This window comes from Athene cunicularia (assembly GCF_003259725.1).
Source record: "Athene cunicularia isolate RWA chromosome 3 unlocalized genomic scaffold, athCun1 chr3_part1, whole genome shotgun sequence".
Lineage (NCBI taxonomy): Eukaryota > Metazoa > Chordata > Aves > Strigiformes > Strigidae > Athene > Athene cunicularia.
In genome coordinates this window covers 66,398,997-66,465,922 of record NW_020799097.1, presented here as the reverse complement: position 1 = coordinate 66,465,922, position 66,926 = coordinate 66,398,997, and the positions used below count along the sequence as shown (strand labels likewise).

General features: G+C 45.6%; 1 protein-coding gene across 4 annotated transcripts; it reads left to right on the top strand.

The window, feature by feature from the left end:
* The first annotated feature begins 8,819 nt into the window (after positions 1 to 8,819).
* On the top strand, positions 8,820 to 55,036 carry TAGAP (T cell activation RhoGTPase activating protein). Of its 4 annotated transcripts, none has more exons than XM_026846212.1 (11): positions 8,820 to 8,903; positions 46,753 to 46,794; positions 47,228 to 47,312; positions 47,420 to 47,473; positions 48,066 to 48,132; positions 49,566 to 49,735; positions 50,527 to 50,688; positions 51,165 to 51,274; positions 52,003 to 52,198; positions 52,732 to 52,849; positions 53,029 to 55,036. In XM_026846212.1, exons 3-11 carry the CDS (start codon positions 47,286 to 47,288, stop codon positions 54,204 to 54,206), a joined length of 2,082 nt encoding a protein of 693 aa, XP_026702013.1. In that variant the 5' UTR covers positions 8,820 to 8,903; positions 46,753 to 46,794; positions 47,228 to 47,285; the 3' UTR covers positions 54,207 to 55,036. The 4 variants fall into 4 exon arrangements, with proteins under 4 accessions (XP_026702013.1, XP_026702012.1, XP_026702014.1 ...); XM_026846211.1 differs by having other exon boundaries at positions 49,563 to 49,735; XM_026846210.1 differs by lacking the exon at positions 8,820 to 8,903 and having other exon boundaries at positions 46,570 to 46,794; positions 49,563 to 49,735; positions 52,024 to 52,198.
* Positions 55,037 to 66,926: the final 11,890 nt, after the last annotated feature.

Sequence of the window (66,926 nt, the reverse complement as noted above, 5' to 3'; positions counted from 1 at the left end):
CGGGGCAGCACCTCACCTTGCCGGGTGACAGAGGTGATGCTGCTGCTGCTGGTGCTGCGGGTTGTGTGAGGATAGAGTCTGCTGAGGAGCTGCCTGGGACTTTGAACTCGGTCTTGAATTTGGGAAAAAGCAAAACCCGAGACTTCTCTTGCCTGAGTCTAGAAATGCGCTTCCGAGGGGACGGCTGGGCTCAGCGGGTTGGTGCCCCAGCCCCGGACGGCAGAGCGTTCCTTACCCTAAGGAAGAGGGCCACGGGGAGCGGGCGGTACCGGGGTCAGGTTATCAGAGGTCAGGCAAACGTGCAGTCCCCCACCTCCTGCCAGAGACAGGATCTGAAGAATCTGCTTGATGAAATCACTGCACGGTCAAACCGCTCAGACACCGCTTTAGGGCAGCAGAGTCCTGGAAAACAGAACGAACAAACCAAAACCCTCAGCCACGAGTAACTGGATATTGGTTAAAATAAAACCGGCAGGTTTCTTGGTTGTATCTGTGTGAGGGAAAGAGTTAAAGAGGTTTTTTTTTCTTGTCATTGTTTGTTACGGAGCGGTTTAACATCATTGCAAGAGAGGGGTTTCACATTAGTGCGTGCTGTGAACTCTGTTCCACGGCACCTGGTCGTCGGATGAGAGCCCAGGACCAAAGCCCGGTCCCCAGGGGGGGCTCAGCTGCAGCGATCGGTCCTGTCAGCAGGGAGAGGAGCTCCGGCCGCCAGCCCATCGATTGTGAGGCCAGAAGGGACCGTTACATCATTGAGTCTGACCTCAGACAGGAGCGAGGTGCTGGCTGGTAAACAAAAAGAAAATTGCCAGAGACTGCATCTCTGCACTGAAACACACCATTTCTTCATGATATTGTCAGCTTTGATGAATAGGCCTTTCCACAAAAAAATGAGTTAAGTGGCAGGGGCTCTCTGCATGAATCGCTTACATAGAGGTGCCTGGATCGTAAGTGGGAGCTTCAGAATTTCCATATATAAAGTCTGGAAGTGCATTTTACATGTCAACTGATCTGGTTTTCCATTGTTCCTCCTGCTCTCCAAAACTAGAACTACTAACAGAATTGGACAGTTTCCCAATAAGAAAAACCTTACTGAAAAAAAAAAAAAAAAGAGTTAAGAGGGGGAAAAAAGAAACAAATAACAGTTGTGTTTTGTTCAAAACTGCTTGTAGAAAAAAATGTAAAAAAATCAAAATTTCAGATAAGCTTATTTTTCTCTCTCTTGCCATTTCTTTCTTTTTAACCTCTCTTTATTTTTCTATTTCTGGTGAGAAAGATGGAAAGAAACATAAAGAAAGAAGTAGGTGGTTGTTTAGCAGAGAAAGTTGGCGTGGTGACTGCCCCAAGATCAATTTTTACTTTACTTAACTTTTTTCAAAAGTAATCCCTCAACAGACATTGAAAAAAATGCTGTTTTCTTTAGACATAACACAGCCCCTGCACTTGCACCCATAGCATGGGGCTGGATCTGTCTTGCTGCACTTTGATGTTCAGTCTAGTCTTCACTTCTAGTTTTATGGATCTGGCTCCCCACTAATTTACCTAAGCCTGGTACGTTTTCAAAGTACCAATGGTCTTAGAAAATGGAACAAGACATTACTGAATAAGGCTCCTCAACTTATAATACATCCTGCTTTTTGTGATATTAACAATGTAGGTACACCCCTTGTAATGGCACAGGAATGGAGCATCACAGGACTGCCAGGCTGTACTGGGATGTGATCCCAAGAGACAAGGAGGGTGAATCTCCTCCCCAGACTCATGCATCCATCGGGCTGGTGCACCATCTGCCGCAGACCAGTGGGTCCTCCTGGGACCTTGAGAAATGTGTATCTACTGCAGATAGTTATGGATGCCTGGCTTGCATGGTGTGGCAGGAAAAGGGATGACAGTATTTGGGGTTAATGAAGTCCAGTGCAAAGCTGCATCCCACAGTAATTTATTACCTTGGAAAACAGGGATGTGATGCCAGACAAGTAACTGGCCCTGCAGGAGGGCAGGACACCGGGAAGGCAGGACCAGAAATGTGGGAAGATGATGAGGAGGAAAAACCTCCTGGTGCCACCAGTGCTGGGAACAGCAGCAGTGCCCAGTGGATCTTGGGGGATTTGTCACAGCTGGCTTTTAAAGAGCCTGCAGCAGGGCCCCTGCGGGGGCTCTAAATCATACTGACTGCACAGTCAGTAAAGAAAATCACACCAGTCCCCGTAATCAGGCTGTTGGGTTTTAAACCTCTTTAGATAAAAATCTGTTTATTGATGTGTTGTTAGAAGTTCAGAAGTTCAGAGTAACTGCACTGACTCCAGAAATGTTAATAGTGCAAAATAGCTTTGGAAAATAGTTTTATTATAGACCAGCTTGAGACAAATTCCAGTCTGGTTTATTCCATATAAGCCTGGAGCCACTCCTTGGGATGGCTATCTTAAATCAAGAGTGCTGCTGTTTATTTCAGAGGAGCCACTCTGCCATCACTGATAGAACTGAGATCAGAAATCTTCCTCTTGCATATATTTGTAAGTTCCTTCTCAGACTTCGCGACTGAGACAAACCAACCCCTCACCCTAAGGGAGCACCTGCAGGGCCACTCTTGCAGGTACTGCTGGGGACGGTGGGGCAGCAGAGCACAGGACGGGTCCCAGGGGTGCCCTGGTCTGTGGGGGATAAAAGAACCAACTGATGCCACCCATCTGTGTGCCCCTGGGAGATACTGGCTGAGGGCTGCCCATCCAAAACATCAGCTAGTGGGACTGGCTGCAGAAATGTCCAGGATTAAGGAGCACTTGAGAGTCCTTTGTGGCACTGAAGCATAATTATCCATAATCAGTATAAATTATAATAATATGCGTAAACTGCTAGAGCCAGCCCTGGCACCTGTTTGGTCCATGCCAGGTAGCAGTGACCCTCTCAGCCCTTGCCCTCCTTGAGGCAGCAGCATCCTGGGCTGTTCCAGGTGGGGAGCAGAGCTTTGCCTCAGGGTGGGCAGTGCTGGCTACTGCAGGCACAGTCTGAGCCATGTCACCAGCCTCATCTGAGGCGGTTTAATTTGGCAGCGCAGCACTGTCTCGGTGAGTGTCCAATGCTCCTGCTCTGCACCGCCTGCTCCGAGCCCTTCTCACTTCCTTGCAGCTGTGGGAGCTCACCCCTTTCCCGCCTGGCTTATACCCTTTCCTCCTCCTTTCATTTCCCTTATCCTTTGTGAATGACAACAGTTAGTGACAAGATTTGGTCCCTTGCTCCCATCTCCTCAGTCACCCCCATTACTTCCCCATCTCACCTGTTCCCACCATGCCTGCCTGGGCAAGGCCTCCTGTGCCATGATGCTTGTACAGCGCTGGCTGCACCCACTCACCTCCCTGTGGGAGGCAACCGGACCCTTCCCCTTAGCAGATGGTCAGGAGGACATGGGTGATGATGCCCCAACTGTGGTGACCACTCAGGTGTTGAGGCCTGGCCATGCTGGGGGGAGAAGTGGTCCTGCTTCCAAGGTAAAGCAGGGCTACCCCCTTAGCTCTTGTCCCCTCCTTGCTGCTGGCCTCAGGTGAGAGACAAACTGGGGAAGAGGTCCAGGCAAAAGCTCATTTAAAGGACTCATCCCCCCCAGGAGCCCCTTTTCGTCCTCTTTTTAGTGGTCCAGTGTGCTGGGGTAGTCACAGCTGCCCCTTCCCCAGCCTGTGCACATGCATGACATGGCCAGGGAATGGAAAGTCCCCAGGAGTTTCGGTGTATCCCCTGTGAAAGCCTGGTTGAGGAAAGGCAGCTTTACCTGCCAGCACACCTCTTGGAAAACCCCCGGGCTCCCCTCTGCTTCTGCTTCTGGAGCCTCCTGGGGTTTTGTTTAAGCAACTGCTTAATGTGAACCATGTCAAATTTCTCTGTTCCTACCTCCTTTCAGGAGGAGGAGGAAGGATGTGTGTTTGCCATTTTCACAAGGACTCTTGCCTAGCATGGTGATGAGGCAAAGAGGCTTTTAGTTAATCTTTAAGGATTGTAGAAGTAGGTTTGCAGATATGGGGACATTTCTGAAAGTCCTGAAGAAACGGAAGTCCAAGGTTTTAGAAACACATTTAGTTTTCAGCTAGTGCTGGCCCTTGCCTGCTGAAGAATCTGGCCACCTAAAAGTCTCTCCAGATGGCAAAATCCTGTATATCTCTGAAGGAAGTAACGCTCTCAAAGGCTTTCTGAATGAGTAAAAACAAGCAATGCATTTGTGCCTATAAACTAGCAGCACGTGGTTAGCCCACCCGAGGAAGAATGACTAAACTCTGGATTTTCAGGTTTTTTGGAGTGCTTTGAGCTAATAAAGGACTTGTGACTTCTCTGCCAGTTTCAAAAACCAAATGAATTGGTTCCCAGGTTGTTCAGCACTCTCAGTATCCTATATCTTACCATAATGTGCAAAGCACTGGGATACTTTTTAGGCTTTCCCTCCTGTTTTCCTGGTCACAGTCGAATCTTCAGGCACTTCTCCTTGTGGATGCCTGAGTTGAAGACCTTGTGCAGTGCACATGTAGGTGATTTCATTAAGCAAACGGCTTCCAGTGAGTGCACCTGAAATTCTGCAATCTGCAGATGCCATCCTTGCTTTATCTGTGGTGCGTCTTGGAATGAGAGCTGGTTACAGGCTAGAGTAAGGAGAGATGGAGTTTAACTTGTGGCAGATACTGTGGTATCCTCCACGAAGCAAGAAAAGATTTCTGTGAAGTGGAGGAAAACCCCTGAAGAGAGAAAGTATGATGCAATTGATAGTCAGTACTGGCATAAATGGGTTCAAATTCTCCCTGCTCTTGGACACAGGGCAAAGTTAATTTGGCTTCTCTGCACTTGCTGCAGTCTTTCAGTAAAAATCACGTGTAGTTTTTCTCCAGCAAAGTAGCAGCAACATTTGGGAATACAGTTTTTCCTTATGACATAACATTATTCAGTTCAATAAATCAAATTAAAATGACCATCCTCTCCGTGTAAATTTAAGACCAAACACATAATCTGACAGGCATGTCTGTCCAGGTTCAGGTTTTGCACCACCAACCTGACATTGGCATTGCCCACCTGTTCTGGCTTTCTAAGGGATTTCCAAAGAGGGCAGGGAGGCTTTACTAGGGATCACACAGGAGGCAGGGGAGGGGATGACATCCCTAATAAAGATGCCCATTAGCCATGAAGAAGCAAGAGGGCTGGGACACAACTCAGCAGCCCTGGGGGGCTGGTGGGAGCTTCTCATGGAGCTCTTTTTTGCACTGACAAGTATTCAATCCACAAGGAAAAAATATACATGTGGGAACTTCTGTGCAAACTTGTCTAACAAGGCATTGGTTTCATTTTTTAAAATCATGAAAACTGAATGAGCTTTCCATGTGGAAATACCCAGTGCCAAGCCCCTGGACTCTGATAAAGTAATATATTGCTTTTATCTGAAACATGTTGCATGCACTGGGTTGATTCTCCATGTCCAGGTAACTCCCACTTCCTAGATTTAGTCCTTTGCTACTGAAATGTGGTAGGAAACCTCTCACCTCATCCAGACAGGATTTGTTTGCAATCCACTGAGAGGAGAAACCATCACCTAGGGACCTATGGAAGGGAACAATTTGGAAGGACTTCTTACTGTCTCAGCTGGCAGCCAGCGCACTCCTTTTGAAGATGACAAGCACCAGAGCTGGGTGAATCAAGGAACGTCTGTACCCCATCCCTGCTGCTGGGCCTGGGGCCATGCTTCCCACCTCTGCAATGAGGTAGCACACCACCGCTGACTCTGTCCCTCACCCAGAGCTGGGTCTGCTAAACCACATAACTCTGCTGCAAAGCACGGTGGCTTCTGCAGGACCGTCTGTGGCTCCCCACCCCACAGTGGTGACACTTGGGTTCATGCCTCAGCTTCCCAGGAGACCTTTCAGCATCAGAGCCCAGAGCCAGTTCTTGCTCTCCCTCATATTTGGAGTGAAAGGTGGAACATCAGGTCTGATATTTTCACTGGTGCCAAAATGTGTGCATGTGTACATATGTGTAACTTGAAAGATATTGCTCATTAGGTTCTTCGCTATATGCACTTGGTAGATGAAATTGTGGCAATTCCAGAATAACAGGAACAACAGTAACAGAAATCATTTGCTTTGCACTGGTTCAGGGAAAGGAACAAACTTGTTCTTCCCTGCAGTGCAATGCTCTGTCTTTGCCCTCCTGGTGTCACAGTGATGCAGGCACCTTGAGCATCATGCTGTCACCAGCCATAAGCCCTATCCCCACCCCAGGCAGCAGTCGGGAAAGTTGTGTTTTCCTGAGCATCCCCTGTCCACTCTGCAGAGAATGTGCCACCGGCTGGCCAGAGGTGGGTTCAGAAATAGTTCCTTGCGGTGCCACTTGCTGGCAGACGTTGCACCAGATTAAGAAAGTGGTGTCTGCTCTCCCATGTGTAGCTTGTTTGGGAGCCTGCACTGAACAGTCGTCCTGGGTTTAACAGGAAACGGAATGACAGACAAAACTGAGAGTTTTATAAGCTGATATGGTCAGAACTCATGACACAAGGGAGTAAGCTGGGAAGAAAACAGACCTCTGCTTGGGTCAGGATTCATCCTCACTTACCCTGCAGTGTGCAGCTCTTTTTATTGCTGTATCATCAGACCAGTGATTTATCCTGATACTTTGGAAACAGTGATGGACAAGCTGTGCCCTCCACACATACGATATTTTAAACTGGAGTTAGAGGACTTCCCCGAGCCAGAGTCCTAGTGGGCTCAAGCATAAAGACAACACCCCACAGTGTCTTAGGAGAATAACCTTTCCCCAAAACACATTTAACTCCACGTGCTCTGCAGTGAGAGCAACATGGACTTTGTCACACATATAGAAAACAAGCAACTTCAATGTTCATTTCTTTGACTTCTGATTGTGTATTTTAAGGTTTTTGTTAAAGGTAGGCAGCAAAAAGGTCCATGATAGTACAAGCGTGAGAACAACTATTGCATTCAGAAACCAGTTCCTCTGCAGGTATGAAGCAGTGTCACCTACTCCTGTCACACAAGCTCCCACAGGCAGAGAGGCCACGGGACTAAATATACCAGTGTCAAACTCGTATAAAACAGGGGTAAACCAGGAGTAAATATACAGTGTCACTCCTGACTTTCTCTGTTCCTAGCAGAAAGGGGTTTTCTAGCCTCTCACTGCAGTGCTGCTGCAGTTTCATGGCCGTGTGTGCCAGCAGCTTTCCCTGCAACGAGAGCGAGGTGACTTCTGCTAGTGCTTTACTTTTCTCACCTGATAACCAGGGGCATTGCTCATTTCATGTGAAACTGCAGTTTTTGGGGGGTTACATGGGCCCGGACACCATGGGGCAGTCTCGGCCAACTCGACGCCTCATCACCCTTCACAGGGCTTGGTCCTCGACACCCTCCGGGAGTGCGTGGTGCCCTCAGCTCCGCTCTGTGCTGCACAGGTGCCCACCTTTTGCGCTGGGCTGGTTTGCAGCAACTCAGTAAGATCTTGAGTTCTGCCCTCTAGGGAAATACTCACTTCCTCGTCTCAGCTACAACTTTGGCAGCAGTGCTTGGTGCACACATGTGCATGCAGACACACACACACTCATCTGCTCCTCCATGACTCCCCGGCAAAAGACTGAGGCCACTTCTCTACTTCTCCCAGGAGAGAAGATTTGCAGACACGGATAGTAGGGCTTGTTTGCCATTTGTATACTGCATGGAGTAGTATGCTGCTAACAACCTTCAGGAGTAAAAATAGACAGTTAGAGGTGAAAGCTGCTGCAATTCTGATCAATTTGGGACAAAGTTTCAATAAAAAGCAGATGGCATTTTTAATCATTCTTTTTCCACTCAGTAAATGGGGCCAAATGTTCAGAAAGTTGTCTGTAAATATATCGCTCTGCTTTTCAAGTATCTAAAAAAAATACTGCAAATATGACTTTAAAAAGACATGCGTCCCCCGAAGGGTGGTAACCTGCCCTTTATCGGCCTCATGTCAACGCTTGGCAGCAAGGAACCATTTCTTGCCTCTGATGCTCCTCTGCTGTGTCACTTGTTCCTGAAATAGCCTTGTTCCCTGGAGCTCATGCTCACATTCAGATGGTGTGGCCACACAGAGGCCACTCTCCTGAAGTACAGATTTAAGGGATTTGAGCTCTTTTAGAAACAGGCAGCTCCCCTGTGGATTTGCAGGAGGCAGCTTACCCACCTCTAATCGAAGCCAGCTTGGTTGCCTCTGCATGGCACCCGGCTTGCTTCTGGGAGCCCAGCTGGGCTCACTGAGAGCAGCCTCCTCTCACCACATGTTACAAAGTGTGGAGATCTATATCCAACCCAGCTGCTCCAGGGGCCTTTTATAGTCAGCGCAGAGAAGTGGGCAGTTCTGGCCACTTCTTCCAAAGCCATCTGCAGAAGCAGGGAAGGAAGGACAGTGCCCTACAAACACCCATGTCTCCCCACTGCCTGTAAAAGGATCTCAGGGGCAGACCCATGCAGGCACCAGTGCTGAGGATGCTCTAATTTGGGCAGACACTCACTGGCATGCCTCAGCCGGTGGACCCAGCGCTTTGCCTATGGCACTGTGGCTGTGCCCGTGTCCTGGCTAGTGCTGTCATGCCCAGCTGGCTCTTTGGGCCAGCAGCTGTTGTGCCAACTGCTGTGGGGCTTGGAGCCCTGGCACTCGAGGGGACATTTGCAGCATCCAGGAGTTAGGAGCACAAACAGACTTTATCCTCTTCCCATACCCACTTTGTAGCAGTGACTCCTCTAAATGCTCAAATCCTTCACCTTTGTGGGAATTTTGCTGGATGATGGAAACTGATAACAAACTTACTCTTATTTTCAGCCCCTCAAGACTGCTCCTTCCCGCCGGTGTTCAGCACCATCACTCCTATTCAGCAAAGGTTTGAGCAAGCCATGGTTGCCTTCAGCCAGGTAGGTACATCATGTGCCATATACACAGTGCCTGCACAGATGTTTAATGCCCAGGAGCAAGGTGATATATCTTGGCTTGCTCATGCATATATCTCAGCATCCTGCACTAGAGGACCCCAGGCAAGCTGCAGACAAGGGAGCACACAGAGAGCGACCCAGGCAGCTGAGCTGGCAGAGTAATGAGTGCAGAGTGGAGGCTGCTGTCATAGCGGGGATGGAGGGGAGACGTGGTGTGGAGTGCCCTCAGCTGCTATTCTCACCCTCCCACCAGGCCTGTGCAAGCCCAGCAGGAGCTCAACCTCTTCCTCCCATCTTTCTCACCACAGGGCAAGGGTTGCCAGCGCTGGCTCCTCATTCATATTAGTTTCTGCCTATGTAGTTGAGAAGTCTCCACTAAGTTTCCCCTGCAGAGCATTTAGATTCATTGCTTTCTGACTGTTTTTCTTTCTTTTGGGTAGCAAAGCCTTTAAAACAGGCAGAAGAGTTGGCTGTGGTGGTATTTACTTGCTTATTTTGCTACAGGTCATATCTTGCCTAGCCAAACAGATGGGAAATTTCTGCTGATGTTAGTGGCAGTGCCTCCTTCCTTCATTAAACTGATTTCCAGTATGTAGAGGAACACCATCATTTGAACTGCAGCTACTTCACTGCAACACCCTGACTTCCCTTCTATCCTCCAATAATAGACCCAGTTCAGTCAGTCAAAGGGCACTGATAATTGGGTATGCTGGTGTTTCAAGTAGGCTTATTATGTGTTAAAAAAATAAAAAGCTTATAGAGGAAGGCCATCAGTATTTTGGGTCTTCAGGTAGCAAAGTCTGAGTTCTTGAGCATTTCTCGCTTGTGGAATGTGGCAAGCTGTGCTGTATGAGCACTTGCAGTTAATTATTCTTCAGTTATATCCTTCTTCAGAGTGAGCACATTTTTTACATTTGTTTCTTGACATGAACATCAGGAGCTGTCAGACTGTGAGAAAGGCTGTGTTTAACACATTTTCCTTTCACTGGAAACATTCCTGATTGAAGTCTGCACAGTGGCTCTGTGTGACACCTCCTGGCTTGCCATACAGCTCCACCTCAGAGCCTAGAATCATCCCACAGCCCAGGGGGACAGGTGGAACTCACATACTGAACAAGTGCCCAGGACTTGCTGCTCTGTTTTCTTTGATGCCATAATTTACTAGGTGTTACAAGCAAAAATTACTATCACTACAACCACCACACCACCCCAAGCCCTACAAACTCCAGGACCTTTCAGGAAAAAGGGGCTGTTGATGTCTCTACAGTAAGGAGACAGCAGCTTCTCTGTGTTGACTGGTGATGGCTGGCTGGCTGGACGTACAGTCATTCCTCTCCTCCAGCCCCGAGTCCCTGCCTCCTCCAGCCTCTGGCTTTAGTTTTCAGTCCTCTGTCTGTGAGAACAGACCTGGCTGGGCAAGAAAGTGGTCCTGATGTCTCATCCTCCCCTCATGCACAATATGGGTCCTCCCTCTCATTTCTGCAGGAGACAGCATTTACCAAGAGCACAGTGCACTCCTGGTGTAATCCACGTTGTTGCTGGTGCCATCAGCTAATTTGGAGCTGATGCCAAGAGCTAATTTGTCTGTGACCTGGGTCTACAGAGGGAGGTGTTCTCTGGCAGTATCTCCCATTTCACTACCCCTCCAGACAAAGACAGTTTAAACTATCTCAGCAGGACAAGCAATTTCGGGTGCCAGCACTGGGCTGCCCCACAGTAGGGAAAGGGAGGAAGAGGGCAAGCAGCAGAACTGGGAGAAATAGCCCTTGGGACCCGTGTTTGTCTGTGCTTGAGGCAGTGAGCTGGGGCAGGGCAGAGCAGAAGCTGTGGTTCAGCAGTAACTGCTGCCTCCCTGTGCCCCAAGCCTTGCCTGTGCAGCCTGCCTGGCTGGCCGAGGACCATGGCTCTCCAGGCAGTGTGGGCAGGAGAGCTGTGATGGTTTTCACACTCTCGGCAGCTTGCTCCCCTGGGTGACTGACTGCTTTGTGTATCCCTTGAGCTGGTGCTAATCCTGCCGAACAGCCTGGGCAGAGCCCCAGCTGCTTCATCAGCACTACCTCACAGCACTAATGGCCACAAAGGCCTTGAATCAGCTCATCTCACAAAAGGAAGTATCACTGCCACTGAATACATCTGAGTCGATGAATGCACAAAACCTCTGAGGTGCAGAAGAGGCTCATGTGAAAGTCAGATTAAACCCAGCTTCCTTTGTGCCACAGTCTCTATCCAAGACCTCCCAGCCCCATGGCCAAGCCACTGGTGGCTTCACCATGACACGAAGCAATAGAAAAGGCCCACAAAGCCCTATGGAAAGAGTTTTTTATTTGTCTGTTATCAGCACAAGCTAATTAGCCTTTAAATGAAAAATGTCTTTTGTACTCCAAAAAAACCTTGCTATCTTGGGCAACACTACAGACTTGCTGTATGCAGACGTGGTCTGAAGCCTCTGAACCTACAGAAGCATAAATAGAGAAGTCTCTATTACACTTAATAGGAGGGAAATTGTCACAAATTGAAATTGTCACAAAGAACCCACCTTCAAAAATCTTTCACCTTTCAGGATTCAGAGCAGTCACAGATCCCCTGAATTTTTCTGTGCAGATAGTAAGCAAATACCACGGAGCACTTACTGGAGCATTACCCTTAGTAATGAGAGGGTGGATTTCAAGTGGAGGCAAATGACTTTGTGATCTGGTTGCCAAACCCATGAACCATTCAGTTCACCCATGAAACATTGAGTCCTGACTGTTCTCAGTCTAAGTGGTGATTTTCCCTTTCCCTTACAGACCATCACAAACTACCTGACTGGGCTAATGCAGGTGATTGTAGTAACCGAACCACAAGTCATTTCCAGAAAATAGATTAGTTTATTCATCTTGCAGATTCAGCTGCCTAGAAACTAGTTTCCCTCCAGCTCTCAGACCAATTCCTGGTTCCAACAGCAAGCAGGAGAGATGCTCTGATCAGCTGGTGCAGATCCAGACATCATCTGAAGAGTTAGCTTGTGAGATAAACAGGTTTCTGGACCTACTGACCAATTACTGGTAGCATTAGGAAAATGTAACATAAGCATACTCCCATGCTTACTTTCTGGTTATTAGCCAACATGCCAATCAGAAATCCTTTGGAAAACTATTAATGACAAACTTCAAGAAGTAAGTAGGGCAAACCTTTTGTTTTAAAGCATACATCCTCCATACCAAACTGAGATCCTGAAGGAGCTTACTCCTTGGGATGTTGTCTAGAGGACATTTCCAGACAGCTGATGTTTATTTTTGTACCAGGTGTCTTCTGTACCTCTGAGGCTGAGCTTGCGCATTGTTCGTTAGGTGCTAACTTCATTACCCACTCCTGACAGGGAAGACATTAAACAAGGTACATCCTCTCCAAACATTTATGGGGACAAGATTCCTACCCCAAAAGTTTTCCACTGGGTTTTCCACTGATGTAGTGTTGGAGAGGCCAGTGGATCCAGAGCAACTCTTGTCATGACTGCAGATGAAATTGCAGAAGATGAGAGGAACGCCATACTGAAGACAACACTCAACTGGGCTTTCAGAAGGGTGAGGCAAGTCTGATCTGAAGCTTTTATTGCGACACTGAGAAAATAATGTCTTCATTTCCAGCCTGATAGTGAAGCTAACATTGTGTTTCCTTGCAGAGGGAAAGATCTGTTTGGGGGATCTTCACAATGATAGAACAAGGAGTCAGGGAGCTTGGGCTCTGTGTGGTCTTTTCCATGTTGCCCTGGCTCCTTCCCCTGCCCAGGCAGCCTGGTCCAAGCAGGGAGGCACAGCATGTACTGAACTCCCCTACAGAGATGCTGGATCCCATCCCAACATTGAAGATCTGATTCTTGTCATCATGCAACCACATTTAGTCACCTTTTTCTTTTCTTTTTTTTTTTTTCAATGGTGTGACAGACTTGCCTTGCCAAGCTGAGAAAGCTCAGGGAAATAATCTGCAGAGATGCAGAGCGGGTGAGTCAGACAGAGCCTGGGGGCTGATGGCAGAGACCCTTGTGTGAAAAGCTGTGGTTAAAGGAGGTGGGAGGGTTTCTTGCTGGCCACAGGACTGAAGTGGGCAGGTGTAGATGAGTCAAGTGAAGGTTGTTGCAAAACAGAGAGAAATCAGTGGGGTTGCTGGTAATACTGTGGAGTTTTATGGGTCAGCTCGAAGCTGCCATTTCCTTTCTATACCCTCCTACTACTTCTTGACAGCCATGATGCTCCTGCCCTTCACTTTTTCTCTTCATTTACTTTTTCTTTCTTCTTCCATTTTTCATCATTTGTGTGCTTATATCAGCTAAATGCTTTAGCTCCTCTGTTTAACCAGCTGATGACAGTACTGTGCGTTTTCTTTCACAGGCTGACTATGTGAAAATAATGAGTAAAAAAATAATACTATCATAGTACCAATCATACAGAAGCATAGTGGGTAGAATGCTGCTTTTCAGGGGAAGAGTGGGTGTCCACCCCCTGCTCTGGTACAGACGACTTGTATCATCTTCAGCATGACATTTCACCTCTCTGCACCACAAGTGCCCATCTGTAACATGGGGTTAATAATGCTGCCTTTCCTCATAGGGATACTGTGAGGAAAGGAGTAGTTAACAACTCAACACAGTGATGAGGTTGATTCATTTGGAAGGTGGCATAAGACAATCAGGAACTGCAGAGACCTGGAGCAAACCCAAAAGATGAGGTTTTTCAGGGTAAGACTTGTCCCTCCATTAACTGTTAGCACAACAGGATTCTGATCCATGTGAGATCCCTCTTTTTTTATAATACAAGTAATAAGTGCAAGTGTTAATTGAGACCAGTTTACTGGAGTAAGAGTTTTGTGAAAACAGACCTATTTAAAAACACAGAAGTAACATATTCAGCTTCTCATGCAGGTTGGTTCAAAGCAGTTCATAGAAACTGTTCTGATGAGAAACTCAGAGGCTGGCTGACACTATTATAGAAGGTGTCTGCTTTCTTTGGAAATGTTACGCTTTTGTTGAAAAAAACAACACTAAAAATATCACCAAAACTAAAAAACTTGTCAATGGGAAAAATATGTCATCACTGTTGGTAGAGACCTTAAAACTTTCATTCTACCTGTTTTTAACTTTCATGAGAAGCTTGGCCTACATGACTCTCCTTTGTGCTTTTGATACAGTCTCACAGAAGTTGCAATCCAAATTTATTCAATGAACACCAAAACCATGGGTTTTTTGCACCAGGAAAGCTAAGCACATTTTGAAACAATATCGCTCTACCACTAACTGATGTCACCACACACATATGTGTGGCTCCAAGACCAGTCACTGGGGGCTATTATCAGATTAATTTGATGGGGTGAATCAGGAGCTGAGTCTCTCCCATACAGGGGTCAGCCTGCAGCAGGACGGCCTACAGAGCCCACACTGCTGGCATGACAGAAGACGTCCAGTTTACAGTGGACCAGCCTATTAAGTCATACACGCAGCTTTAAAATGACTGGAGGGACTGGAGTAACCTGATCTAGTGGAAGGTGTCCCTGCTGGTGGCAGGGGGTTGGAACGAGATGATCTTTAAGGTCCCTTCCAACCTAAACCATTCTGTGATTCTATGTTTCTATGATTCTATGACATCAGGTGTTACTGCCCTGTTCCTACTTGTCACCATTCCTTATCTGGAAGTTATAGCCAGCAGCAAAATCCAGTGGGTGGGATCTCACAGCTCTGATACCAAGTCTGCTACTTCTGTATTACAATGCCAAGTGACGGGGTTTGAAGTAAGCTGGAGATTTCCCACTGGAGAAAACCTGGGAGCCCTTGCTTGCTCCATTTTTCCTGCAGACCAGTAGGAGCAGGACGCTCATTGGGTGGCCAGTGACAAGCAGCATCCAGCTGCTGGGCAGCTGCTGCTGCCCTCTCAGATGCTGAACTGTGTACAGTTATTCCACATGGGGCAGAGTCTGTGCTTCCACCAACACACCTTGTTTAAAGCAGTAAAACTTTTATTATGTGTTCAAGCCTCAGTTGTAACCAGGTTACATCTAAACAGCTATAAATTTAATTTTATTTCTAAATGAAACTCTCAGCAAGTCTGAAAAGGTTTTCCTGACCTTTCTGCATGCACACGGCTATGCCCATCTATGTGTCACAAGAACTGTGCAGGGGCAAGTGCAGTGTTGCTACTGGACACATCTAGGACTTAGCTGAGTCCAGCAGTACTGCAGACATCTGCACAAACTTATCCAGAAATAGCTGGCCACTCTGCAGCACTTACAGGATGCTTTTAGAATACAGGATTCTGTGTTTTTTTAAAAAATGTTGTACCTAGAAAGGAGAGCTTGTAAAAGGCTTTAGAGGGGTGGGGGCTTCGGTGCTGTGGCCCTGTCAAAAGACTGGTTTGAGAAGAGATAGCCTCACACAGAGAGATGCGCTGACGAATATCAGGAGCATCACATTGCAGGTCTCCGCGAGGGCTAATTAACACCCGTGACAGCTTACATCCTGCCTGCCGGGGGGAAGGAAACATGCCGTAGGCGTCCCACGGCTGACATTCATGCCTGGCGTTTCCCCGTGCTGCCGCCACAGGGTGGGCAGCAGACCACAGCCGGCGGCACGCTGGCACGCCGACACTGGCACCCCGGGCCCGGAGAGCCGGCAGGCAGACACCCGCCTGGGACCGGGGGGGTCAGGGGGAGCCTCCTTGCTCTGATGGAGGTTACAGGCTGACTTGGGGGAAGATTCCCCATGGATGCCTCCCCCTAGTTAACCACCATCGCTCCTGCCTCAGCAGTTTTCTGTAGTGTTTGCTGTTGCGCTTGAAAATCGTGGAAAGGCACGTACAGCCCATTAACGCTCAGAAGGACCCGGGCTCCCTGCCAGGAGCACTGGCAACCCCGGCCACTGCTGATGATGCCTCCAGAGCCCCCAGCCAGGACCTCTCCGTGCTCAGCAGCTCAAGGCAGCCTGCGGAGGCCTTTTACCGACAGAGCATCAGCTCTGGGCTTACCAGGACACCAGCTCTCCTAGCAAATGGGGCACTTTCAGGGACTTTCTCCATCACTGGCACAGGATCATCCCTCTCAGAAAGTGTTCGGGTGTTCCCAGCACGGCTCTGCCTGGGCCAGCCAGCCTTTGCCAGCAGCTCCCCAGCACCATCTGAACCTGGCATGAGCTGGCCATCCCCAGCTGGCAGCCTGGAGAAGTTCTTCCTGCTTGACAGGGCGGTAGCCTTGAACAGCAAAGACGTGTACCATCCTCTGACAGGTTGTCACAGAGCCAGGCCCATGCAATGTGCCAGCATTGCCACAGCCTGTGTTTGATGTCTCCCGTGTCACCGTGTGAGGACCATCCTCTGCCCTGAGCCCAGGGCATGGGCAGGACCCAGCCATACCAGCGGTGCAGCCCCCATCTCTTTAGCTTCCCTTCTCACCCAGCAAACTCACTTTCCTGCCATTTCATAGATCAGACCTGGGTGCAAGATTCACTGGTGCTATGAGAGCATTTGAGAGGAGGCTATGTCCACAGTAGCAGCACAATCTACCTCCTCTAACTGGGGCTGCCCTGTGCAGCACCTCAGCCCTTGAGAGGTTTCACAGGATGCTCCTCGGGCGGTCCTGTCACGCGGCTGCTTTCGGGGCACACAGGACAACCCCAGCTTCCCCACGGATGCTGAAGACTTTCACCTTGGCCGCCTGCAGTGCTCTCCCTGTAGGGGTGGAAGGTTTCTTACCAAGCACAAAGGTAAAGGCATTTCCTCTCAGAAGACACACCACAGGACTTTTGCGTGTTTCCTCTGTGTGCAAAGCACTGGCAGCAGGCGCTTTCCATGACAGCCAAGTGCCCTGCCCTGGCCTGCCCTGCGCTGCCACATTGGCTGTCCCAGTGGCAGCTCCCATCACCTCAGCCAGCCCATGGAAAGCACTGGACATTGGGTAGAAGATGGCCTGTGGGAAGGAAACCAGGCAGAAGGAGTGGGAGCAAGCAAGAAAATATTTCTCCTCCTCAGCCTGACAGGAGATCCCCAGCCCTGCTCTCCTGATGGGTTGTTAATGTGACTGGGAGAGCCGTGGGATTGCTAACACTAGCACAGAAACTGCCTGTCCAGCCTAAGGAGGAGCATTTTAAAACTACAAATTGAACCTGGAAAAAGCATCAGCAAGAAGCAGAGAAAAAGTATCATCTCCATCCTGGTGCTCCCCAAGGAGTTTCCTATGAGGCCCCCCCAGTTCAGGCAGAGAAATGCAACTTAGCTACAGCTGTTAAGGATAACAAAAAATGTTTCTCTAAATTCGTTAACAGCAAAAGGAGGATTAGGGAAAATCTCTCTCCTTTACTGGATGCAGAGGGAAACATGGTAACTAAGGATGAGGAAAAGGCTGAGGTGCTCAACGCCTACTTTGCCTCAGTCTTTAGCAGTGGAAGTGGCTGTTCCCTGGACACCCAGCCTCAGGAGCTGGGAGATGAGGAGGGGAAGCAGAATGAGGTCAGCACAGTTGAAGAGGAGGTGGTGAGAGACCTGCTGCACCACTTGGATGCACACAAGTCTGTGGGACCGGATGGGTGCTGAAAGAGTTGGCAGATGTGCTTGCCAAGCTGCTCTCCATGATTTACCTGAGATCCTATTGGAGGGGGAGGGTGGGGAGGTCCCATTGGACTGGAGGGTGGCAAATGTGACACCCATCTACAAGAGAGGCAGAAAGGATGATCCAGGAAACTATAGACCTGTCAGTCTGACCTCGGTGCCAGGGAAGGTCATGGAGCAGGTCATCTTGAGTGCTGTTACAAGTCACATAATGGACAACCAGGGGATCAGGCCTAGTCAGCATGGGCTTATGAAAGGCAGGTCCTGCCTGACAAACCTAATCTCCTTCTATGACAGGGTGACCTGCTTATTGGATGAGGGAAAGGCTGTGGATGTTGTTTACCTTGACTTTAGCAAGGCCTTTGACACCCTTTCCCACAGCATTCTCCTGGCGAAACTGGCTGCTTGCAGCTTGGATGGGCACACGCTTCACTGGGTAAAAAACTGGCTGGGTGGCCGGGCCCAAAGAGTTGTGGTGAACAGAGTTAAATCTGTTTGGCAGCTGATCACAAGTGGTGTCCCCCAGGGCTCGGTGTTGGGGCCACTCCTGTTTAACATCTTTATTGATGGTCTAGACGAGGGGATCGAGTGCACCTTCAGTCAGTTTGCAGATGACACCCAGTTGGGTGGGAGTGTTGATCTGCTCGAGGGTAGGGAGGCTCTGCAGAGAGACCTGGACAGGCTGGAGCCATGGGCTGAGGCCAACTGGAGGAGTTTCAATACGGCCAAATGCCGGGGGCTGCCCTTGGGCCACAACAACCCCCAGCAGCGCTACAGGCTTGGGGAGGAGTGGCTGGAGAGCTGCCAGTCAGAGAGGGACCTGGGGGTGTTGATTGACAGCCGGCTGAACAGGAGCCAGCAGTGTGCCCAGGGGGCCAAGAAGGCCAATGGCATCCTGGCTTGTGTCAGCAATAGCGTGGCCAGCAGGGACAGGGAAGGGATCTGACCCCTGGACTCGGCACTGGTGAGGCCGCCCCTCGATTCCTGTGTTCAGTTTTGGGCCCCTCACTACAAAAAGGACATTGAATGACTCGAGCGTGTCCAGAGAAGGGCAACGGAGCTGGTGCAGGGTCTGGAGCACAGGTCGTACAGGGAGCGGCTGAGGGAACTGGGGGTGTTTAGTCTGGAGAAGAGGAGGCTGAGGGGAGACCTCATCGCCCTCTACAGCTCCCTGAAAGGAGGCTGCAGAGAGCTGGGGATGAGTCTCTTTAACCAAGTAATAAGTGATCGGACAAGAGGGAATGGCCTCAAGTTGCACCAGGGAAGGTTTAGACTGGATATTAGGAAGCATTTCTTTCCAGAAGGGGTTGTTAGGCGTTGGAATGGGCTGCCCAGGGAGGTGGTGGAGTCCCCATCCCTGGGGGTGTTTAAGAGTCGGGCTGACATAGCGATGAGGGATATGATGTAGTTGGGAACTGTCAGTGTTAGGTTAACGGTTGGAGTAGATGATCTTCAAGGTCTTTTCTAACCTAGATGTTTCTGTGATTCTGAACTTCCAGGTGGGGGAATCTGAGAAAAAATTGGATGGCTGATCAGTCTTGTGCACTAGTTGGGGGTGCCTGCACCCCAAGCCCTGGCTGTGCAGACCCATGTGCAGACAGCAGCCTTGTGCCAGCCCCCATGCTCTGGGGAGCAGCAGCCCCTTCAGAGGCCCAGACCCACACCCAACTGCCCACCTTCATTTCTCCATCTCCTCGGCTCCAAGGCCAATGGTTCAAATAATCAGTGTCTTTTTCTAAAGCATCTTGAGAACCTGAATCACTTTTGTACTTGGGATTTTGTGTCAGTAGCCCATAGGCTTTTTGGAGAGGATGTCCCTGCCTCTCTCCATATTCCTGTTCCCTGGGTTCATCTAGCACTGGCTGACACAGACCTGATTTAGATACCCATCTCTGAGTCTTTCATAACCCTCCTGGGGAACCTCTTTTCCCACCCTCCCCCCTTGCACTCAGTTGTGTCCAGGGCAGACCCTGCTGGTGCCTGGGCTGCAAGGCCCTCCCTAGCCCCGGGTGAGCCCCAGGGCCAACTGGAAAAGCAAATCGGTGCACCTGCTGGCAGTGGTCTTGAAGGTGAGCTCCACTGACCTCCCAGGGAGGAATACTGAGATTTATGGGTGAATGAAAAGCAGCTGAGAGCTGGGTCCTGTTGTTACCCCAGTGCAAGCGTACTTGGCATGTCATTTATCCTAGTGCAGATGGGCACCTTTGGGAGCAGGAAAGAAGGGCTGTGGGGCCATCCCAATGCTATGATAAGCCCTAGGGCTGAGCTGAGCCAAGTAATGATCATCCTCCTCTTGCTCAGGTGTGCCTGAAGCAGTGCGGGTTCCCTGACAGAGCCTTTGGTGCTCACTGAAGCTATGAGAGCTGGGCAAGTCTCAGCAGGGTGAGATGGCTCCACGTTTCTTTGGAGATCAGCTTCAAACTGTGCCATGGTGTCAGCCTGTATGAGCTATTTCAGCCACCAGCAAGAATGGAGCCAGAGTGTTTCCACCCACTCCCTGCTTGTGCTCTCACATTTGGCAGGCTTTTAAGCCCACTCCCACAGTTACCCAGTGCCTCCACTGCTAGGCAATCTCCTGTTAGCCAGTGCAGGAGTACTTAGCACCCAGGTTCAGCCAAGCATGGGTGCCTGCAGCCTTGCATGGCTGCGAGTGACCCAAAAGGGCTTTGTCCTTAAGAAAACCAAGGTTGAAATGGGTAAACATGAACAGACAGCTTTTACTGGATGACACCTACTACTCCTACTCATTCTCCCCTCCACACATCACCTCCCACAAACAGCACCTCTTACTTCAGTCTCCATAGAAGAGGTTAATAGTTAAATGTCACCCAAAGCAGCAAAATATTTGCAATTCTGCAGCAGCCCTGAGCTCCCTGGTACCACACAGCCAGCACAGCAAGAGAGGGCTCAGGAGGAAGTAGCTCATACTGTGTCTGTGGGTGTGCTCCTCTTGTTGCACAAGAGGAGTGTGTTACTGGAGTATCGCTTGTTTCTCATTCCACACGTGACCCTGTCACCTGCTCTGCAGAGGAAAATGCATGCAGCGAGTCATGAGCAAGATGGGGAACAACCAGATGAAGCTGCAGTTGGCTGACATAGGAGAATGTCCACGTGCCTTTAAGATGTTCTTCACACCATATTGCTCTGACTCTGCTCTCTTTATGGTCCCAGAGGATCTGAGTGTTACCTGTCATGAGAGTGAGGTGTAAATGAGATAGAAAACCATCTGCGCCTCTTAGCCCTCCATGAGAGAGGGCGGACTGGAAGGTGCAGGATCCCAGAGTCGGTCTCAGCCTGGTTCACTGGAGGATCTGCCGCCACAGATGGACCTGTAGTTTGCCAGAAACAAAAGTCCTTACTGCCCTTCATGGGCAAGTGCAAGTGTCTATAGGCCATCCCAGCCAATGGAGGACCCTGGTGTACTGCAGATAGGACTGCGTGTGTGGGGTTTTTATGGAAACACAGCCCGGCTGCTGGACCTGTTACATCCTCAGACATCAACCTCATCTCATCTCCTGTCCCAGGCAGCAGTCACGTCCCACTGTCCACTGCCGGGAAGCTAAGTGGCAGGCTCCTCGCCTCCGGTTACATCTTCTAAAACTCATTGAAAGAACTGGGTCTGGGGTGCAGTCACAGTGGTTCCCCTGCTCCACACGTATTGGTGGATTAATAAGAAGCGATTTGGGTGTGGAAATTAGCCCTATAAAGCTGCAGCCTGAGGCAATGCTGCTAGTTTTGCATATGAAATAAATGGCAGTTGCTGAGATTTCAAGTACTCAGTGAAAAGCAAGGGACTTGAGGAGCCCCCACTGGAGGATAAAGTACCTTCCTGGTACTTCTTCTGCAACACCTGTCCATCAGTGGATGGGCTATTTAATTTTAAATCAGTTATAGCCGTAAAAGCAAAATGCTATCTGCTTTAATGTCAAAATGGAGTCACATGGAGTTGCCAGCCTCTGGGCAGGAGGAGGGATTTTAGCCAAATTTTTTGCATCTATTTCTTACTGAACAATACAGTCCAGAAAAATAATATAAATACTATCAACTATTGTTTTTCTAAGCCTCTTGTACTCAGCCTGACCCCACAAAACTCATCCAGGAGGATGCCTTACCCCTGTCCTCACTGTGTGTTGACTGTATGCCTTTTACTTCTTAGAAATGCTTTTGATCAAAATGACTTGTCTCCTCTGTGAGTTGATCTCCACACTGTGTATCTGTATACAGGATTTTAAACCCTGTGTGCGTCAGCAGTCCATAACTCACTTTAATTCAGATAGATGATGGAGGCTGGGACTGGCAACTTGTTTTCAAGCTTCTTTCAGCTGTTTATTAGCAAGACAACCACTTATAAGGAAGCTTTTATACACTCAAACTTGATGTGACCTTTGGGTATATTAAAAACAATTAGAAGAAGCAAGGAGATTAATTTTACCTTAGAAAAGTGTTTGAAACATTGGAACTGAAGGACTGTCAAAACACTGCTATCTGTATTTTTTAAAAGATATGGAAAGCTAATGAAACTGCAGAAAACTGCTGCAGGGTTTGAGAAAGCTCTGCAGTGCGAATCCAAAGGATATCAGACCAGATAGATTACTACAAGGAAGATTAGATGACTCAGGGTGTGTGCATGGATTCATTCATGTAGGGGAAATGGCTGCCGCAAAGGTCTCTTGAAAGAAGAAACAGGCATTAGGAGAAGTGGTAGGTGTCCAAGCTGGGAAAAATAAAATGTGGAAAAACTAGTGTTAATAAGCCATTGTGAAAGTTTGAGCCACGGTGAAAAAAATATCAAGGTAAATGGCAGTCTCTCTGCTGAGATCGCCAAGTCAAAAGGAAGAGCCTTTTGTGGGGGTACATGTGTTGACTAAAAGGAGAAATATTTTAGTCAGACACACATTGCTGACTGGACTTGCTCCAAGACTGACCAGCTGAAATTCCAATGTGGAAATGTGGCCAGAATAGATGATTTTGTGGACTCTTTCCTGGCTTTGTGGATGTACCTCTGTGTCCATATTACCTGTTTTCCTAAGGAAAAAATACCTCTCTTCTGCTTGATGTTCCCTCATCCTGCACTCCTCACCTAAGCATAGTTTTCATTAGCTTCATCAAAGTGTTGTTCACATACTCCTGCAAGGCCAAGGCCAGATCTCACTCTTGGCCCTTCTCCTGGCTCAGACCATGACTCTGATGTACTGCTTCTGCTGCTTCATAGTAAAAATAAGGGCCCAATTGCAAGATGGGAAAAGAATAAGCATCTAAAAGGGAGCAAACACATCCAGGGGCATCTAAAGAGACAAGTCCTTGCTTTCTTGGTAGAGCAGCAATATATAACTACAGCCAGCCACACTTTGCTCCTATCTGGAGTTGTAAGGTTGGCCCTGCAGTGGCCCTATATTGCAGCCTCCCAGAAACCCAGTGATAAGCATCCATCTCCTCTTGTTTAACAGCAGTAACTAATTCTACACAAGAAAAATGTGTATACTGATTATGTCTCACAAATATCAAGTGGATTTTCTTATTTCTTATACTTCTCTTTTTTTCATATAATAGCTCTAAAAATAATCCCTGAAACCCCCCTACCTTAAGTGTTTTTTGAAAAATAACCAAAAAACCCAAGAAACTCTCCAGTCAGTTATAAACAGACGACGGGAAAATCCTGCACTTGACTAATTGTAGTACTTCGACTAGGCTGCAACTGGGGATTTTTCAAAGTTTAACTTCTGCATGAGTGAGCTAACAGCCAAACCGAAAGTGAAAATTGGGCTCAGCTTGGAGCCCTGCTGAGCCAACCACAGATGAGGCGGGTAAAGCTGCTTTTACAGATCTACACCAAACAAAACAAACAAGTCTTTATGTGCTGGCTTGAAGAAGAAATTTGAAAAGAGCTCAATTTCTTAAGAACAGCTGCTCAAAATCTTATTTTTGGCAGGCTGCTGGGGACTTTCTTGCTGAAAGTGGAAGAAATGCAAGAAGTTGACTCACATTTCAAATAGTTGGTTTTCAGCTGAGGAAACCTTAGCTTTTTCAGTGAAAGCATTTTATATTCAGTTAAACTTTTCATGATGCAAAAGTCATTTCCAAAACAGTTTCTGTCTTCCCTTCATTTTCCAAAGAGGCAAATCTAACCTATTTTTCCTCATCAAATTTACCACTTTGACCCTGATGGGGTCTCACCATGGATCTGGCAAGGGGGAGCAGCACAGTCAAGCAGCCACAGCTGCCCCATCAGCACCCTACTCACTAATCTGAACCCTGCAAACGGGCACTTCAGTGGACCCATCCTCAACCCAGGGAAATCCACTCTCCTCCTAACCCCAGAGAGCCTACTCACAGCAGAGCTCTCCATGCTTAGGTTATAAAAATATTTCCCATGAAAATTCCCAGGAAAACAGCAACAGGTTCTTCATTTGAAAAGGATTACCAGATCCCTTCAAACTGGTAACCTTCTCCTCATGGCCCTCAGGTACCTGCTGTGTCCAGGCTATAACCTGCTTAGGCAGAAACCTGGTCCCTGTTTCACCTGTGGTGCCCCGATTTGGTTGTGCCCCAGGCACTGCGCTATAACAAGCATGGTTAATAATAATCATGCTAATGGCTAGATCAACAACATCAGAGTCAATCAAGCATGCCCACCCTCAGACCCCAAACCCAACCTCTCTATATATAACATACTGACACAGTAACCTTTCCTTATCAAAACAGTCGACTGACTGTTTAGCTAGCATTTAAGCATTCATTACTGGCTTTCAAATCAGGTATCTGGTGTTTCCTGATTTATTTATGAAAGGCGCAGGCTTTCACTTCAGCTTCAGCTGTTCTGTGGCAATAGAAGGAAAGGTTTTTTGGACCCTAGCAGGTGGAGAATGGATTATGAAGTATTATATTATGCTCCCTGCTATCTGGTGTTTGTTTTCTGGTTGGGTTTTGTGGTTGTTTGGGTTTTTTTTTCCTGCAACTGTTCTGCATACATGCATCTAAACTTTATATGGCTCATACATGTAGTAAAAAGGATCGCATCCTCCTCCTGCATCCCATCCATGTAATTGTGCTGCGTATTTGGAAATGCACCACAGATCAGACTAACTTTCATTTTTCCTGGAAGCACTGAAGGAAGGGACTCTGTGCTCCAGGGCCCAAAGGATTTGCTTTTGTTCTTAGAAAGACCCTCTCCTCAGGTAAAATTATCAGCCTAAGCTGTAAATCCTTGGGGGTAGAAAAAATACCAGCTTTTCTGAAAGAGTCTCTGCCATAGTCTTAAACCACAAACATCACTGGACAGCCTTTCTCTTCACACAGGCAAAACATTCAGCCCACGCACAGGTCATCCAGCCCACTGCACTTCATTGATGTTTTGCTTTCCTCCTACATTGAGACAAGTTGATGCTTCTTCACAAAGCCCACACTTCTTAAATTACTCAGGGGAGAACTTAATTTATCAGTCTGAAGGTCTGGGAAATAACAGACACTGTACCTTCTGATTCAGCCTCAATTGCAATATTTGCCTTAGTAATGGACAAAGTGCATCTTGTGTTTCCCATCAATGCTATTCATTTCTGCTGAGAAGTGACTTATCAGAGAGAGCTGACTGAAAAAGAACAGAAAGATCTAAATGCATTCCTATCTAATTTCTTCTCACAGTCAGTTCAGATGTCTTTCATTTCCATTGTTTGGAGTAATTAAAAAAGTTTTAGTTATTGTATTACATACACTTCCCATCAGAAATTCCCCTAGATGATACCTATAGGCAGAATTCTTAAAAGCAATCTGCAATGTCACTTTTGTGTTACGATGATACGGGTTTGGCCTTTTTTTTTTTTTCTGCTGAGAAAGAAGCACAAGGAAAAGCAATTGTCTTACCTGGTTCTTCAGGGTGTTTTATTGCTTTGTTTTTTTTGGTTTGCTTGTTTTGGGTTTTGTTTGTTTGTTTGTTTGTGTTTTTTTCCTGGTAGCGCTACTGGCAATTGTAAATCTTGACTTTTTCTTGGCCTCTTCTTGGGTGACAGAGGGATGTGAATGGGAACTCAGCTGACACTTAAAGGAGAAAAAAGGCTGCACCTTTAATGAAAACGTTTTCATCTACCTTTTTTAGCAGACAGCATTAAAAAAATATAATTTTAAGGAGCCTTCAAGGAAAAAAAAAAAGTAATTAAACACAGAATTTTGAGTATAAACCCATTCAAGCATTTTTTGTCTTGCTTATGTAGCATGAAAGGACTAAAGCAATAGCAGAATGCATTAATTCACTTTGTTAGTCATTATTTAACATGACTGTATGCTGCTTTACAGAAAACAACCAAGATAAGTGTCTCTCTAGATATGACAGAGAACTGAGCGATGCAAAAAGCACAGGCTCTGGCAAGGAGGAAGGCTCTTCTCGCTTCAAGGACAGCAAGCTCAGAGTCCTGCTGGCAAGACTTAATGTAAAAGGGCAGCATATGTGTCACAGCTTGCATGGATTAGACAAACATTTGTTAACTGACTCTATTTGGGAGGGTAGAAAATGCCCCAGAAGAACACTCTGGGTCCTTACCAGCAATCTTGCCTTTGAACACTCTGCTCTTCTGCCCATGGGGACAGAAGCTGATGCACTGGTAAACTGAAATGGTTACCAGTATATTATTGTTCCTGCTTTTTTTTAGGCAAACAGTTTCTAATGAAATAAGAACATAAATCAGCTTTCTCCTATACTCTTTTGTTAAGAATAAATAAGATTGATAAACTAAGGGCTTGGAAGAAAAAGCTTCTTATAAAGGCATGAGAATTGCAACTATTTCTGAAGCAAGTAACATCATTTGCCATTAGATATAGAAACCTGGATTAGGTGGCTCATGAGCCTGATCTGACCTGCTAATACCTACATAACTATGTTTTATGTACACTGTTTTTTTCCCAGTGAGATGGTTCAAGCTGAAAATCCAGCTGTGTTCAAGACTTCCATGCGTTGCTGAGTATTTTGATACAGAGGTTAGCTGTGGTCACCTATAAGGGGCTTCCCACCACCACATGTCTTCACAGATCTTGGTTTCAATTGCAACTACAAGCAGAAGTTCCAGAATAGCACAAGAAAGGTTGTTCCCCAAATCGTTTCTGCAATTGGGAAGTAGAAGAAAGCTGGTAAGAGCTCCAGAGCTAATACAAATGCTAGCCTCATTCACAAGGTATGCCATTTTTGTTGAGTGCTCTGCCACCCAGATTTTTGGGCTTCCCTATCCTTGAGTATATTTAAAATATAATGTAAGGGCACAAGGCTTGGCTGTTCAGAGAACCACAAACCCTCAGCCCACACCACAGAAATTTGTAGGCTGTTCGAACATGTTGCTTGGAGATTTGGTCCGCAGACACCTCAACACAATCAGTATGGGGAAAGGGCAGAGTAATTCCCTTAAATGGGCACTATATATGGCTCAGAACTGTTTTGGACATGAATTATAAATGCAGTCTGAAAATCTGCATGGATGTCTGGTTTTGTTGTTTTTTGGGGTTTTTTTCCAGATAAAAATGACAGAATCATGTAGGGACACAAATGCTGCCTATCTGCATAAATGGATGTCTGTATATGTAACTATGCACTTAGTGGGTTGGATCCTGTTGTCTTTTCTTTACACAATGCATTTTTATAAGAAGGCAAAGATAATAATGCTCAGATAGCTCTGAGCCTCTGGCCAGCCTCCCCAAAATTCTCATTTTCTTGTTCAACTTGGAATAACTAGATGAAATAAAAATAGCTTGTTTAGTGAAATACGGCCACCCACTCCAAGAGGAGAACACTGCTTTATCACCATCAGCAAAGAGCAGTGGACAGGAGGTTTTCTGTTACAGTGGTTGTGTATCCACTGTCACCTGATAGCCCTGGAAGACCTTCCCAAGGCTGGGAACACTGTCTGCACTGATTTCAGCTCCATCCCAGCACAGAGCGCACAGGCTGAGGGCAGGTGGTATCTGGAGGACCAGTTAGAGCTCCCTGACCTTCCTCCTGGCCCTGGGGTTTGGGGTCTGGCTACAACAGCTTTCAGGTTAGAAAATACTTGCAAAAGACACTTAGTCCTGTTAAGTTTCATACTCTGGAAAGAAGATTTATTTGGCCGACGTCCTCCACTCTGCCTCCAAGGGTGTCTCTCTCATGAGACCCCATGCTAAGATGCCTCATACGGCAGAGACAAGAAGCATGGAGAGGTCTGTGAGCTGGCTGGCAGTGGTCCCGGGGACCATCCAGGATTTGAGGAAACCTGGAGAAGAATGAGGCCACCACAGGCATGTCTTTTTCTCACCTTTCAAAAACACATCTTCTCCATCTTTCTTTTGTCCTGAAGGTGGAGAGGATGCTGCTGTGATAACCTTGCAACCAACTAAGGTTCTCATTCAAGGGGACACTGGCATACCTCAGGAACATGGCAAGACAGAGAAAGTGCCCCAGTGGTTCAGACTGATAAACACAAATGGTGTTCAGCATATTTAAAATGCAACCTGCATGAGTGTTGGTGGTATATGACAGTAAAGAAGAATGATTTGCATTTGGGCTGATGGATACAGATTTTATCATGTGTGTTATGGTTTCTGAAGGTCTGCAGAGGCTTGAAGTTGTCTGTGAAAGGTTAAAATCCTCAAGTGAAAACTGTAAAAAAAATAGCTTGGAGTCAGTCACTCAAAGGTGGTGTTGACAAATAGCAGTTTCTCAGGGATACAAGAGGAGAGATTCTGCCTCAGTTTGGGCTGGCTGAATGCTAGCCAGTGAAGAATGAATGTGACAACTGTAGGCTTTTCTCTGTGTTACGAGATAATCTGAAATCCCATGTCTGGCTTTTTCAAATATACTGTGGTTTGTAGCCACTAAGTAGTCAGTCAGCTGCTGTGAGGACGACACAAGCGATGGTCGTCTCAGCACTGGGGGAAGACCCCACTTGGGGCCAATGATGACCAACATGTCCCAGCAAATGGTGAATTCTGGTCATGGGAGTGAGCAATTCAGCAAATTTCTTAAACAGCAAAAGGCATGTAGTTGCTTTCAAAGAATAACACAAGCCAAGCTAAGTCACTTGACTGGCAACAAAATAAAGAGATCATTTAAAAGAAACCGAGCATATGTGAGTTGTAGAAAACTTTCATGCTTGCACAACAAGCCACTAGGCACTGAGGAAAGACACCAGCCAGCTGCCACAGATCATATGATGCTGTCGGTCACATTAACCAACTTTGCAGACAAAATCTCTCTGATGTGCCTTTTAGACAGTTACTCAGCAGATTAGCTGCCATGGCTCTTGCGGAAGGTTATCTATCTTCCCCATTTTGTAGCATTATGTACTCTTAAACCCTTGTATTCAAGAGTCTTTAGCAGGGTTTAAAGAGAGAGATGGGCAGAGGACCTCAATCTCTGTGAGGTGAGAGTGGGCAAAATTTTACTTTTCCATACTCCAGCATAGATTGTTGCAAGTCTAAAAATGATTATACCTGGTCAGATTAAAGAGACTGGCTTTTCCCTGATTGCTTGCTTAGTTCAACACAAGGAAGGCAACTCCACTTCTATCAGCATGCCACATGCAAACAAAAAGTGTAACACCTCAGAACCTGCCAGTTTCTCTCAGAGAAGGAGGAGGGTGTGAAGAAATGTCACCAGCAGTTGCTTTCTGAATGCACAGTGGGCTGGAAGGTCCTCTCACTGGCATCACTATTATGCAGCCTTTGCAGGAGCCCCTTGCTAAAATGTGCCAACACAACTGCAGATCTGCCCCTGCTCTCATTCCTTTTTTTGCCTTTCTGCCTTTTGCTTCATCAAACAGGAGGCATAAACTCAACTGCTGTCTGGGCCTGGGAGCATTTTACACTCACTGTGCCCTGGGCAAAGCAGGGGTAACCCCCAGCTTAGAGAATCCCCAATGGCATGACAGGAACCTAAAGCAGCTATTACAACACTGTCAGGAAACATCAGACAAACCCAGGCTTCTTTTGCTGTAAGGGAGGTGTGAAATTAGTACAAGCCCATGCTGCTGAAGGGAACCTAGATGAGTAAATGACATGCACCTCAGGGCATAAAAGAGCAGAGTGAGAGCTACTGCTGGGAAGAACAGTTTAAGAGTAACATGCCACTGTTATGTGAGCAGTATAGGTGGAAGAAAAATGGTGATGTTATTTCCTAAGAGCTGCACAAGGAGAATTTCTTTCTTTTTCAGGAACTGAAAGAAGCACTTTTCTATAAAGAAGAGCAAGAAGTTTTTATTCCATCTCAGTTTATTTCTTCATCTGGAAAACAGGCTCCCTCCAGTTTTCCTCTTAAACTGAAGGAAATGTTCAACCATTCATGTATGCTGCTCTGTACATACTATGTGTTTACCACACGTGTATGGTGTTGTGGGAAATACTGAACATCTGAACCTGTGGTTTAAGCACCTTTATAGCCATTGGGGAGAAAAAGGCAGTTCCAGCTGCAGAAACCCTCTGAGCTGTCTTAGGTTCCTACTGTAGGACAGGATTCCTCCCCAGGTAGACATGCTTTGCTCTCTCTCTGGACTATAGGGAGAATCTAGATGACTAACTTGGATGTAGATGTGTCAGTTTAGTCAGAGAAAATAGCAGTGGGTGTTATGTCCACTACCTTTTGCAACAACAGGGATGTCTCACCAGTTCCTCATGATGGCCCCTTGGACTGGCTGTGTCCATTCACAGTCTCAACTTTTGACTGCATCCTTTTTGGGTGAAAGCTGTTATTTTGTGCTGTGTTTGAACACCACCTTGAGCAATAACTGTTCAGTCTGTGCTCTTCAGTGAACCCTTAGTGTTGCCACACACAAAACTGACTATAACCATCATCCCACAAAAATGGAAGTATGTTTGTCTCATGCTTCTGTGATTTCAGTGTTGGGATACCAAAGCTAGTGTAACCAGCAGGATGGAGGGGAAAAAATAGAGACACATGTCACAGGTCAGTAACTATAGCAGTGCCAGTCAGCATGTCTTCACAGCAGTGACTTGCTGATTTCTGCCATCCAAGACTCTGGACTTCTATTCACAAGGCTCTGCCTTGGGGAAATGACTCTACCAGAGATGGTTCCCATAGGTACCCTAAGAAAGCAACTGGGTCTCAGTGAGCTGCGGGTTGCGTGCAGAGAGAAGACAGCATTTGAGTGTGAAGAAGAGCAGGAAGTATTAATCCTCAGATGCAGTAGTTCTCTTACTCTTGTCTGGTCCACCAGCTTCTGTGTTGCCACTTTCTGATAAATTTTGTTGATATTTCACACAGCTGTGCTGAATTGTGTGGCATAGCATTCATCTGCCATTCTATCGGGGCTATCTCAGGCTTGCGTCAGAATGTGGGAAGTTAAAGTAGAGGCACCACTTTGTATTTAGACTGTGACCTCATTATTTTGAATTGACCTTCACCCACTTTGTAAACTGGCCATGCAATAAGCATGCAGGACCACAACAGCAAAGGCCAGGTTTGCAGGAGGGAGTGCACTGAGAGGTATGCATGTGTAGCCAGCTGGAACAAGAAGGACAGATGTGCAGGGGTGCATCTTTTGTGTACTCCTACCAAGAGGAAAGTGGTCACTCTTGGTCACAGGAGACCACAGTTTTACTTTCACCTAAAAGTTGTCTAAACTCAGTTAAACATCAGCAAGCACCCTTTCTCTTAGCAATCCTGAATTGCAGGCTGGGACAGCTCTGGAAGATATGGATAGCCTGTATAAAATCTAGAGAACCACTGAGTTCTCTTTATTTCATGACAGGGCTCACATGTAAGCGGCAGCTATAAAAGATCTAGTATTGAAAAGGACTACTGTAAAGATGTCTTCTCATTGCGTGCACCTTTGTGTCAGATGAGCCTTTAGTCATTTTATGTTTCTCTGCTCTTATTCTGCCAAAGGAGGATGGGAACACTGCCTGTCTTCCACTTCATCTCCTTTGTCCACTGCAACCTGTGTGTTTCTGGGGGCAATGGCAGCCTCTTGTTAGAAATACCTAAGAGCAGTGGAGAGCTCCTTTTCTGAGCAGGTGTTTTTGGTACCACTGGGACATGGCCCCATCCCTGGCCTCCAACCTCCCTTCCTGTATGGTCAGGTAGATGACCCCCCCACAGTCTCTGCTCCACATTTGCTTCAGAATAAGCAAAGGGGATGAGGCATCTTGCTCCTCTGAAACATCATGAGATCAGGGGGAAGAGGCACCTCAGGAGTATGCTGACTTGGAAAAGCCCTTGTGACCTCCCTTGGATGTTGCCATGACCACTCTGAGGGACAATTCTGACACTGTAGCCCCAGCAGGCATCATATTGGTATGAAGAGACTGCAGACGAAGAGCAGCTTTACATTCAGTAGAAGTAAGAATGGGAAGACAGAAGGGGAAAGGCTGGTCATGTGGATATCCTATGCAGGAACAGAGCTCATTCATCCTGGGATGGGACTGGGCTGGTGCAGGCACATGCAGCATCAGCGGTGCTCCAGGAGAAACCTACAGTCTGTGCTCAGAGCTGAAGGGGAGGTGGGATTTAGGCTTGGTAGTCCTTGGTGACTGACTTCCAAATCCAAGCCCTTCTTCCTGATCTTTTCAGATATGGCATGATGAGCTGGGTGAGAAACACTTTACCCATCCCATGAGAAGTTTCTGAATCTCACAAATTTTCAGAAGAAAATTCTGTCCAGATCACACAAAACTTCAGTTTCCCAAGGTATTTCCCCCCAAAATGGAAGGGAAGATTAAAGAGCTGCACTGAAATAAATAGCAGTGGGAAAATCAGGCTAGACAGATGCTTAATGTCAGTTACAGACCTACCACAATTGGGCCACTTTCCTGTCTTTTGTTGCAAACTAGTAAAACGAAAGTTAAATTCAGTGGGTGAATTTTAATTGCAACATCATTCTCTGTGATGTCAGTTTATGGACATGTTGAGCCTCTAAGAAAAACAACTCCATAAACAGCAGAAGTAACTGCCCTTCTGTGCCTCTTGCAAAATACATTCCAGGAAATCATGAGGGAAATAATATATCTAGTGAGGCATCCATTTCCAGGAAAAAACCCTCAGGCTGGATGGGCCAAAGACAAGAGAAACCGAACAGTGTGGAGGAAACATAATCACAGAAAATGTGGTAGCTGCATATATCAATGCAGAAATAAAAATGTGCTAGAAAATATCACATGGGTTGCGATAAGGTGTATTCAAAAATTTTGAAATAAGAAAGTGAAGAATATAATTTACATTTATCTTAAGCCCACTCCTTATGCATTCATTTCAAATCCAGAATGAGACAGGGATCATATGAAAAAGAAATCTATGTAGTCATATGACCAGAGACATTATGAGCACACAGAGTCAAGGTGGCTCTGGTTTGCCCATGCAGTCATAAAGTGGACACTTCCCAGTCAATTCCCAGTTTGATTTCATCAATCAAGATCACTTACTTTCTTCAGTGCAATTTCCCAGATCTTTAACAGAGAGAAAACAGAGACTTCTTTATTGCTTTGTTTTGCAGGCATATGCATCCTTTCACTTCAGATTTTGTTGTTTGTAAACCCGAGTTTGAAAGTTGGGGCTCCGAAGCCCCTGGCAAGGAGAACTAGCTATGTTTATAAATCTGAATGGAAGAAAAGTGACAACCCAGCTTAAGCCAAGACAAGGCTGTAACTGGACAGCATTCCCACCAAAGTCATGGATTCTTATTCCTCTTCTGTTTGGGATAAAAGTGTTCACAGACAGGAGGGGAAAAAAAAAAAGAAACACTGAGAATTAATAAAGACAGCGTATGGATACGGTTCAGAAGATCCTTTTGCTCCCTGTCCCCATTCAGAGCAAGCACGATGCATAGCTTTTTCTCACTGATTTCAGGTGTCTCTACAGAAACTCTGAAGACCCCTTCCAGCCTGTCTTCTCTCTGGGCAGTCTCTACTGGCTTTGGAGCTGTCTCCCAAAGGAAGAGCAAACAGAACAGACGTAAACAGCTGAGCAGCTGGAGGACAGGTTCCTACTGCTTGTCACTTTTCCTGTCTGCCTTTCACAGGGGTCTCTGACCTCCACGTTACCACTGTCCTCAACCATGGGCACTGCACTAGTTGGGTAACATGGGGGTGATCAGAGCTACTTGCTCCTCACTGAGCACTCTCTTTCATCTACCCAACTTCTGCATATCATGATATGTAATTTCCACTAGTATCTGCATTTCTTACTCCACCCCCCCCCAACATCAAGCCATGGTCTGAAAAGAGAAAATGAGCGAGAAAAGGAGAATAATACCATATCTGCATAAGCATTAAATAATTCTTTCTCTCTGTTAATAATTACTTGGTATGTTTGTCTCCTTGAAGATGTCAGCCAAATGTCCTTACCACAAGCCCTGCCACTATGAACCAGCTGAGGGACTTGAACCTTTTGTCATTGTAAGGGTTGAGTTAAAAAACAAGTCACAGTGGCTTGCATCAAGTGAGGGCTGCTCTCTCAAAGATAAGATGCATCTTTGCATCTGAGGAGTCAGCCAGCTCCTAACTCAGCATCTCTGTCAACAGCTGCCTCCCCATCTTACGGGCCCAGGAGCCAAATGTGCTACAGTACAGGTGGAAACTGTTCAACTGACTAAACCTTCTCCCTCCTCCCTTGCTCTGTGCAGCTGTCAGATGTTCTCAGTACGGTGGCTGCTGTTGTTCCTGGATTGGTACTGATGGGAACGTTGCCTTAAGTGTTCCTGCATTTAGCTGTTATTTGGACAGGCCAACAAAGTGGTCCCAAGGCAATCCAAGCTTGGGAAGGTCTTTGACAATGGTACATTCTACCTCCCCAAAAGCCAAGTGGACTTTAAGAAAATAATGCAAAAGTATTTGTATCACTGTAACTTTCCATATGCTGAACAGCAAAGACACTGAGGTTTGGGGGTCCCTCAGATGAAAAAGTTTAAGATTCATATACAGCAAAACACGGGATAATAATCAATCAATCATAATTCCCCCTTAAGACATCTTTAGCCCCCTTCTACAGAGCGCTACAGTCAGCTGGTACATTGAAGATTTGTTACTAGCTGCTATTAAGTTGAAGTGTAACCATTCCTGGAGGTGTTGAGAGAAGTGTGAGCGTACATGCACTCTCCCGTGGGACAGCTGGTTAGTAGGAATCAGGTTAGCCAGCGTTAATGGGGTGAGACCCAGTGATGACTATAGTATGGTCTGTAGTACAAAACAGCTATGATGTGCAAGTGCTGTTATTCATAATCAGCCAATACAATAGGATGGTTTCGTGTTTTTTCTCTACACTTTTTTTACTGTTGCGTATTTTATGGGCAGATCCAAACCCCTCCTGAATTCCCACAAGACCTTAGTAGGATTCGTATTTTACACTTTGCCTTATAACACTCCTTATTAAATAAAATGGCACCTTCCTCATTTTCCTGTGGTCATGAATACCCCTTTTAATGCATCAGGTTTGTGGAAAGGAATGGCTTCTGCCTGTGCACAAAATTATTAGCATGTCAAAGTCCTGTTAATGGTTTATACAGCAGGGCACCATGGTGGAGATGTGCCAAAGGATCTCAGTGATCCGGTGCTCACTTAGATTAAAGGAAACTACACTAAAGGAAACATCTTGCTGTGGCCCCATAAGTCTGGTCCAAGGCAGAATTAATTCAGAACAAAGTTCCACTAGGAACACAATGAAATCTCTTCATTCATAAGATTTTGGCTGGTAGTAGACCTTTGAATCATACTAATTTTTTAGAGATGAGTCATTGACTAAAACTTGATTCAAGCACCATTTGGAGCAACTCATCTCCAAATCCCAGCCTTGCAGAATTCCTGTGCAATATTTCTGTGACAACTCAAATCCAAACCTAGATACTGATACCCATCCCTTTTCTCTCTGAGTCCCCAGACCTGGCATTCCAGGCAAGCACCCTGATATTAAATCCATCCTCTGTAATTATCAGATGCAGTCTAAGTCATGTTTTTACCATCTGTTTTCTGTAGAAATTATATTTGGGGAATGAGTCATGTAGACTCTGTGCCTCCTTTCACCGGTACTGAAAATAAAAGGGATCACAATGAAAAGCACTACCTAAGTGCAGGTCAGTTTTATCTCATCCATGCTCAGTGCACAGGGGCCATGAAGAAGAGGAAACTGAAAGGAGTTACATTTCCAACTGCCAGAGCCTACCTGCTCTCTGCCTGACACTGAGCTCATCTGAAATTTGCCAAGGCAGTTATGTTCCCAACTCCTACTCAAAATCAGGGTGGGTAGATGATTAAAAAGGCAATAGGTCCCTGAGTATCTTTGAGGATCTGGTCCTTGACTCCACTTCCTCACCAGAGCCCACAGTGGTAACTCCCCAGCACAACATTGCCCACAGCCGCCAAGGCCAGCTCCAGCCTCTTCCTGCCGAGACGGCCCAGAAGTCACGGCAAAGGAGATAAAATCCCACAAGTGGGCAAATCCTGTTTCCATCTCCTATTCTCTTCTAAGGAACAGAGACTAGGATGGTACCTTCACCGTGTAAAGTAGAGCCTTCATACATCTGTATCATTCTGAAAGAGTTTGTGGTTTCTAATAGAAATTCCCCATTTTGAGGACAGAAATTTTTACTAAAAGTGATAGAATATTTCATGACAGCAGGCTTTTATAGGTGTTCTTTCATAAAGGCACAATCCAAGGCACACCAAAACCATGGGATTTTCCCCCATTGTTGTTGTCACTTATCTCTGTTTAATTTTGAACGCCACTTAAATCAGAGTGGTGGCATTTTTATATGTGGGATGCATGGAGAACCACGCTGCAGGTATTGGGCCCTTTTAAGTTTTCCTTGCATGGATACAGAAACAGCTGCACAAACCACTGTGAGGGAAGGCATTTTTGGCGGGAAAATTCATTCTGCAAAACTAGTGGCATCTTATGCATTGAAAAAAAGAGAACTAACAAAAACTGCATTTTGAAGAACTAAAAGTAGGATCTGCTAAATGATAATAAAGAAGGAAAAAAAGAGAAGGAAGAGAAAAAACCAACCATGGTGTCTGACCATAATTTCCTTTTAGAAGATTACCTCTGTGAGAGAAATTAAACAACTACTTTAAAATTGATGAACGTTTGGGTTTTTTTCAATCAGTACGACATAATTCAGTATTTAGAAACTAAACTGGAAAATGCAGGCATCTTTTTTTCCTTAGTTTCATTAAATTACTTTGTCTACATAGACTACTGGCCAAACCCCAGCCAAAATTTTCAAAGGTAAGCTAAGCAAAAATTACTGCTTGACCAAAGAGTATATTGCTCCCATTTGCTACTGGAATCTTCCTCCATTGTTCAAAATAGTAATCTCTGGTGTATAAATTTGGCCTTTGTCTCTTGACCAGGTACCCCAGTGTACTGAAAGTGGAAGAGGGGAATTTCAGGCTCTGAAGTGATATTTCAGGCTCTGAAGTGAAGTTCAAATACCATTGATTTTGATTTGCTTATGATGAGAGTAGAGAAAAAGGACAGACCTATTAATTACAAGGATAAAGCAGTGATTTCTGCCTTGGTACCAAAGGTATTCAGTTTACACTCCAGCTCAGCCTGTTCAACTAAGCACTTGTCTATGCTATTTGCTGAAAAGTGATGAACTGAATCAAGTGCTTTGATACACTGAAAATCTCAGTATTCACACAGATGTTGTCACACTGGTGGAAAGGGATGTTTTCTGGCTTGTTGTTAGGATATAGAGCAAGAAGTCTACCTCCATACACACATCCCTCCAGTCACCACCCCACTGTTTTTTAGAAGATTAAACATGAGGTTTATGAAAATTCACAAACTACCTCTTACCTTCAGCACTTCTTGTATGTTGAATATACAAGAAGTTCTTGTATATTTTGACAGCGCTCCAGATATGTATTTGATGACAAAGGCATACCTTGGCATAGACCTTGTTATTAGGTAGAATGGGCTGCCATCTAATCACCTTCCACCCTCCGTTTCCTCCTCTTTGTAGCTCAAAATCTGAATGCAGTCACTGAAGCTTTATCTGAAAATCTGAATATGCTGTTCTGAGAGCAGTGGAACCAAATGTGTGACATTTCCTACAGGCTTGTGTCCTTTGTGCCCTGATCCACCTCTCTGCAAAGACCTTGATCTCCACCATGACTATATGCCATTTCCAATCGGCACACCACAGGTAGCCCAGAGCTACAGGCACAGTGACTGGGTGGCCACGATGTACATAATGGTTAGCCACCCAAGACTCTTTAATGACTTTTTCTCAAGCAAAAATACCCACCAGCCACTATTTTCCAAAACGCTTGTAGGAAGTTCACCGGCTTGGAGGAAATTTGCTCACTTGCCTGTTGTGATTGGAATTAATGTATAGACTAAAAGATACTGGGGGTAACAGGACTAAAAGGCACCTGGGAAAAAAGTGCACATAAGCACACATAAGCACTGCTTGTGAGACCAGGAGCCCAAGATTAAAAGCGTAGAAAGGACTAAATCCAGTTAAATCTGGTAAAAGTTCTGCATGGCTAAAGATAAAAAATTTGACATAAGAAAGTAAAAATTAGAGGACAAAGAATATTGTGTGTGAGAAGTTAGACACAAATGTCTTAGCTGTGGGCTGGGGGTTTATGAGGAACTTCCACTAAGGCCCCTGAACCTCATGAAGGATTAGACCCTTTTTGCTAAGAGGTCTTGCAAACTTCCTTGCTAAGGACACTAAGAGACTTCTTAGGAGCTTGAAGGTACAGTTGCAAGGACTGCCGTGCCATGTGGCCCTTCCCAAGCTTACTTTGAAGTAAGAAGCTCCTCAAAGAGCTTGTAGACATTGTGTGATACCATATCCCACTATCATCTGCCTGACATTTAAAACACAGCCTCTGTTGTGACCGTGCTGGAGTCCCCATGTGAGATCCCTTCCCAGGGATCAGGAAAAGGAGGGGAATTCATGCTCAGAAACATTTTTATTACAGAATCTAGATAAAATTGTTAGTTCAGTTACCATATTGAATGGTTATTTCATTGTGACATTGTCATATTTCCTCCTGACAACAAGCTACATGCTTAAAATGAGTATTTGATCTGTCCAGAAGGTGACTCTCACATTTCAATGTGGTAAGCAGAACTGCAAAGACCTTGAGGGACACAAATAATGTGCAGAAAGCAACGTATTTTCCTCACAGATGATGCATTTAAAATGCCTCCATTTGTCAAAGACAGTCCACTAAGGGTAAAATTAAGGTCTTCTCTTTGCTATATGGAACACAGGACACAGAAAAAGCAACAACTGCCAAACTCTTTACAGGGTTCTCCTGTATGTACCTCTTTTCACTAAAAGATATCAAAGCACCTTATGCAGTGCAGTCACCTTTTATTTTTGGCACGTTATTAATGAGAAACTGAGGCAGAAAGAAGGCAAGCAAAACAAAGCACCTCCTGGACTTCACCCACCAAACCCTGATGCAAAGATGCAACCACAGTTTTTAGTTAGTCTGAAAAATTCCCTAATAGGGGGATGAGTGCTGTAGGTTTGATGAGTAAGCTTGTTCCATTGTTAAAGTAATGGCTTTTCCCATGCTTGTGGTGTTCATTAGGATTTTTCCTTTAAGGTCAGAGCAGAAGTATTATCTGCATTGTTTATTCATGTCAGTCTCACAGTTATGACAGGTTTACGTTGCAGCATGCTCTTGTCCAAAGGCAACTGCAGGAATGCTTAGTTCTGGAAGCAAACAGAAATGTCGTAGGGAGGAGGGACAACCACTGGGACATAACACAGACCTTCAAATGCCTCTTCTAGCACATCTGGCTCTCCTAAAATAGCAGACAGGATTCAACTGCAGTGATATGTTGTATTTCAGTGCTTGAGGTTAGCAAACGTTTTCACTGACTATAGCACTGGAAGTAACTAACAGAGCTATAGGGGTTATGTTTGAAAGATACACGCTGGGGATTTGTGTATAACACTAAGAACTGGCACTTTGCCTTGTTACCTACTAAATGGAAGTAAGATCCCTTTGCAAATGTACCAACATCTTCGTTTTGGCATAATTTACAGGATAATGACTGTTCAATTTATTCTCTGAATACTAAGTTCAATCAAGTTACCCAAGGACAGGATTGGTTCGCAGTGTTACACAAGCAATACTAAGACTCTCTGTAGCAATGTGGTCTTTGGTTTACACAAATGTTATAGCCGTTGCTGGACTGTACATCTTTTGGCCTAGCATTTTTATATCTTATGGTGCCTACAGGCAAGAGGATTCAATCTCTCTTTGAAAAGACCCTTCTTGAGGTACTTCTGGGGTACTTATCTCAATAAGTAACTGTGTAATTGATTAATGTATCTAGTAAAATTTAGAGCATTTCTTCTCAACTTGCCCTTAGATTGAAGACAGGCATTTATTTTCAGACCCAAGGAATGGTTTTGCACCTATATCAGTTGGCCTGGTTAAAGATATACCCTCCCCTTGCAAACTTTCTTGCTAGTACTAAATAAGGCAGTTTATGACTGTAAGACCACACACAGCAACTGTTTTCAGAGAGAAAAATCCCAAAGAAACATACTCATCTAATAAATGGGAGAAAAGGTAAAGCTCAAACAAAGCACAAACAAACCTTTAAAAGGAAGTGGAAAGGGAGAACAAAATCTTCTGTTCAAGCTTCGGCCACCACCGAACAGGGAAATGGACATGGTGACACACAGGTACCTTCTCTACATATTCCTTACTGTCATCTCTGTGCAGTGACCAGAGACCTGAAAGCAAAGGCAGGGTTCAGAGCAGGCACACTTGAGTGGAATAAGCAACTGCAGCCATAACAGCACCTGGTTTGCATGGCAGCAGCCATAATTCATGGCCAACTTTGCAGGAACACAGGCCTGAAGAGAACAGCCTGGCCTTCAAGCTGAGCCATCTCCAGCAGTGAGCTGATATAGCTGAACTCAATCTCAAAAGCATTATTTTCTTCCCCTCACCCCACTCTCACTAGCAGGCAATCCCAGGTCCTGCTTGCTCTGGAGGCTGGCAATTCCTCTCTTATTCCCGGCCTGGAAGAGTCACCTTGCTTTTGCACATGTGGAGGTGAGGACGTGGCTGCCCTGGTTCCAGATGGGGCAGCCCTTGGTGCACCCCAGCTGTGCGGGCTTGCCCTGCCCCACAGCAGCTGCAGGGCAGTGCACCTCCACTCCCCGTGTGTGTCCCCCGCAGCAGGAGCAACATCCCCGTTTGCCCGGAGGCCTCGTGGTGCCCTGCGGCAGGAGGCAGAGCCCCTGCCATAAGAAGCGTTTGCTTTTTCAAATCCTCATAAGGTAGTGGTGCTTTAAAATGAGATAGCGATACAAAACCAGAGTGTTTATATAAAACACTAACACGGCAGCTGTTGCTAATAGCAACAATATGGCAATCACCAGCTAATATGGAGATGTTTGTTTCGAACTTATCATCTTGATTTTGATGGGTGGCCAAAACTTCACAGAAGAACATTTTATTTTGCTGTGTGTGGATGTGCATGCCCAAGGACAGGGCATGACAGCAAATAATTCTCCCAAAGTATGGGGTCAAATGTACTCAGGGGAGTTTAACTGTAGCCAGCAGTTGCACTTGGAAAGATTTGCTTTGCCTGACACTGCTTTTGCCTGGAGGATGGAGCCCAGGTGTTCGGTCATAAATGTTCCTATTCATTGTTAATTTAGTGGTGATGAGGATCTGGTTACTGGTAGTTGTCCTTATTAGGAAGGCAGTACAACACAGGAATGACAAATTCACACGGGCATCACTATGATGAAGAGTTTAGGGATATTTCCATCATATCACTGGGGCTTGGAGGAGGTCAACTGAAGGTGAACAACGGGGAAATTTCAGCTACTTCTGGTTGTTCCTCCTGGGTGTCTGCAGTGACAGCCATGTTCACAGCCATGGGTGCTTGCTATGCCTGGAGCAGCTCAGGCTCTACCAGGGGAGATGTAAGGTCTTACTACTCTTGAGCCTGGCTTTCTTTTCTAGTTTTTATATCAATGGGACACATACACAATGAAACCCGAAACAACACTCAGGCCAAGTTTACTTGGTTTTATCCCAGATTGCTCCTAGGTCATTGGTAGTTTGCAGATCAAGTTTTGTATGAAAGTGAGATGACTTATGCCTGAAAATCACATGCAAGTTAGAATTCAATGTGAAATCCAGGTTATCTCTGGTTTCCACTGATAACTCATTTTGAGATCTGAGATCATTTTGATGCTGAAATTCAAAGCAAAACACAAGCTGCAGAAGAAGCAGAAATATAAGTCTACCTCAACCAAAATCTAAAACATTTGTATTAATCCTGAAAAGCAAAATCAAGATTCACACCTCTCTGGATTCAGTACTAAATATAATCTGTCCCTAAGAGCAAATGAATTTGGCAGAAAAGCACCATTTCAGTTTCTGATTTGCAAATGGACAACATAAAGAAGCAAAATAAGTGAGAAACCTACTGGAGTAACAAAAAAGAGTGAGTAGCATCTCACTTTTCAATACTTCTTGAGCACCTTCAACCAGAAATCTTGAAAAGAGTAGAATTCAGACTCAATTATCTGCATTCTCTATTATCTTGGGTTTTATTGTAAGCAAGCAAAGATTTAGATGTTCCATCCACTCAGTCAGAAATGATGGGCAACTTCAATTCCCCAATGCCTTTGTGCTGGCCACCTTGGAGCCCAAGGAACGAGTGATGCCCAAGCGCTGCCGAGATGCAACACCAAGCTAAATTCAGACACAGCTGAACACCAGCACAGACACTTTGGAAAAATGGCCTATATGTGCCTGCCCTCCACAGCTAAAAAAACACTCATTGGAACTAGTAACTTGATGACAAGTAAAAAACTTTAGAGTTGCCAACTTAGTCTTGGAGGGAGCATCCATGAAAGAAGAAACAAACTGTCCTGCAAAGCAAATGCAACTAAAAGGGTGTCATTGGAAGGGCACAGAATACTCCCTGGGCTGTATTTATGGTATTATTTTTGATTTGCAACTTTTTCCTATGCAGTACTAACCCAGTGTGTAGAAAGGTGGTGCAATTTAACCCACACTGCAATAAGCTGAACAGAGCTGGGAAAAACTGACACTTTTCAAAGGCAGGGTCAGCAGGTCTCACCTGACTAAAACTGCAGGAGTTCAGTACCAGTTGGGTTGATGGATCTCCTTCTGAACTGTTACAGGTAGGAGGTAGGGACTGGTCTGAACAAAGCTCAGGCTGCCCTCTTTTCTGCAATGAAACCCTGAACTGTTCCTGTGCAACCCACAACACACTCTGGAGAGTGGTAGGAAATTATAGCTGCCTTTCTGAAGGATGTGTAGAAATGTGACCTGTTGTTCCCAGCAACACACACGCCACCCTGTTCTTTGAGTCCATGAACAGACTGCACAGAGCTTTCCTTTTCAAAAAAAAAAACCCAACCCACAATCTAACAACTCTCTGACTTTGGCAGAACTGCTTTCCTTATTTTGGTAAACATTCCTTTTGTCCTCCAGGGAGACTGCAGTTGTGCCAGTAAAGACAAAACTGGAATATAACCCCGCTTGAACACAGAGAGGCACTCATGAAGACTCTTTCTGCTCTATATGGGCTTGAAAGAGTCACTGCTCCAGGCATGTCCTGCTGTACCCTTCTCACAGCTTCGCTCCTGCCGCATCCTTGCTGGTATGACAACAGGGTGAAGGCGGGTTTCAGGATTCATTCACACACTCCCTCATTTCTAAGAGCCATCATGTCAAACAGTTGTGAAAGTGGTAGAAATAAACAAAAGTGAGCTGTGGCTGGGATTTTCCCATTTGTGGTTTGATATGGAGAGAAGAAAAGAAACGCTTTCCAGCCACAACAAATTTGCTCTTTTGTTTACTATCAGCTCCCAATTCCTTTCTTCTCAACTGATGCTGCCCCTTCCTTGCTATGGTCTGAAGTCCTTTGCTGAGCCCCAGTGTTAAGAGGAGAAAGAAGAAAATAGGAGAAAGCACCTAGCTTGACTGTAGCTCACAGAAAGGGGAAAATCACCATTTGGTTTGTGTTGGCAGCAAGGGCTATATAAACCTTTTCTCCAAAAACTGGCTGGGCAAAGTGCTTGAGAGTGGACCACAAAAGCAGTCATGGCCTGGGAAGGGAAAGGGACTGCCTAGGCCCAGGGGGAAGCAGAGGCACCGATCTGATGTTCTGGCTTCTATAAGGAAAATTCTTCACATCTCGATGAGCAAACCCAGTCCTGAGAGTTCTGGATCTACCCAGGGTCAGCTGCTCTGTGAGACCTTCCCGGTCCTGCTTTCCCTCCAGTGATTGTAAAGCACTTCAACAGAACTGAGGGGCACAACCTGATGTACAGGAGGGGAAGAACTCATAACAGGCTAGTCCTACAAACCCCTTGTAAATCCACCCCATCTCCCACACCCTGATCTTTGTAAATGTCCCTATGTTTTTGAAGGAGTGTATTCACTTAGTCAGGGATGGCCTGGGAGAAACACATCACCTGCAAGCCACTCCACTGCCCAAGCCTTCTGCCATCTATTCTGCTCATCCTAGGCCAACCACTGTGGTACAACAAACACATTGCTCTGTAAGATCTGTATGAAACTGAGGGGCAGACCATAGCAAAGGCTCTGAGTCTGCAGAGCAGGTTTGGGTGGTGCAGAGGAAATCGGTCGCTTTGGGGAAAGAAGCTGTTCACGTAAGGTACCTTCATTTGTAAACTTCCCATACGACAGGCCCTTTCTGCTAATATTCAGTGTAGAGATTTGCTTTGGGGGGCTACATCTATGTTACCCTTAACGCACTGGTGAAGGAAGCTGTGAAGCTGCTCTGACTGGTAGGTGAGGGCAGCTCATGCTGTACTGGTCCTCCTGTCTTCACCCACCTGGCACAGGAGCTCTTCTGACCTTGGGACCCTGCCTGCAGCTCTGCAGCGCTCAACATGAGCCAGCACACGCTCATTTACTGCTTTTCAAAAATACAGCCAAGCTTTATTCTGTGTGGCCATACAATTACTCCGCCAAGCCATAGCTTTTTAGGAGGCCTGCTACTCAGATGGGGCATGTTTGTTTGTAATTAAATAAGCTGCATTAAAGTAATTTTGACATAAGTGTTTGTGATACACACCATAAAAGAGCTGTAAAAAAAGAGAACCGTATCAGGAGGGTAAAAAAAAAATCAAATTGTTTTCCCTATGTGCAGGAAGGCCTATACACATACCTATCATGTACAATGGCCATTATATCCCCACAGCTGTTAATAGATGGGAACTAATTAGACAGAGATACAGCAGTATGTGCCAGTGGACAGTCTGGCGATGTGCTATCAATATACCACCCGTTACTGTATCTTTTCCTCCTGGGAAATTCAAAGCATTATGCCATGTGTACAGCTGTGCCCTATTTGTAACCTAAGCTTCTGGCCTGGCTAATCACCACCCATTAAACTCTCATTTTCTTCAACGAGTTGTGCATTTTCCAGATCAAACCCCATGTCGTAATCATGTAACAGACTGAGCTCAGAAATACATCTGTGTACAGTGCTGGAGGTGAGGGACAGGCAGAACTGAACTGCATAGGTCCCTTAAGCCTCTGAGATACTTAAGAGACAGATATGTTTAGATACACTTTTAACAGATGTACTGAAAAATAGATGCCCCTTGTTCCCAGGAATCCTGCTGGGACTATCAGCTACCAGGGAGCCTCAGAAGGAATTCTCAGGAGAACGTGGTGCAGGATGACAGTATTTCTGCAAGAACGTGCATCATTCCATGGAATTTAGTAGGGAAATGACAGATGTCAAGGGACTGCCAATTAACAAAAAATCATTTACGGCAGTGAGTAGAAGATCAGTGGTAAGTACACAGGGCTGGCAGGGTAGTTGACTGAGGTTCCTGTCAGTTTCAGTCCTGAACAAGTCTACAGACTGGTGTCTCTACAGAACCATGGAAATGATGGCCCTCAGGAGGATTTGAATGGTTATCTACAGCATCACCCCCCCACAAAAGCAGGGCAGCTCTCCTTTTGCCCTTCTGGACACATCTCTGTCTAACCAAAAGTGAATTTTGCACTTTGGATTCCTGCCAGTCAAGATGAGACCGCCTGTCTATTCCACACGACAATCCAGGGTCATACTACATGGGCCAGATCTGATGCAGTTAAGCAAAGAATGGCATTCAGGGTGAATTCAGCAGCAGATGTAGCTATAACATGCATCTGCAAAGAGCTGTGCTATGACACAGCCTCGTCCCCTGCACATGTGAAACAATCATCCTTTCGGGGAGGCATCAGAGAGACCAGTTTTACAGGTATGCCTTCCACCTAAATCCACTGCTGAAATATTCCTAACCCTTTGACTCTCAGCCTTTGCTCCTCTTTTTCACTAGATCAAAAGACTGGTAGCCAGAATACTGGGTTGTAGTTTGCCTCTGTCACTGAATCAGTTGAACTAATGTCATGAATTTAACATCAAACATTGATGAATTTTCATAATGGCCTGGTAGAGTGAGTACCGTTGTCCCTCTGCTTCTGATGTGCCCAGGTTGTGGGGGAGGCAGCAACAGACCCTGAAGGGGTACAGGGAGAGAAGAGGTAGATTTTTCTGGGATTTTTTTTATCTCCTCAGTTGAATTAAACTTTATTACTTGGACAAATAATTCTTACTAAGACGTATTTAAGAAGGATGTTTTATTATATAGTCATACATTATTAAATTATTACATAACACCACTCCTATAGGAGTCCGGTGCTTAGATTCTCAACAACTAGTTGGCACTGGCAAAGTGTGTGTCTACATCTGCTTGCAGAGAGTAAACTGTTGTCATTAGTTTTTAAAAAATACAAAAACATTTTTCTGAATCTTGGCTATTCCACTCCCCCATCTTTTTAACTATTCTTAGTGTAACTTGATCTGGTGGTACATCTTTAAACTGCAAAATCTAAGGTCTCCGAGCAGTCAAAGGACAGACTGTACCCACTGCCCTTTAACGGTAAGGAGAAGCTGCCCACACTGCAGTCCCCTCTGCACATCCCACCTCATGCTGGTGATGTTAGATGGAACCTTTACCTGGCAAGTGTCTCATCTTTTCCATCCATAACAGCTACATGGGCTTGTGCTTTTTTTTTTTTTTTTCTTTAAGGGAAAAAAAAGTAGCTCCTCTAAAAGGAAAGAGGAAGCCAGAAATTTCGTAGCATCTCAGTCCTGCCCCATGATGCTTCTTCCTGTCTGTGAATTTCCACCTGCCCCTTCTGCATATATAAGGCAGCACACGTGGGGTAGAACTGTTTAGTCGCCTGCCTCCGTCCAAAGGATTAGTAGCAGTGGGCAGTGATGCTGTTTCTCCTTTCCTCTGCAGTTCGCGGGAGGTGAAGGACCTCTGGCTGGACTCACTCCTTGGGTAAGTACTGCCCGGGATAAAATCTGTGGCGTTGTGGTTGAAGTCGGCGGAGTGCTCCAGAAGCAGCTGTACCAGAGATGCACAAAAATACAGATGGGGGAGAGGTGCGCCCACTACTAATTGTAGCTCGTGGGCAGAGCTGACTGACTTGCTTAGCCTGTTGCAGATTAACAACCATACGTCGCTGTCACCACTTGCTCATTTTTCGCATGGATTAAAAACAGAAAGCTGCTTTTTTTCTGTTTTAATCAAGAGGTAGATAGGGCAGCAGGACTGAGTGCCTTCCAGAGAAGGGCTTTACGATTGACTTGTGTGGGATATCTTGCTCTTTCAGATTTGTATTTAAATGTCAGACTGGCTTGCAGGGGAGGGAGGCAAGAAGGGTGCAGTTTTACAAAGCTCTTTCTTTGTCTGTTCCCTGTTCAATAAACAGGCAAACAAAAGGACCAAAGGAAACCAGAGTGTCCAGAGCTCTCCCGATCCAACTCCTAATGAAAGTGTTAAGCAGCTGTAATACCGTGAGTGTCTTTATTGTTTCAGCTCTGTCAACAGAGTGATTTTGAAAAGCTCTGATTTCTAAACCATAGCATTCAATTATTTACAGTGTCTTTGTTTTCTTGTCTAGTCAAAGACACTAAATGCTGGGAACATGGAGAGTCTGATTGAATGCCAGTCAGAGGTAAGCAGCTGCTACATTTCCCCCCATCCTTCTTGGGTACTGATGTGAGATATTTTAGCAAAGTGGGGGTGGACCCTGTAGGAGCTGCCAGCTGCCTACCATTACGCACGAATGGGCAGATCCCTTTGAAGGCAACTCTGTGCAGCACCGTGCAGAAGGAGCTGGGCATCGCTGTGAGCAACCAGCACATTTCCCAAGCTCCTGGGCAGCTTTGCTCAGGAATCTGGTAGGCTCCGAAGCCGTCAAGGCTCCTCGGAGGAGTTTGGGAGGAAATCTCCAGTGCTGGAGGAAGGCCCAGAAGAGCAGGCTGTGTCCAACTGTGGCTTCTCTGGGTCAAAAGAGCAGCCTGAAAGGGGTTGTGACCTGCCAGGCAGGTTTGGGGTGATGGCTGCAGGCTTTACCACAAACCCCTCTATTGGGCAGTGAGGCAGTGTCACTCCTGGACCAAGGCACCTCTTCAGCAGGTGTTAGACTTGTTCTGGTTATTCCCCAGAGCCTCCCACAGATTTCTGAGCAGCTGCAGCGACTCGCTGGTGGCCCTTGCTGCTGGTGGCAGCTCTGTAAGCCTTCTTCTCTGTAATGCTTCTTGCAGGCTGATGCCAAGAAACGCTCACCACTGGACCCAGCAGATACTGAAGATGGACTTTGCCACTCAACTGGTGAGTTTTAAAAGCAAACTGTGGAACTGACTTATATAACGCTTGCAAGTTGGCACTTCTGCAAAACCACCCGAAACTGCCCACTTCACCTCCCTGAGAACAATCCATAGTCCTCAGCCCCACCCAGGAGACCACTTGCTAATGACTTCTTTCTCTTATGCTCAGTGGCAGAGGTGACAATGCCCGAGGTTTTGTATCCCTGTTTCCTTGTCCTCAGAGCCACGTTTCATTGTGTTCCCTGGCAGTGATGGGAAGTAAATGTGCTTCTTTCTCACTCGAGCATCGCCACTGAGGTGTGGCACTGCAAGCGAGTACCAAGTACCACTACCAGCGGTTTCATGCCAGAGCAAATAAACCCTCTTGGCAGCAGCAACAGCACTTGTTTTCACTTACTATGCAAAACCTCAGCACCTGTAAACAGCCCATGGAAGACCATTAGCAAGTCAGGGTCAGATTTGGAGCAGACCATCATATCAGACCATTTTTCAGGAGTAACAGAAGCTAACATTTTATATGACACTATAATGTTAGGTTATTTTCTCATAGTTTTTAATCCTTCCCTACAAAGGACTTGTGCTAAGCCACAAATACATATCCTGAGAACTTTTCATCTGTGTAAGACAACTTCATTGTGGAGTAGAAAGCAAGTCCTTTATAGGAAATATGCAGAAAACAACTCCTTTAGAAAGCATTTTAGCAAAAGGATCCTTCTCTCAGTGTTTCTGAAAGGGAAAAAAAGCCACACTTTATACAATAGAACCATCATCTCCAAATTTCTAACATGCCCTCCTCTTTAAGATATGCAGATGAAAAACCCATGCTAAGAGATTTCTGACCCTGAAGCCAATGAGGCCCTACTGTAATGCTCCCATCCTCTGGAGCAAGCATCACCTTCCACTGGCTGGCTGGCAGGGGCAAGCACTAGTTCTAGCAGGACTCCAAAACTGGCAGAGCTGGAGCATTGTGTTTTCATTTCAGTCTGTAAAAGAGTCTGAAAATCAGGAGCTCCTAGTTCCACTCTTGCCCTAAGGCTGGGGCACAACCAGGCTGTGTAGTGAAAACTGTTGTCATTGCCAGCTGTCCAAGTGACATATCTGCCTTAGATAGTTATCACAAAAACCGCTGCAATATCAGAAATCTCTATAAATGCTGTTATTTCTGTGCCCTGTATGTTCCCACTCTCTAAGAAGAAACAGTGACTAGAATGTAAAAAAAAAACAAACCCAAAACAGGAAAGGTGGCGTCCTTAGAGGGATGGTCAGAGTTTTACAGTTTAGTCAGTTGTTTCCTTAGTAACCACTTAGTTGTTTTTCAGTTTCTTCGGTTAGAGTTGTTTCAACATACATCTCTGCCCTGCACACAGATGAAATGCTGCGTAGCACTGGTTTTTTTTTAAAAAAATTGATTTTTTGCTTTCTTTTTGCTTGCAGCAGATGGAACAAAGAAAAGAAAGAAGGTAATATCGCAGTCATTTACTCTGAGACGAAGCTCTACCAATGGGAATTCCCCAGGGCAGCTAGACTCTGGTGCCAAAATCTCTCTGTTTGGCCAGCCTCTGGCAATTATCTGTGGGGAAGATGACACACTGCCCCAACCAGTCCAGGTAAGCAAGCCTGGTGATACAGTTATACCTCTGGCTTCCAACATGAGGCACGATCCTTGTTACTTGTGCTGCAGCAACCAGGAGATGAGTGATTTTGGTGTTTTCCCTCCACACATACTTCTGATAAGCTCAGGGCCCATCCCAGATGTAGAAAGGGTCAGGTCTGCAGGTCTTGTCCAGTGCACCCAATGTTTGCTGAAAGTTACCTTGAGTGAAGGCAACCCAGAACCAGGAATAGGATGAGAAGGTCGGCTCTTTAGTATAAACATAAGTATAAACTTATACAGAAGTCATTTAAATGAATATTTCAGCAGCATAAACTTCCAAGGATTTCTGTATTTCCCTGAAAAAAAAGTGTTCAGCTATGGACTACCACTGACAAATACCTAAATGCTATCTTCTGGATAAAAACGGTCTTGTGACAGTTCTCCCACTGAGCCAGCTTTTCCAATAGACAGGCTTTTGTATCTTCTAAGCAATATTTGCCTGGCTTGGGAGGTAAGGGATTTGAACTAAGCCTTAAGTCATTCCTTGTTTCCTTCTGGAAGGAAGCAGGGATGACTCCACTGAAGTTAGGGGAACTCAGCAACCCAAAAAGAGGGTGGGTTGGGGGAAAATCAGGTTATTGCCCATGTGATCTACATGGAGCAGGAACTAGATACTCACCTAATTAGAGCACAGTGTACCTCCAGAAAATTTTTCTTCTGTTTCTAAATAAATGTTCATTTGCTAAAGGACCTTCCTTCAGCCAAGTAACTCTTCTTCCATTCCTGTCTTTTTTTTTCCTGCAGGATCTCCTAGCTATATTGTATATGAAAGGACCTTCTACCGAAGGGATATTCAGAAAAGCTGCCAATGAGAAAGCACGAAAGGAGTTGAAGGAGGACCTAAACAAAGGCAGGAATGTTGATTTGAAAAGCAAATCTGTGCACCTGCTGGCAGTGGTCTTGAAGGTGAGCTCCCCTGACCTGCAGTGGTGAGAGGATACTGCTAATCTACACAGGCCCACTTCAGTGCTCAGAGCTGACCTAGGTGGAACTCCAAGCTAAAGCCAGAGCAAAGCCAAACTAAATGTTTCAGGCTTACAAAAATTTGGCATTTTCCTTTTCCACCTGATTTTCAGTCCCACTTGTTGTGCTGCTGATTTCCTGCATGCCCACAGGAAACTCACTTCATCCTTCTCCTCAGCTTTCCCCCAGGGAGGAATACTGAGACTTACGGGTGAATGAAAAGCAGCTGAGAGCTGGGTCCTGTTGTTACCCCAGTGCAAGCGTACTTGGCATGTACTTTTGCATTGCACTGCTTTGCCAGTGCTGATGGTCAGGTAGCTCAAGCCAACCTGTCTCCTACTGAGCCCATGTCACAGTGATGTTCCATCTGTGTTCAGGAGTAGTGTCCAAAGCCTCATCTAAATCTCTTGGCCTTGCAGGACTTCCTACGAAATATTCCCTCCAAACTCCTGTCGGCCGACCTCTATGAAAAGTGGATGCAAGCTCTGGAGAAGTCAAGCAAGCAGGAAAAAATTGAAGAATTGAAAGAGTAAGTGTTGCAACAAGGAAGTTTTGCAACTAGTCCCAGTGAGATAGAGTGGCTGGTAGAGGCCAGTGATGTATTTCAAAACAGTCTCATTTAGAAGCCTGTCATTTATATCAGCTTGCTATTGCTTCATGGGGCTTGGTTTAGAGGGCTCTAGCAGCAGCTCTTCCTGAAGTTATTTGAGATTGAGCTACGAAATGGCTAGCGTATGAAGAGGAGAGAGGCTGCAGTGTCTCAGCTAACGTAATCATGGTGCTGTGGGACAGGCACTGACAGGGAACCTTCACATCCCCTGTCAGTGAAGACAGGCACGTGGGGACCACTGCCATGTTTTGCTCTTTAGAAAGAGCAGATGCAGATGCTGACTGGGAGTGCTTTGAAAGCTCCACAGCAAAACCACAGGCTTTCATGTGCCTTTCGGAAGCCTCCAGTGACATCTTCTGATGGCATTCCATCTACTCAAGGACATCGACTGCTTTCATGCTTGCCTTCCAGTCAACACCTCATCATTCAGTCAAGAACTCATCATTCACGATCTTATAATTAACCACACGCTCAGCTGCCATTGGGGATCTCTGAATGATACTTCTGCTAAGCAGTGAAAAAAGCACACGCATGGCTCTTTCTGGAGGAAGGGTCATCTGTCTGAGTGTAATTAAGACTTGCTCAGATAAAGAAGCAGGGGCTGATGCACCGTGAGTTAACGTCACATTTTGTTTGTGTTCATTCAGGGTGGCTGACAAACTGCCTAGACCGAACCTTGTCCTGCTCAAGCACTTGCTGTCTCTGCTCCACCACATCAGCCAAAACGCAGAGACCAACAGGATGGACTCCAGCAACCTGGCCATCTGTGTCGGCCCAAATATGCTGAGCCCAGAGACGGATGGCACGCTCTCACTGGAAGTGCAGAAGGAGATGAATGACAAGGTGTGTTGAACTCATCAAGCAGCCACTTGCTTCAGGGCAGCTCAGAGCCATCCATAGGGATCCCACTGCCATTGCAAAAGCTGAACAAAACAGCACCCCTCCATATCAGGGGTGCCCCACAGCTCAGGTGCCAGCATTGTGATGGAAAAGGCTGCCCCTTGTCTCGCCTCCTCTGAGCAAAAGTAGCAGTTGCCCTGCAGCCCCCTACGTCGTAGCGCAGCCCCGCAATACATGCACTCGGAGGGCAAGGGGCACCTAGTGGGCATTGCCACACACAGGCCCTCTGGACAGCGAGGCCAAAGCTGTGGCTGACGGCATTTTGTCCATATGAGGGCAGATGAATTTGACTGCGGCATCAGGCCTCATCCTCCTGAGTGGACTCACCCTCTGACTTTAAGCTAGGATGTTGGCAGAAGCCACCCTGCTCTGTGCTGCCCTTCATACACAGACAGCAGGCAGGGGCAGGAAAGATTGTTGGATATGTTTTCAGCCCTTTTGACTGAAATAAACTGTTTTCTGTGTTCTGTGTGCAGGTGACAGTGTTGGTTGAGTTCCTCATAAAGAACTGTTCAGAAATATTTGGGGAGGACATTGCCTTGCCTGTCTGTGCCTTGGCTGAGGAGTCACTGGAGCACACAGAGGGCTCCACAGGTATGAGAACAGACTGGGGATGTCACAGACTGGGGCTGCTGGGCTAAATTCTTTAATCTGATATGGGAACACATCTGTGGAAACACAGAGAGTTATAAGGGGCTTAACACACTGTTGCAGTGCTCTCTTCCCTTTCATCCTCAGATCAATGAAAACTAACAGGTCTTTTCTCTCCACAGAACACCTATATGCTGCTCATCAGACTGACTCTGCCTATGACAGTGCAGATCCTGAAGCTGAAGGCAGCCTCCATACCTCTCAGATGGAGCAGCCCAAAGGGAGGAGCACTAGTGTGAGCAGGAGATATCCAACATGCATCTCTGCCCCTTCACTGACTACTACCAGAAATGACATCAGTATGATGGACAGGAGGTACTCAGAGCCAGATCTGTCCTTCCAGAACCGCCTTGAAGGCAGGATAAGGAAACAGAAGCTAAACAAAAGCGAGGACAATTTTCCAATTCAGCAGAAACAGCTAGGGTTGGAGGCACTGGAGAAACGGCTTGCAATCTTACCTTCACAGTTATCAACAGACTCTCTACCCAAAACATCTTCCAGTTGCTCACTGGAGAGCTCTGATGGCTCAGTCTTCACCAGCTCCCCAGTAGTTTCACCCTCTAGTCCCAAAAAAACCTTTTTAAATAGGCCCCAGTCCTTTTCCACCAAGGCCACCGAAGACTGCAGTACGCCAAGCAGAGAGATAAAAAAGCATTCCTTGTCATTCTCTTTTGCAAACCACAGGAAAACACTAATAAAAACCCAGAGTTGGGGGCCTGGAAAAAAAATGGGTTTTCAGAGAGACAGCTTCACAAAGCAGGAAGATCAGTTCTCCTGCAGAGTTGTCCAGGAGAACAGCCCTGACCATGACAAACCATTGCCTGTGGCATATCAGCAAAGGCCCCGTCTCAGGTCAGCTGATGAAGTGTTCAGAGAGGTAGACCAGAAGAATCCTGGAAGACCACCCTCTTATGAAGAAGCTACTAAAAACTGCCTGGCCACTCAAGTTCACTCCCACAATCTAACGGTTCAAGCTATGAGATTAAAGATGTCAAACCAAGATGCTTTTCTGCCTCATCCATGCAGCAGCTGTGCACAGGACGCAGCATATACAGCTCTAATGGATCTACCCAGTGGCAGAGTTTCTGCAGCAAAGGATTGTGATGTGAAAACTGAAACCCTCAGTGTCAGTGTGGGAATAAACTCCCGTGTGAGTTTACCTGTGACCCCAGGAGTTTACCGATTGAGAGCCATGTCTGAATCCTGTCAAAAGAAGAAACTTGAGTATGTGGCTCGGAGGTGCAGCCAGCCAGTTTTTGAGGTAGACCAGATCCAGTATGCTAAGGAATCCTATGTTTAAAAAGCCTGTCCCTCCTCTTTGCACTGTACAAAGTAAATATTGTAAAAATAGACATCTTGCTCATCCTTTGTAAGATTTTACTTTCAAGAGATCAAGAATAAGCTAGTTCTGCATGAACTTTTCTTTCCTTGAGGCTCTCCTGAAGTGTCTGTCAGCATGATATATCACATTCTTTCACCACAAGACGTGGTCGTGGGGAAGACCTGTGTATTATGTAAAAAATATAAGTGAATATGCTGTACATAATCTGTTGTGGGAAAATTAGTTAGTAATTGATAAAGTGTTGTATTTGTATCCCTGAAAGGACAATTAAAAGGTTGGCAGGTCCAAAACCTGTCCCACCTTCCTTTCCTTTTCTGCATGGTCACAGACTCCATGCCATCTGTTACGTGTGTCTGCACCAGGTTGGTGCAATGCTTTGCTGCTTTTCTGCATTAAGAAGCGGGCTGGCAGTTGCTCTAACTGGGGAAGAGCTGTTCTGTCATCGAGGCCACTCCAGCACTCTTCCATAAATGCCCTGCACCTGCTGCCATTCCCTCCTCCTGTTTGCTGGTGATGAGAATGATCTGACCACTAACCAGCACTAGTGTTGTATCCCAAGCTGGGTTTAGAGCCACTGAAGCCCTACAAGGTCATTATAGGAATGTATCAAATAAACCTCATGTGGCCTGAGGTGCTTTTCATCTAAATAAACTGGACAGGCTAAGCAGAAAGAAAATCTTCAGGTTTGCTTTTACGAGGGGAAAAAAATGCAAACAACAAAAAGTCCCGTAATGAAACATTCCGGATTCCTGCTTTAAATAATTGTTAAAGCTGCAGCTCATTAAAAAAAAAAGAAAAAAAAAAAAAAAGGAAAGGAAAAAAGACAGAAAATATCAGGTGGTGTCCTTATAACCTTGTAAAAATGACTGGAAGTGCAATGTGTTTTACATGTAGGAACTTGTTTTGGTTAGCACTTACCTCCCCTTTTATGGCTCAGCATAGCCTTGAACCAGGAGTAGGGAGACTTTTGTTTTTCTCATGTGTAACTTCACTACAATAAAACATTTTTCTGCATGAATGTTAAACTGTCCATTGTCTGTCTTTAAAACATCCAGGCCCTACATGTACTGTACCTACTTTTATACCATTCTACAGGTACTGCAGGTCTGCTTGAATGAGATGGCATATCTAAGCAGCAGTATCACTACTATTGTTGTAAGAGACTGCAGGCTAGATTCTAAGAACAAATCCCTCTCTGTCAGAAAAACAAGTTACACTGCCATGTAACAGCAGTTATCAGTGGAGAGGGAACTGCAAAGAAGTGATGCTGCTCCAACAGCGGAGCAGATTCAGTAGCATACCAGCATCTCAGGTATGATGTTTTCCGGGTGTAGGTGTTCACAGGACACAGAGAAAGAGGAAGGAGAGTACCTGACAGGAGAAATGATGGGAGAAGAACCATACTGCTAGGCTGCAACCAGAGAAAATGCCACCTTCACCCAGCTCCCTAAGCAGTGGCACTCTACTTCCAAGCAAGCTGAATGAGAGGGTTCTGCTGCAAGCTGCAAAAGCATTTGCCATTTTCTGCATCTGCAACTCCTGAGTCACGGATGGAATCAGAGAACAGGTGAGGCTTGAGATCCTCCTGTCTAACCCACCTGCTCAAGCAGGGTCAGCTACAGCAGGTTGCCCAGGACCAGGTCCAGACAGCTTTAGAGTATTTCTACAGTTGAAGACTCTGCAACATCTCTGGGCAATCTGTTCCCCAGCTGTTTGACCACCCTCACAGTGAAAATGTCTCTTCTTGCGTTCAGATGGAATTCCTTCTGTTTTAAAATTTGCCCATTGCTTCTTGTCCTGTGTTGAGTGAGAATGACAGCTTGCTTTTGTAAAAAACACAAGCATCTTGCCCTCATGGCAGAATGAGCATGAAGAGATAATCCACGAGCAGTTGAAAGGCTCAGAAGCCACAGAACAGAAAACACGAACTTCAAAATGTACTCAAACACCACAGCTACTTCTTTTGTAAGTGGCTCATTCTTTTTGATTGTGACAAGACTAAGGATCCCAAGAGGAACTGCTCATTTCCTGTCCTGTAACCACAGCAGAACACACAGGGAGAATAAGAATGGTGGCTTCACCAGAGATGAATAGAGTCTCTCTTTAGGTCCAAGGTGTCCTAAGGCAGACAAAAATCACACTCAGAAAACCTACCTGGGCTCTAAATATTCGATATAGATGAGCCTAAATCTTCCAGCTCCCGGATGAGAAAGCCCATTTGGAACTCTTGTAAGGCATTTCAATAGACAGAGAAAGGGAGAAGAACTCTATACATAGTTAGTGAACAAGGGGTAAGGTGAAGGAGTTGTATAAAAGCATGGCCCAGTCCCCCTCATCTTGCTCTTGCATTCCTTCAAGTCCAGGAAACACCACGATTAAACCAAATCGGAATGTAAATGTACCCCAAGATTTGCTCTCTCACTGACAGATAACTTTTGTCTTCCTCCATCTCTTAAGACCTGCCTGATTAGTCAGCATTACTTTCATGTCACGTTACTCCACAGAAGTGATTTCTCTTCTGTATAAGCACTTAGGAAATCTAGAAAGACTAGAATGACATTGAAAGCAGAGAGCTTTGCTTTAGCACTTACCTGCCGTCAGCTCAGAAAACAGTTTTATCATACTGCCAGCCCATGTTACCACATTCAAAAATCCAGCCCAACTATCCTGGCCTCCAAGAGTAAGGCCCTTTAACTGCTATATCCAACAAGTGAATTACCTGAGTGTCTTTGCCAAAGCTGCCTTTGACTCCTTAGCCAGAAAAATCAAATACCCATTTACAGCTGAGTTAGCTGGAGACAGATTTTGGCACAAAAGTTGAATGATGACAGTAAACCTCCCATTCTCCACAAGTTATTTCATCATCAGTATTGCATCATTTGCTTCACACATCCAATTTTCCAATTTAATTTCACAAAGACACTCTAAACATACAAGGTGTATAGGACTGGAAGAGGGGAACAAAGCAATACTAAAGCAGAAAATCTAAGCCATTGCCTTGTAAGATAATGCTGGAATTAAGGCTATTGGCACAGCCTGAATTCAGTTCCTTGTGTTTGCATTCTGCTGTTGTTTTCAATCACATGATGTACCCTGTTCTTCCCCACAGGATGCACCTGTTCTGGGGAGGAACCAAGGCTGTGCAGCAAATGAGAAAATTTTAATTCTGGCATTCCCCAGCATGGCTGGCCTAGCAGGGCATCTGGACTTTGGACATATGTCTATGGCTGATTTTCTAGGATTTGAAAGAGCCGACAGAATAACAAAGGAGCTCCTCACAGAGCAACAAGCTCCTCTCCTTCCTTTCCTGTGTGGTGCACCAGGGAGTTGCAAACTATTGTTCTCTACCACTTGAATTAGGACAGCACCTTACAGCAAAAGCACACTGTCATCAACTCTATGGCCAAACCTTAGTGAAGGCTGAGAGAAACACCATGCCTGCAGGTTTCACAAACATTCAGACTGGCACTCAGGTGCAGATGGCAGACATGGTCACTTAGATTTAGTTATCTGTATGCAAGCATTTATGTGAGCCTGTTTCTCATCTTCTTCACAGTCTGTATTTGAGTATCTCTCTAGACTGCTTGGACAGAGTTGAGTGCAGGTGGAACACAGTTGCCTGTTCCCTGATGTGCATATCTTAGATCACCTTGAGGAATTTTCTAAGGCATCAGAAGTGGATGCAGGTCCAGATATTTAGGCAGCTGAATCCTCCCCTAAAATCTTCTGTGATTGTGATGGGAGCTTAGACTCTCACTTCAAACATAGATGCCACATTTAGATCCACTGAATGTAGGTCTCTATAAGCTAGAGATGATACTTATATTTACTGACAGTAGAGAAACAGTAGAACTTGGGATTTTAGGCTCCATCTAAGCCTTCAAAGGAAGCATTCTCGAGCAGGTGTAGGCCATCCTGCTTGCCCCTCTGCAGAGCTTGGGACCTTTGGCTCCATCCCACCACAGACAACCCTGATTCAGACCTTCCTCTTCTCTACTCCTGACTCATTCTCTCTGCCTCATATCCATTGCCTCCTCATTCTCAGCCTACATTCCTCACCTTATTCAGTTATTTATCTTTTAACGGAACAAAACCCAGTCTATCCCTCTGGACTTGCTGTCCAAGTTCCAATTTCATTTCTGTCCTCTCTATCCCTAGATACACTTCTCCGAGTCAGCCAGTTTCAGCTTTCTTCCTCCAATCCTTCCACATTTTTCTCTCATAACTACACTGGTTGTTAATGCAGTAAGCCCCATCAACACTCATCTAGTCTCAGTCCCACACACACGCCCCCCCCTTTTTAGTTTTAGTCTCTGCATATGCAGAGAATCAGATTAAGAAAACATCTCTGCAAGCTACAAGAGAAATATACAATTCATAAAGTTCAGTGATGACCTCAATTCATAGCTGTAACTATGGAAAACCTCTAGGATGAAACTTGCATGGATGGACGTCCTTGACTTTATGGGATTTCAGCAAGAGGTATGCACATCTCTTGTTGTGAGGAAGTATGGGCTGTCAGCTACTTTTAAAGGAAATCTGGAGCGAGGTTAAGGTAAAATAACAAGTCAAAATAAGCCATTTTCCCCCATGCCTCACCAAAGCAATTCATGAGCTATGATGTTAGGGATATTTCTGGTATTTTGCTCACATTCTCTGAGAAAAGGCATTGTTAGTACATTGATTTTTTCTGCCTCTATCTACAAGCAAGGTCTTGGGGAAGAAGCTTTCTCACCTGTCTGACCTTCTCTCAAAGCCATTACCTGAAGGGCATCTCTTTCTAGGAACTTTGAAAACTAAAGAGATCATGAATCCTTCACACTTCAGAAAAAACAATTGCTGGACACTTAACAATGATGAACAAGAGAATGGTTACTACCATGGTCCCTTTCTATAATATCTGTGGCAACGTAGCCCAAGAAAGCTCTTCACTGGACATAGTCAAAGAACAGAACCATTTCTCTACATAAGATCTTTCTTCTGTATTTTCCTTCCATGCTTGCTACCTCTACCTGTATACCCCAAGCACAGGACGCAACACTGACATTGCCGGTACAAACCCATGGCAAAAATATTAATGGAAGGAATTCCACCAATTTTATACTAACAAGTAGCTTGGACTGTTACTGCCCACACTTTGTATTTGGCATTTAAATCTTTACAACACAGTCACTTGGCTTTCTTTTTTCAGGTGCACTTGGCTCTTCAGAGAGCTGTATCTAAAACTGTATCTAGTTTGATGAAACATGATTTGCAATCTTCTTCTTTGGACATTATGGAAATGGAGGACAAGACTGCATGCCCTTCATTGACAAACATCATTTGTAGTTCAACTGCTAGTATTAGGAAAGATAGGGCATCCTGTCTGTCACCCAGAACTCTGTTTCTGTTGGGACTGAACCACTCTGTAGGATGTGACTGTGCTCCACAATTCTGACACCCAAAATAAAGCCAAGAACTTGAGAAATTTTTTGTGATGGGATTGTATCTCTTCGGCCTTTTGCTTAAAAATAGATCTCTATATTTTCCTGTAGCACTAAAGCCAAAATAGATGGCTTTGGGATTCTGCTTGGACTATGTATACTTCAATGTTGAAAAAGTTAATACTAATGTTAAAAGGTAATGATAAAATTACTGCCTCATAACTCGGTTACAGACTGCAGGGAGTTCCACACAGACCATATTTACCATAATGTTGCCTCTAGTAATACTGCTATCAAATGCCTCCAACTGCAACAGGAAGAAGTATCACAGCAGACAAAAATCCCATCTGTGTTATTTTTAATCTGGGAATGGGAGTTCTTATTTCTCTACTGCCTGTTCTGGTTTTGGTGCTGATCCATCACAGGAGACTGGTTGGTTTGCTGCAGCACCACACCAGCACTGCTTATTTCCAGGCTGACTCATTCCTCACCCACACACTGCAAGTGACAGTTTTAGCTTTCCATCGCACACAGGCAGGTCTCTTGACTGAGAGAACAAAATTTTTGCCATAGTGAGGCCAAGAGATAACAGCACTTGGCTATCACAGGGGTGAGCTCTGAACAAATATAGGTAGGCAGCCCAGGATTCTGAAGGATAGCCTACAGTAGATAAAAGAGTTCTCAAGGAGGCACTGATTTCCAGTGCCTCATTTCCACGACCTCCAAACTCAAGGGTTCCCTAGAGGAAGATGGGATTATGGTTGTCAGGAATTTTATCCTGCTGCCACCTGAATGTGTCCAGAGCCACTTCTTCCCACAGGATTTCAATAAAGGGGACACCTTCATAAAAAAGACTGAGAAAAACCCACAGTGGTTCACCATCAAAAACTCCATGACAATAACATCCTTCTTTCCTTGAAGTCATTCATATATTCCCTCTCTCAGGAAAAGAGGATGTTTTCAAGCGTCACTCATGCAATCCTACATTTCTGTTGAGTGTAAATCATGCCTGTGATAAAAGGTGCACGAGCCATTTCACCTGCCTACTAAGACATGTTCAAGGACAGCAGGTTGCCTTCTCTACTGCTCTGCAGACTCAGGGGCACTGGAAGCTGTGTGCAGCAGGCATGAAAGGCTGCTTTCATGGTACACATTCCCTCTGCATGGCAAATATGCCTGTCTCAGATGGAAAGCAGCATAGAAACTCATTCACCAAGTTAACTTGGAAACTCAGCCATGAAGTTAACTAGTTCCCTTTAAAGTTGGCTTGGTTGGCTGTCCAACCCAGCAAGCATTTCACATCCATAACTGATCACTGCAGCTGCAAAAAGCAGGTGATTAAAACGTGCTGCTACTCTGCTAGCATTAGCCAGATAGCAGTTACTGTGGCTATCGTGTGTCTCCACGAGGACAATTTCTGACTACAGGAAAAGGAAACCCACCTTGGTTAGGCGCTCTGGTTACCTTTTTCTCTGAATTTTGTTAGCAATCAGTCCCTATCACACGTGTCATCAGAACAGTGAAAACTTCAGATGAACTTCTGAAGGCTAAAAATGCAGAAGAGGAAATATGTTTTAAATAAAAAGTCTGACAGAGGAAAATCCATAGGAAAAGAGCAGCCACTGTTGGAGAAGTGATATAATTCTCATATGGACAGCTAGCTCTCATATATATAGCCAACTGCAAGTCTCCATGGACATTGAGTGAACAATTGTTTTTTCTGTTACTCAGAAGTGCTAATTACCTAATACTTTTTTATATATATATATAGAATTAATTACTTGTATTATTTTAAATCAGTCTTTTCAATTAGCTGTGATAAATATACCAATTTAAATCTCACTTCTGAGTGAAGCCCATTCCAAATTCTTCACGTTCTTCTACAAGGGGAGAGGAAACCGCAGATAATTTTCTGTTTCTAACCTGAGGTGCCAGCATTTAAGTCTGAATCCATGGTTCACAAATCCCAAACAGGGTTGACTCTTTTGAGCTCTGCTTCCTCTGCTGGGTAATAAAATGAAAAGGTTTCTATGAAGGGTTTCAGACTTTCTAAACAAAACATACTCTTTAGCCAATCAGCTATTTACAGAACTGATCCAATGGCTGCTTGAAACTCTTCCTTCCTACAACCCGCAAACCTCCCACCAACTTCCTTAACAGATGCTACAGTCAAAATTCAGATCTGCACCTTTAATATCACATAGGCCAAGCTGAAAATTATAAAACTGTATTTTAAAAAACCGTTAAGGCCAAACCCAAGCAGATTCAAAGACATGATCAGAGAAGGTGTTCATGATAATGGTTAGAGATTTGCCTGCTTTTCCACATGCTTGCAGGGCAATTCAACCTCATCATATATGAGGCATAGCCCTGTCTACTTCCTCCATGCACTGAGGAAAAGGTTTTTGCACTCACCTCCCCCCTCACTCCTCCAGGTGTGAATTCTGTCTCTCCATCATAAAGCTGTGACTTCACACAGCACGTGCAGCTGCACAGCTTTGCCTGCGATTCACCAAGCAGTTTTCATTATCACAACTGGTGAGATAGTAACCACAGTATCATTCAAGAATTTCACAGGGCGCTGTACTCCAAGGAGTAGACGTTACATGATATGATATGCAGATGCACACCCATCTTATGAGTGACAGACACCAGAAGACACGGCATTTGAGAAGTCTTTGGGTATCTGAAAGAGCAGAGCAGTCACTAGTTTTCCATAGATGATCAGGGAGGATGGTCTTGAAATAATGACTGGAGACTTGTAGTTAGGTTATTCAACATCAGGGCCTGCTTTTTCCACATGCCTCCTGTCCACTGCAGTTTTTGGACTCTGCAGTTTAACTCCAATAAAGCACAGATGATACTTCTCTGCCTCCCTGAGATGTGATAAAGGGAAATTTATTTCAAGATGGACAAATATGGAGGCTACAGTGAAGTGACAACAGAAGATCAGTCTTGTTTCTTGCTCTGCATGTTTAGTGCAGCTGAACAACTGCCCTCAGTGCAGGGAGATGAAAAATAAGGCAGAGCTTCCTGAGGCAAAAGGAAGACACTGGGAGAGCCCTGTTCAAGGAAGAGAGAGGTAAGGAGGGGCTGGAGGGTGATTAGCAGCACAGTCTGAGCTTAAACAGGAAGGTCATCAACAATTGATTTTCCAGTTAGCAGTTTCATGAGTGACAGTTTAAAATTAAGTGTGCATCGCTCCACCCTCTAAGGTGCTTTCTCACCCCTCAGTAGTTCTTTCCAGTCACTGGCTCCCACAGTGGTGTAGAGCAAGAATGCAAGCCCCGAGAGCAGGCTTGTCACACTGAAAAACAAAGGTTGTGGGGGACATGGAGGGAAGGGAACCTAGGGAAAATGGTGCTGAGACTCAGACATGAAGTGGTAGGGGGAAGCAAAATTTTAAATTTTTGTTGGAAATCATGAATAATAAAATCTGGTTTTTAACTAGTGATGGAGAAATGAGGATCTTCAGAACTGGAATTTCCCAGCTCTGCCCAACCCCACAAGCTCAGGACAGGGGTCAAGAGGAAGGTGTGCTGCTACTGAGAAAAGTTTAATAACTTTGAAGATATGAGTGATAGGATCTGCATTTTTTTCTATTCACAATTACATGTCAAGATTAACAAACCTACTTAAAAAAATATTGATGTCACCATAAGGACTCAAGTTTACCTCAGGTATGTTTTTTTTTTCCTTTTAATGTCTCTCATCTGTCAAAACTCTCAGGCTGGCATATATTTTTTAAAGCTAAAGTATCTCACTATAAGGATCAGGCCTATATGTAGGCAATGTCCATATATCATGGATGCGTTGAACCTAGTGCCTATGACCAGCAGCAAAGACCCCATCTGCAGGCTGGCAGACAGCAGTGCCACAATACTGGTGCAGTATTGCTGATTCTCTTTGACCACGTCACTGCAGTGAGTTAAGAGCAGGTTTCAGTGCACTTTCATTAATTGTTCTCCAACAGTACTGGGGCAAAGAGTACATTATGCACCTCATCTGGGTTCTGCGATTCTTTCATCTTTGCAGTCACACTGATGGCTCTCCATGTTTGTACTGTGTCTTTCATATTTCTGTCAGACATCGATTAACAGCAGCATGATACTTTCGGGGATTTTGAAGGCCACCCCAAGCTTCTCCATTCCTGAAGATTTTCAAAACCTGGCAGGAGAAGTCCTTGACCAAACCAATCTATTTCTGAATTTGTCCCTGCTTCGGCAAGGGGGTTACATCAGAGACCTCCATAGTCCCTTTCAACCTAAATTGCTCTATGATTGTGTGATGTCTGCTTGAAAGCAGTGGCATTCTGGCCTCATGTAAAGTTACTCCCAAGACTGGGAGCTCTATCTCTTTATCTGCAGGCCCAGAGGGGTAAGACTTGCAGCTTAAAATTTGATTTTAGGACCATGGAGAACCAGATCTAACCCAGATTTCAGGTAATTACAGAGTATTACATCAGCAAAGCATTCCTGTAATTTTAAAAGCAGCCATGGTCCTCTCCAGACAGAAGACAATGCTTTGGGAAGGCAACATGCCTCTCCATATCCTTCCTTCATAATTAAGCATTGTCTATATCCAAAGCGGCTCCATAAACCTCCTTCCTTTCTTAATTATGCAATGCTGCAGAAAGTTAAGATAGTGGAAACTGGACACACCTAGTCTGCTCATCACCATATTATGCAATGCACTGCAGCACAAAGTCTCCCAAGCTAGTGTCCCAGGAAGACCCAGACTCAGCATTACATTTCAAGATGTCATTCAGTAGTTACAGAATGCATCCCAGTTGTTAGAGAAAATAGTGGATGCACACCTTTTGTTATTAGATGCTGACACCTTCACATTTGCTTTGAATAAACCCATTTCACTTTCAGAAAGCCAAGGGGCATGCCATAACGCATGGTACAGTGTCAGAAAATTATCACAAAACCAAAAAAGAATAGTCTGTGGCTCCAAGGCATTTTAAGAGACTCATAGCAAGCCTGGAAGGAGACAAAGCCTTGGCTCTGCAGCTTTCAAGTCAGCTGAAGGGACCTCAAAAGACCCTTCTTAGCTGCCATATGGGAAGCAGGCTGATTAATTCCATGCTGGGCAGGCCCAGTCCCCAGGCAGTACCTCTGGTGCTGAGATCTGTGCAGGTCCCAGACAATTCTCCATATAATATGTGAAACAGCTACTATGACTCTAAGATCCAGAGTGCAGCTATGGGTACTAACAGCAGTTTAGCCATCTGAATTACGATCAATGTGTTTTTGGCTCCTGCTGCAGTCAGTCTTGTGATGACATTAAATGTTCCAGAACTCAGGGGCTATATTTAGCAAAAAACAACATAAAAGGGGGCATGAAAGAAGAGTTGAGCTTTTTCCTGGGCATGGCTTTGTCACTTACAAAGCTCTGCTAACCCACAGAGACCTTTGCCTCTCCCACACAGGACTTGCAACACTTTTCCACTAAACTGGTAACTTAGGAGTTCGCAATGTTTCACAGATGTTAAGTAGGAGAGTCGCTGCCATTCAATCAGCGCACATTTGATGAATGAGAAAATCACCCAACGGGTGAGACTGGGGCCAGTTTAACAGAATTAACCTGTCATGCAACATCTTCATCTTCAGAAAATTTGTGGGCAACGGTGTGTAGCAGGCAGCTCCTCAGGAATCCATAGCTTCATGCCAGATTCTTGCTCCTGTTGTTATAGGCCCTCTTCTCATTGTTTCCCTACCCAGTTTGTTCTAGACAGATTTCTAGGGTTGTTCAGCAAACACACTCAATTCCTTACCAGGCATGTATAGAATGGTATGTTTGAAGGCTATGCTATGGCTGTTTTTCATGTGAACAGAAAACACCATGTCCCTAACAGCCTGGAAATGTCTACCCAGATTTCAAGACCCCAGTCCAAAAGCAGAAATGGCCGTATAGCCAAACTCAGTTTTTCAGAAAATATGAGTAAAGTTCCCAAAATCAAAGGATTATATTGGTTCTGGTCAAATTTAAGGGCCATAGTGCTCTGGCTTGGCTGGACCGAGCTGCTCATTCATTAACTTTGCTTGTCCAGACACAAAGAAATATTGAAGGACTGCTCTCCCCTCCCACCCTAGCAGCACCTGCACCGTGCCCCTGCGGCCCTATATCCTCTTGTCCCACCACCCAGCTGGTAACCGTGTAGTCAACACAACTCCTATTCCTGTATTGACTCTGCAAGCTGTTTGTTAATTAATTACAAAACCATTCCTTCCTCTTTTCACTTGCCTCCCACACTTGTCCTTGCTTTTTGGTAAGGTTTTTTTTGGTTTGGGGCAGGGTTTCTTTACTTCATTTTCTAAAAGCTTATCTTGCCAGACAGCTTCCCCTGTGCCTTGCAGGCCTCCCCTGAATTGCTCGCTGCTACTTGCAGTTCTCGTCTGTGACTGTCTACACGAGGCTGTCATGGAGTACAGACATCTGCCATAGTAACATAACTGAGCTGAAATAAATAGCATTTCACCCATGAGTTACATTTGAACCAAAAATTTCAGAAACAAAGAGTATGGATTATATTATGTTTTCGATCTTGCCAAAGTAATCAAGGCATATCACTACCCACACAGCTTAAACAGTGAGCTGTCGCTGTATTGGTAACCCTTAATTGCTGTTATGTTTCTCTTAAGGGAAATTTCTCACAGAATCTGAAAACATCCTCGTGATTTGTCATGTCAGGGAGTGCAGCTCACCACAGATGGGATGGCATACTGGGGGCCCACCTCCCTCTCCAATCTCCCGTCAGAGGGCACCTTTACGGTACCCAAATCCCCTACCCGTGTGGAAAAAACACTATTAGGAGTGCTTAAGCACTTGGTACTTAAGCCACCAGCACGCCATCCAACGGGTTTTCGCGATCCCCCAGCCAATTTTTGCATCCCCAATGGCCCTGCAGACCGGGTTAAGACACCGCCAGTTGAACTGGAAACCTTCCAGTCCCTGAGCAGCCGGTACAGAGGCGGAAGAAGGACGGTGACACCTCGCGGTTAAACTCCCTCATTACCTCGGCCCCGGAGAGGCCCCGCAGCACCACCAAGCGCGAACCCGTCAGCGGTTAAAGTGACGGTTTTCCGCTAAGCACCCCCGTGCCCGGAGAGCAGGCACGGCCTCCTGAGACCTCCCTCACGCTCCAGCTCCCCGCCGCCAGGAAGATCTGCGGGCGCGGCGGCGCGGGTCGCCCCGGGACGCGCATGCGCGGCGCTATCCCCCGCCTCGCTCGCGCGTTGCCCCGGAGACG

Bases quoted from the DNA above. Each gene is read 5' to 3' on its own strand.
- TAGAP (XM_026846211.1), top strand. From the start codon at position 47,286: ATGAAAGTGTTAAGCAGCTGTAATACC. The intron at 47,313-47,419 runs GTGAGTGTCTTT...TTTCTTGTCTAG, and splicing joins TGTTAAGCAGCTGTAATACC to TCAAAGACACTAAATGCTGG. The intron at 49,736-50,526 runs GTAAGCAAGCCT...TTTTTCCTGCAG, and splicing joins CACTGCCCCAACCAGTCCAG to GATCTCCTAGCTATATTGTA.